Raw genomic sequence first — 72,089 nt, 5'->3', positions numbered from 1 at the left:
CCCTTGTCTCTCTGCTCTCTTCTTTCTTTTATATCTCAAAAGACTGCCTCAAGACACAATCCAATCTTGTAGATTGAGTCCTGCTTCACTAACGCAACTGCTGCCCATCCTCCATCATTAACATCATAGGGGCATTATTTACAACATGTAGGGAAATCACACAATACCAGGAATCATGGCCCAGCCAAATTGATACACACATTTTTGGGGGCACATAATTTGATCCATGACATTGACCCTATAGAACAGAGTAGAACTGTCCCACAGCTGTAATCTTTATGGAAGAGGAAAAAAAAAAAAAAAAAACCATTGCCGAAGAGAACTGCCACGTTTTTCCCCCACTGAGCAGCTGGTGGGTCTGAATCACCAATCTTTCGGTTATCAGCTGAGTGGTTAACTCAGTGTGCCACCAGGGCTCCTCTGAGTAGCCCCCAAGGAGGGTATGTTCCCCTACGCCCATTTCCAATGTGGCCAAGGAGCATAAGGGGTGGAAGAGAACCTCTGAGGATGGAACCAGAAACCACAGAGAACAATGCTCAAGAAACTCTCTCTCAAAAACAGAATCAGAGCTTGTCAATGAATTTCCTCACCTCTCCACAGAGGGCCTTCACAATGTCTTCCCAATGGGATTTCAAAGTTGCTACAGTCTAATAACCACTGTGTTTCTCCTATTCTCATTCTTTCTGAATAGGTTCGCTGAACCTAAAAACCTACAGGAGCACCTGATAGATAAGACTGTGTATGAACCAAATAACCTGTATTTTGAGCTGGATGAAATGGCTGGTGGGATTATGGTTTATTTCCCTTGAAAAGAGGCTGAGTGTATTCTATGTTTGGGAAGAACAGTAAAATGTATATTCACTAACCAGAGGTGAAGGTTGCAGTTGAAACAATGTGGTGTGTTGTCCAAAACATGCTTCTTTTTCCTTCTGGGGATACAAATAGGCTATATTTCTCAACCCTCACTGTAGTTAATCGGACCAAATGAATATTAGTGGAAGTTATGTATGCCACTTCCAAGCCTGGCCCTCTACACAGTCTCTCTTCCATTCTCTGCAGCTGGATATAAAGTATACTGAGGAAGATTCAAAGGTCTAGAGGATGTTGGCGCCATTAGATGGAAGGAGCAAGGGTCCTTGAATGACAGCTTGAAGCAGAGCCCCTGCTGCCCCCCTGCATGAAATGTGACATGAATGACAATAAACATGAATTGAGTCAAGGCAATGAGATCCGAGGCCTGTTTGTTATAGCAGCTGGCCTTTTCTTTTATCAAATACAGTGATCCTAAGCTAGTAAGTGGGGATATAGGGAGATCACTCAAGGAGTTCTGCAATGTATTCCTTGCTGGTCAGAGACATTAGAAGATCACATCTGAGTCATGTCTGAGAAATCCAAAGATGTCTGTGGACTAAGGCCTGGCTTCAACATAGTAATATAGATGGATAAAGTAGATTGAGTTGCAGTTACAGAGTTCATTAGGGCAACAAACCTTTGATTATATTCCATGGGACATATGTGGGCCACATGAGAAATAGTGTTAAGTGAGGTCTTGGTGGTTCCTGTCCAATAGATCTGTCTGGAGGAACAAAGAGAATTCAGACAAAAAGAGTCTGGACGTGTACCCATGGAGGCCCAAGAATGAGGTCAGAGCCTCAGAGACCTCCCAGATTAGAGTTTTACAAGCCTAGGGTCAAAGAAACTGCAGAGTAGGAGGTATCCAACATGTAACCTCTGAGGACTGCAGGTATGTAGCCCCAAAAGGGAAAAAAAAAAAATATATATATATATATATATATATATATATATATATATATAAGCTTTAATCTTCTGCTAAGCCTGGAGAGTAAGAAGTCAACTAGGAATGAGAAATGGCCCATCCTCATGTTCCCCACAGACCCTAATCTACAAGCGAGGAAACAGAAGCTAGATGTGGCATATTATTCAGATAGATGAGATTATACTGCAGTAACAAATAACTGAAAGATCTCAATGACAGCGTAACGAGTTTATTTCTTGCTCACACTATAGTCCATCATGGGTTGGTATGGGTACCCTGCACATCATAGTTCACGCAGGCACACAGGCTGATGGAGGCTCTATCTTGATATGTTCTTCCAAGGAGCCATTGTCATCAGCAATACACTGAACCACTGCATGATGACAGTTCTCTGTGCACCTCAATTGTACCATTTTTTTAGATGGTAATTAATGTTATGTGGCAGGAAGAACACTAAATTAGTATTTCTCAAGTTGTTTTTAAAGCAGTGTGTGGTGTGTGTGTGTGTTTCAGACTAGAATCTTTTGATTTTCAGAATTGTTTTCCCCCAAGATTTATTTCACTCAGCACACTTTGATAAAGACCAGATTAGAAGTAACTCCCAGTATTTTGTTTTGTTGTTGTCGTCATTGTACTCATATGAGAGTCGTCTGAAAGACCACACCAGACTTGCATTGGTCAAACTTATCCTATTTTTTATGTTTCGATTTTTCAATTCTGAAATATGACTACAAGCAACTTCTGTTTTGAAGGTAAAACAACCACTAGAGGGAAGCAACCACCAGATAGAGTAGTTTCTTTAGCATACAGACAATTAAATTTCTCTTAGCATGTTTCTAAAGGTTTGCACAAAATATCTATTTCTATCAGGGATTTGGGAGTCAAGGAAGCTGGTTACAGTCAAATTGTTTCACTGACTTTAAGCAAACCACTTTCAGGCTCTCTGTGTCTGAGTCCCTTTAGGCACAAAATACAGCCTCCGGAAACATGAATGACCTTGGTGTTTCTTTTCCTTACCTTTCCCAGTAGCTGCCTTTGTAAAGCCCTAAGGCTTCATTTTTTTTTTAAACCTAACTGTGCAACATCAGCCTCTCACTGAGTGGAAAGCTGCCCTTCTTTCCATCCAGCCAGCTTGTCTCCAATCTTCTTGAGAAACATCGCTCCTCTCTGAGCTGGAGGGGACCTAGAGACAATTTGGTACACCAAAGTTAACCCCAATCCCCCTGGAGGCAGGGAAACATCACAACCAGAGGTACCAGGGGCCTTCACGAATGCAGATGACTTCATTTAAATCAACAAGAAACTCTTGGAATGTCAAAAGGAACTCTTCAGATTAGAGAAGAATCAATGAACAAGCCAGTAGAGGGTGGATAAAGAAAAAAAAGGAAAGTAAAACCCAAAACCAATTGCTGTCAAGTTCATGGTGACCCTTGGTGACACCATGTGTCAGAGAAGAACTGTGCTCCTTGGGATTCTCAACAGCTGACTTTTCAGATTGGCTTGTCTTTCAAGGAGTCTCTGGGTGCATTCAAACCTCCAACCTTTAAGACAGTAGCCAAACTGGTTAGCTGTTTGCACCACCCAGGGCCTCCCAAGAAAAAGAAGGAGAAACAAAGAGCAAATTTTGTGTGCCTGCTATCTGGTACAGTAGAATAAATGAGAGCTTTGAAGTACATCAAACTGGGGTTCAAATTTCAGCTCTGCCAACTATGTGCCTCTACGACCTCGGACTTGTCACTAACCTCTATTGAGCCTCAGTTTCTTATCTGGAAACCTCAGGTACTAATGGTACTTGTATGAGATCTAAGTGAGATGATAGGGGATATGAAGCAGCAGGCAGCAAGTTGGAAGCTAACAGTGATTATTGTTTATCCATAACAGATACTTTTCTAAATGCTTACAGATTAATGCCCTCGTACAATTTCATCACCAGCTCCACAAAGTAAGCATATTATCCTCATTTTTACAGGCCAAGAAATTGAGTTTAAGTGACTTGCTCAAGAGCACATCAATTTTAAAACTAGAGAGTATCTGGTCTGGTTTCAGACAGGATTATTTCCTTGAGCTAATGTCTTGTCAAGTCTTTAGCTATGGTATAGACATGGTGACCCACGCTGAATTCCAAAGCAACCGGCTAAGGTTTCCTTTACTAGATGCTGTTGCCTCTGCAAAAAACCAACCAACCACACCATTGCCATCGAATTCATTCTGACTCATGGCAACCTCATGTGTTTCAGAGTAGGACTGCATCATAGGGTTTTCAATGGCTGTAATCTTCCAGAAGTCGATCACCAAGCCTTTCTTCTGCAGCACCACTGGGTGAACCTGAACAGCCAATTTTTCGGACAGCCAAGACACACCTTTCCCTTACCCACCCTTTTCTAGTGTGTGCACTGACTGCAAATACCCACTAGATGGTGACACCATCCTAACTTTGGTTTGCTTTTGTTTCCATCTCCTGTGTGAATTAATAATTTACCTTCTACATCAAAAGACCAAAATCTCAACATAAGTCTCTGCTTGTGAGAATCATATGCTTGCAAAGATATTAAAAAAAAAAAAAATTCAAGGTGAACTCTGGAGGCTTAGTTAATTTGCTTTAAAATGCAGACCAGCCCTCTACAAATTCACCATCTGAGCCCCTTCCATGGCCATGAGCAATCGCAGTGCTAGGAGTGTCTCTGCTCCCAGGTGAGCTGAGAATTATTAGCAACTTTTTCTCTGAGTGCATAGATCAATGGGCTTGCAAAAGCCCACCAGCAATCCGTGGCTTCTGCTTACTGCTTTGTGAACGCAGACACATACCATAGGCTCGGCCCACAGCTGATGTGAAGACAGAACAGGGCATTCCAGAAGATTTGATGACTCCCTGGCCTTACATTCCTCCCCCTGATGCCTGTCACAAATGTGATACCACTGCTTGGTTACAGCATAGCACCCCTTTGTAATAATAATAACAACAATAACTAATCTTTATACAGTCTTATGGGGACAGCGATGGTTCAATGGTAGAATTCTCACCATTTGATTCCCAGCCAATGCAACTCATGTGCAGTTATCACCTGTCTGTCAGTGGGTGCTGCATGTTTCTATGATGCTAAACAGGTTTTAGCAGGGCTTTCAGACTATGACAGACTAGAAAGAAAAGCCTGGCAATCTACTTCCTAAAATCAGCCAATAAAAAGCCTATGGATCACAACAGTTTTATCCACAACCGATCATGGGGTTGGTGCAGTACCGACTGGGCAGTGTTTCATTCCATTGTGCATGGAGTCACAGTGAGTTGGGGGCCAAAACTGGATGGCAGCAAATATTATAGTCTTTTATAGCTTACAAAGAATCTCTCTCTCGATATATTTGGCACACCTGAATTGACTCGTTAGGATTATTCACTCCATTTTACAGAGGTAAAATTGAGTCTCAAAAAGAATAAGTGAATTCTAAGAGTCTACAAGCTATGCAATTAAAATGAAAGAACTTGAACCCTAGCCTTCAACATGATGCATTATATCATGTTCATATCACTACATGATATAAAAATCTGTATTAAATCCTAAACAATAAATTTATAATGACAATTCCTCTCCAGTGTCTTCTTTTCTTTTCTGATTGCCTCTGAGTTTCACCTCTCCCCAAAATGCAGAGTCCCTGGGGGGAGAAAATAGCTCTCCCTTCCCCTCTTTTTCTACTGCCTAGCCCAGCAGTAAATGTGGGAGGTACCTGAGAAGACACTATCTGTATCCCATGGAGCTACAGAACATCCGAGCTGGAAGAGACCATTGGGATTATCTCATCTAACCACCCCTTTTACATATGAGGGAACCAAGCCCAGGGAGGAGAAGAAATGTTTCTATATGTCATGCCATTATCACAAATGACCTACTTTTCACTAAAGCCGGGCTATACCTTCGTATCCATTAGTTTGGAAACTGTGTTCATTTCAACTGCTTTTCCTTTTAAATAGTATCTAATTTTAGTTTTTCACTAATGCACCCTCCTGCACACACACACAGACACACACACATGCACGTGCACAATTTAACACTGGGACCTTAAAAGTTTGTGTTATGAAATCTTATCAGAGATGAAATCTCAATATCATAACTTTCTTACATTATGACATAGAGATTTCACTAGAAGTCTGAGCTACAATTGGCCTTTTTATTTTTACTTGTCCCATATTCCCTATTTGTCTTGTAACATGCATTTGTTATTGCATTGATCTCAATGTATTCCAGGTGCCTTTCTCCTTGTCTGATTCCCCGATGGAACATAATATCCTTGAGAACAAGGACTAAATCTTAGAAATCTTTGTAACTGCAGAGCCTCTAATAGTTTTTGGCAAAGAGTAGATGATCAATAATTAATTGTTGAATTGAATCACATTGCCTTGGATTGGACCTACACATTAAGAACCACCTCCCTGGAAAGGTATCATCGGGATTTTAAAATCCAGATGGATATAGATAAAAAAAAAAAATTTTTTTTTTTTTATTAATAGATATTTAAGGTCTACAGTAGAGCAAGCCCTTTTGTCATGTGTCCCTCAGGGTCCTTACAGTCTCACTGCTCAGATTAGGGCATATATACATCCAGGATTACTCTACACAGAACCTAGTAGATTCGTAAGTATTTACCGAGCTGCTTCCATGTGGAAAAGTAAGTATAGACTTCCAAAATGTGCAAAATTCCTATGGGCGGCAACAATCACGGAACACCACCTGGAGGAGGATGAGTGGAGCCAGGCCTTGAATGGAGAACTGTATTTAAAGAGGTAAAGCAAGGATAAGTGGAGCATGGTTTAGGCGTAGCAGTGATATGAAAGCCTGCCTGTGCTTGAGCTCAGAGGATGGAGTCCCATCATCTTCAGATGTAGACGAGGCTTTAAGGTCTTCTGGTTTAACTTCTGGTGCAGTAGTTTTCGCTCAACTATTAACCGAAATGCTGATGGTTTGAACCCTCCCCACAGGGATGAAGACAAAAGGTCTGGCAATCTGCTCCCATAAAGATTATGGAAAATCCTATGGAGCCAAGAAACTCCTATGGAGCTGTTTTACTCTGTAACACATGGGGTCACCATGAGGCAGAATTAAGTTGACAGCAATGGGTTTGGTTTGATCTTTGGTTTAGTTCAACCTTCTATTTTACAGTTGGGGAGACTGAAGCCCAGAGAGGAGAGGTGACTTGGCCACAGTCCCCAGCAAGTGAGTGACAGAGCCGGGATGAGAGCCCAGGTCTCCTGACTTCCAGCCCAGTGCTCTTTTCACCACATTCCTTGAATAATCCACTGTGCACCTGGCGATGCTTTTCTTTCGGAATCCAGCCACTACTTCGTTTCCTCTGCATGGCAGGCAGCCAAGAGCCTTGAACTTCTCCATGTTACCATTTTGCCCTCTGCAGAATGGGATATTAAAGTACTCACTTGAGGGATGGGTCACAGGGTTCCGTCAATAAATGTTTGTGAATTGCTCTGAGCTATTTGGGCCAGAGGGACTCCAGAAATGGGAGACCCCAGTGGCGGTGGTGGTGGTATCTGAGCCTTTTTTGAGGTCTTGCCTTTACTCTGCAGAATTAAAGAGATGGTTTAAGTGATAAACTATTCCTTATGAGCTGTATTTGTGTTGAAAGCACAGCATGAGTTCCCTGCACGCTTCCTCTCGCACAACCACAGCTATGCGCCAATCCTCCTGGGTTCAGAGATGGAACTTTGGTTAAACGCGTGGAATTCATTCTTAGTCCTTTTCTTAATTACGACTTTATTTTTATTTCTCTGGTGTTCTCTAGGGGAGGGGTTAGAGAGGAGAGGAAAAGGAAGGAAGGAGGCAGGGAAATATGTTATAGATTCAAGGCTGTTTTTGATTCTGAGCTGCTTGCTGTCAGCAAAGTAAAGGGATTTAATGGATCTTGCAAGCCTCATTCCAACAGAGCCGGAGCTCAGCCGACACGTAACAAATACAATGAAAACATAACTTGAGGTGAGGGCCATCACTATCTGACTAATAAATCCCCTGGGCTGATAGAAAAAGACTGAGCCTCTTATTCATCATTTAATTTAATAAACAAAGGGGGTGCACTTCAGGGTAAGAGGACTATGCAGTCATGCCAAGGATGTTCTAGCAAATTGCTCTGTAATAACCAGCCCCACAGCTACTCCAGGCTAGTCATGCAGCCTTCTCTCCTGTGTCCAATCTGGCATCTCAAAACACTGAAAACCCTACTCGCCCTCATGCTATGACCCTTTTCTTGCTCAAAACATAGGTCTGAGCATGTCCCCTGCATGCTTATAACTAGTCCTACGTCCTCAATCTGTATCTTTTCCACTGACGCCCAGAGTCCCTTTGAATTATTGATGTTACTTGCATGTGGACACATTGTGAAGACCTTTCTCTTTCCTCTCTGCCTCCTCTTCATCCTCCTCCTCCTTGTGTGTCTTCTTTTCCTTCTTCTTCCCCCACGCCTCTCTATGTTGTTTTCTCTTTTTCAATTATGATCATTTTGCCCCATGCCATAGAACACTTTCTATACTCTACAGAGGGAAGAAGTAAAAAGAAGATGGACTTTGGAGGCGAATATCTTCCTTTTGAATCCTGACCTTGGTAGGGGCTTGTCATAGGGAATTGAGCAAATCCTAGGAACTGCACAAGACAAATGGGAGGGAATGATTTTTCTTCCAAAGCTTCTTGTGAGGATAATCTGAGAGAGTGCATGAAAACACTACAGTGTAGTGCCTAGGATAGAGTGAGCACTTGACAAGTACAACTTTCCATGATCTCCTTTGACCATGGGCTCAGATGGTAGAGACTGGGAGCTCTGCCTCATATAGCATCTTTATGTGGGCTTATTCTTGCCCTGGAGGTGTTTCCAGGGTATATCTCCCTAGCTGCTTCCATTGACCGACTCTCCTTCTACCTCTTTACCCTATGAAACAAACCACCTGATCAAGGAGGTGGGTAGCATGGTGTTTAAGTTAATGAGTAGGAGATAAATGGGTTTGAACTCAGCTCAGCTGCTCCACCGGTTAGCTCTGAGACTTTGCACAAGTGACTGAAACTTCTTTCTAAGCTCTAGTTTCTTCACTCATGAAATGGGGATGGACTTGTAGACTTGAGGTGAGGACCTAGCAAGTGTGAAACAGTTCAAATGACATCTGGCACTCAGTAAATATCATTACTACTATTTTTCCAACAGAGGCCTCAAGTAGGGTAGATTCTTAGTGCCATGGAACTGCAAAGGAGCAAGAGGACACAGGGAGATGGTGGAGACTATGCTTTTCTCCTAGCTGGGTTGCATTTCCATTTCTCTCGCTCATTTATTACTGACTAATATTGCATGCACAGTTAATGTGTTATCTGCTCCATGGAACCTTCTCAATGCCACCCCCTTCTTCCTGTTCACATCTAGAAATAACCGCCCTTTTCACTGAGATGCTGGAGCACTGTCTATCTGCTGCTATGGCAATGCATCCTTATGGTTCAATTTTCAGGCCAGCACATGAGCTTCTAGAGGACACAGACCATGGTTTTTACCTCTCACTCTATCTCTTGGCACAGGTTGGTTTATTCAATGCTTATAAAACAAACAGATTGGTGAATAAACTGCAATTCAAGTGTCTCAGTATCGTCACTTTCTGGACTGTATGTATTTCTTTGTGTAGGAAGTGTCATAAGCTGTGAGACGTAATGAAACTTGGGAAGTGTTCTGGCCTCTTTGGAACATCCATAATGAATTATGAAGTATGATCATCGGCTTGTATCAGACCATGTTGCATTTTTAAATGGCAAAGAGATAAACAATGAGGAAACAAAAGGGGAGACTTGCTTATACTCTGAATCAGTTATCAAAACTTTCAAAGTTACTCAGTGTTGTTGAAAGCTATTAAAAGACAGACTAAAAGAAAAACAACTACATCTCAAATGCCCAGCCACTGAATGCGCAGACCAGTTTCATTGTGTTGTTCATAAATAGCTTTCACAAAGTTAGAATGCTGCTTACTTGAACCCTGCTTGAACTAGCTGGATGCCAGTGCACTCACTGCTCTGAGAAGAATTTCTTAAAGGCTTTGGGTTGCTCCCACTTCTTGTCATGGAATGAGCCAATTTTTATGTCTGTTTATTACTTCGTATCCCAGCTGGCCCTCAGAAGGATGGGGCTGTTGTGGCCATGGAAAATAACATAAACGCACACAGACAACCAAAATGAAGTCAGAGATTTTCTGGAGGCTTAGATAAACATTTAGTCTCATAAATAAACACATTATCAGACCACACAAAGCACTTCCTACCCTGTCTCCTCCTCAGAAGTCATACACCAAATTACATCTTTATTTCTCCCAGGTTCAAGCAATCAAGATGTATTTATTGATTCCCTACTGAGTGACCAGCCCCAAGCTACAAGTTTCAAGAGACCCAGTGGCAGAAGATGTGGTCCCTTGCTTCTTCTAAAGAGTTGCAATTGTAGATGGAAAGGCAAAATGCACAAACTTAAATCAGTTGGTTATAAACGCAAGCCAGGGTGAATACTAACTTGTAGTATAGTAGGAAATGGATTACAAGGTAAGAGGTTCGAGCCCCAACTCTGCCACCAACTTGCTGGATGGCTTTATACATTCACTCATTTGACAAACACATAAATAACCATTCACACACTTATATAGATTCTGCCCTTTGCTAGGTACTCAGAATATTCTGAACAAGTCATTTGATTTGTTTATTTTGAACAAGTCAACACATAGTTAATGAATATACAATAGTTCAGGCACTGTGCTAGTATGGGGGATACAGGAAGGGATATGAAACTTTCCCTGCTCTCTGAGTTCCAGGCTCCTCATCATTACATTGGTGTGTGTACGTGGTGGGGAAGGGAGTGGCAGGCAGTAGTGGATTCATTGGTCTCTAATGTCCTTTCTGCCAAGAATATGCTAAGTGGGGAATTGGAGGATTTTGTGGGTCATTCGCTGTGTCAGGTCAGGAAGATGAATGGTCATTTGTAAAAATGGAATAAACCACTGGACTTTGGATTGCAGACTTTTGGATGGGAATCCACTAAGAGCCTCAAAGCACAGCACTTACAAAATAATGCCTATATGTTCCTCTAAGAATGCAAGTCGATCCTGTCCATCCCTTACACATATATATCTCTTTACAGTTTACAAGTCACTTCCACCTAGACAGTTTTATTTGCTCCACATAACAATCTTATGAAGTCAGGGGCTTAAAATCCTCTTTTAAAAGATAAGGAAACTGAGGCCCTGATTGGTTGCACGTACTTACCAGTGTCCCTGAGGCAGAGAGCTCAGGTTAGAGTCCAGGTCTCTGGCTTCCCAGTCTGGTGCTTCTGAAAAGACAATGGTATTCATTTGTGCGTGTGTTTCAAAGTCCAGTTCTATCCCTGGCACTCTGTGAGACCTTGGGGAAAGTTGTGAAGAACCAGGCAGCAGTGATTTTACAGTCAGCTGTCCCCTCACTCATGCTCAGAATTAACAAGAATTCACACAGCTTTGCAGTTCATAGGTAGTTTTGCATGCAACTTAAAGTTTAACATGGAATCTTAAACTCTTTGAGGACAAGTGCAGGGTAAGATAAATAACACTTGAGGGAACATTTTATAAAATATTTTCATATCTATCAATTCGGTTTTTTGGTTTTTATCAATTCAATTGACTTTGCCAGTATATAATATTATATACATTATATAAGTATAATGTATATAACATTATTCTAACTTATTGACAATAAGAGTTAAGACAAGAGACCCAAAATTATACAAGGCGTTAGCAGAAGATATACAATTTAATCCCAAGCCATTTGCATTCTCGTTGTCAACAAGTACTTTGTTATTTAAAAAATAAAAAATGCTATTGAATTGGTTCCGACTCATAACGACCCCATGTGTTTCAGAGTAGAACTATGCTCCATAGGGTTTTCAATGGCTGTAATCTTTTGGCAGTATATTGCCAGGCCTTTCTTCAGAGGCACCTCTGGGTGGATTCAAACCGCTAACCTCTCAGTTAGTAGCCATGCCACTCTTTAAACGACACCTCATCCCACCTTGTAGTACATAGGGCCTTGCAGAATGCTTTCCCTAGAGTAGCAACTCAATCGGCCATTGTAGAATGAGTAAATCGGGCTTGGATTAATTTCTGTTTTGAAAGGACTACACATTCAACCCGTAACATCTAACTGTCACTAAGTCTAAGAGATACTAATTTCCTCCTAGACAAAAGCTCATAATGAGAGTTTGAGGTATGGAGAAGGATTAAGAAAAAAGGAAGTAAGGGAAGATTAAGGAATGTTACAGAAAGAAAGAAAGAACAAGGGCTTTGTTGTCACACAGACCTGGATTTGATTTTAGCGTCACCACTTACCTGTGTATACCTTTTGGGTAAGTTCTTTAACTCTCGGGTTAAGAGGATTAAAAGCAATGATACACGGGGATCATTTAGCACAGTCTGGTCTATGTATGGTATCCATTATTTACCTCTTTATATGTATATCAACTAAAAAAAAAACTGGCCTATAATAAATACTCAATAAACACTGTTGTTGTTGTTGTTGGGTGCCATCGCACCAATTCCAACTCAGAGCAACCCCATGTGACAGAGTAGAACTGCCCCACAGAGTTTTCTAAGCTGTAATCTTTATGGGAACAAATTATCCGGTCTTTCTCCCGCAGAGCCACTGGGTTGATTCAAACTGCTGGCCTTTAGGTTAGCAGCTGAGCACTTAACTGTTGTGCCACCAGGGCTCCTTCAAAAAACATCAGTTCCTTTTATTATTCCAAGCTGGGAGAACTGTAGGAGCAAATACAGGGCTGTAAGGAAGTATAGCATATATTATTGGGTAACTCTGAGTAGGACAAAAGGATGATGTATGGAGCATGCACAGGGACACAATACGAGATAAAGTTCAGAGGGTAATCTAGGGCCATATTTTAAAGGACTGCCAATGCCAAACTAAGGGGATTAGGATCTATCCTGATGCCACAAGTGAACCATCATCAGTTACATGTTTTACAAAGATCTCTGTGGAGATGGATTGTAGCCAGAAAGCGCCTGTATACAGAGAAATGTCAAGAAGTTAGAGCAGACTGGAGTAGCATCCACAAAGTTGTTTTCCCTACATTTGCTTCTAGTAATGGTTGGTGGTTTAAAAAAAAAAAAAAAAAGCTGATTGCCCAACTATACAAACCTGAACTACTCTGAGTTTCTCCAAGAAGCAAATTTTTATGCACTGCATGGTCTGAGAAGGATACGTATGTATATTTGATGATGGATTAGCCTTTTTGGACTGTGGCCACACCAAAGAGGATTTTCTAATCTATTTTGAGTTCTAATTGATTACAGCATTTGGAAAAATGTACAGCAAATTGCTCCGTTAATCAAGGTAGATCAAGCTGATGTCATAGATGCTAAATATATGTCTTTGCAGTAATATTATTTGCATGGCTGGAGCTAAGGCTGCTGTCAGTGTTTCCACTTGAAAGCCCCTGCCTTCTCAGAAGGCGCCCGTGACTTATCTCTGAGAGCACTCAGCAGTTCATCTCCAAGGTTGGGTTCCCAGGTCCTTCCTCCCACATCTAAAGAAGGGGCCTGGAGAGAGGTGGCAATTGCCTCCATATGCAGACTCAAAAGGTAGTGGGCATGAGGCCACACCACAAAGGCCAGGAAGACAGGGAAGGCGATCTCATAGGCAAATCATTTTATGAAGCCAGAAGGAGCAAGCAGGTCACATCTCTAGGCTGATGAGGAAATTGAGGGGCAGGAGGAAAACTCTGCTCATATACAGAGATCACAGCATGGAAGAAGACCATCAAGTTCTCCTGATGAGACCACTAAAACATAGCTATGAAAGGAATTTATCAAAGATCACACAGCAAGTTAACTTCAGAGCTAAGATTAAAAATTAGGTGTCCTGACTTCTCATCCAGTACTCTTTTCAAAAGATAGAATGGGTTGTTATGGGTTTTTTTTCTGTTTGTTTGCCTTCTTCTTTCTTACTATCATCCCTAACGTTTACTGAATTTTTGCTATGCATCAGGCTGTGTAATAAGCACTCAATATTATTACAACCATGTGAGGTTAATATTACTTTTTTTCTCGCTTTAAAGATAAGGACACGGAGGTCCAAAAGTGAAGTAACAGGACTAAAGATATTTTACTAATGAGTAGCATAAAAGAAATCCAGACCTGGGGATGTCTAACTCATGTGTGTATGCACTTAATCATCATGATAAGCCTCATCATCAATTGCCCAGCATATCTGCATATCTCTTTTAAGAACATTTTTAACATAGTGCTACATGCTTCCTTCACCACCCATCTACCAGTTTGTTGTACTGTGGTGACTTGCATGTTGCTATGATGTTGGAAGCTATGCCACTGATATTTCAAATACCAGCAGAGTCACCCATGACGGACAGGTTTTAGCAGAGCTGACAGGCTAAGACAGACTAAGAACAAAGGTCTGGCAATCTACTTCCAAAAATTAGCCAATGAAAGCCCTATGGATCATAAAAAGTATTGTCTGATATAGTTTTGGAAGATGAGCCCCCTAGGTTGGAAGATACTATACAATGGCTGCAACAATGGACATGGAATGTTCATGAAATGGTGCAGGACCAGACAACATTTCATTTTGCCATACATAGGGTTGCCATGAGTCAGAGCTAACTCAATAGCAACTAACAACAACATATACTTCAAATACAATATTTTTAAAGCTCACAATGATGCTGAGACATAGGTGATCATTCTCTTGCTAGCTGTGGTGAAGTAACTTGTCAAAGGACACAGAAGAAGCAATACAACCCGTGGATCTTTCTGTGAGTCTGAGCATGGTTGTATATGGTAGTTGAGTGGCTGCAACAATGGGCTCAAGCATAATAATGATATTGAGAATGCCCCAGGGCTGGGCAGTGTTTCATGTGTCATTCTGTTGTACCTACCAACTCAATGGCACCTGATGAAAACATAGTCGTTGACATAAGAGATAGAAGAGCTGAAACTCAGCTGTGTCCTTGAATGGCTGTATCCTGATCCTGACCAAGTACTTTCTCCTCTCTTGGTCTCAGTAACACATTTATACTATGAAAATACTGAGCCTTCTGTCATATAGTGCTATTCTAAGATCAATAGCAATAGCAACGACAATCCAAAAAAATATAGTGCTATTCTAAGATCAATAGCAATAGCAACGACAATCCAAAAAAAAAAAAGCAGAGGAAGAAGGAAATCCAAGAGTGCATGTGCAGAGCTTCTTAAACCACTAAAGATGATTGAAATAAGGGGTTGAAGGTCAAAAGGGGGATCAGGAAGCTCATCTTTGGGCCAGTTTTGGGAGACCATCCGTGGCCTGGGCGGTGCCCCATCAGGCCCACATCAAAAGCAGAACGATGATGCAACCGGCTGTTTGTATACAGATGCTGGCTTTCAAATTCCCACATGGGAACATCTGCTGGGGACAACCACTTGACAAATAAGCAGGCAATTAGGTAGCAGGTCAATCTGCGCCAAGAACATGGACCACCAGCAGTGGGGAGAGAGGCCATGCTCTTATGCTCATGTGAGAGTCAGACTGTTAAAGCAGAAGGGAGAGAAGGCGAGGGAAAGAGTTGAACAGAAGAGATTGTTTGCGCTTGTTTAGGGGCCTGGCTTCATGATTCTCAGTCTCGGCTATATGTTAGAATCACCTGGTGATTTTAAAATATCCTGATACCCAAGCTGCATTCCAAAGCAGTTCACTCAGAGTCTCTGGGGATAAGACAGTGGCATAGGATTTTTTAAGGTTTCCCAGGTAATTCAATGTGTAGCCAAGGCTGAAAACCACTGGTCTGGAAGTCTCTGAACTTAACCACGGAGGTTGGTGATATGAGGGTAGTGGTTTCTATACAAAGCTGTCATCTTTATTCCACTATTTTCCTCTTTGGAATAACTGCAAAAATGCATTTTGAGTTTATATAATTCTCATTTCAATGATGTAGGACTCAGGCAAGCCTACCTGTTAACTGAAACAAATGCTAACTACTACTTCCACTTGTGCTGCTACTAGCTGACCTTAAGCAAATTGATTCTCCAAGAGTCCATTCCATCTGCTGTCTTGCAAGGTTGTTTGTTAGAAAGTAAAATGTGATTATGTACGGTCAAGTGTTTATAACATGCGTAGAACATAATAGATGCTCAGTAAATATTGATTGAACTTCAATCTGAGTCAGGATAAAAGAAAAATTGGAGCAGGTCAGCTTGGGCATTGTTTTTGATGCTACTCTATCCATCAGATGCCACAGCCAATGTACTGCCAATCTTACAGATTTTATGTCCCAAATATTTCTTGAGCCAGCTACTTTCTCTCTAGTCTCATGGTCTCTGCTGGAGTTTAGGCTCTCATCACCTCTCACCTAGGCCATAGCAACTACCTACAGTTGCCTTCTACACTTCCAGCCTTGTGATCTTGGATCCATTCTGTGCATAGCAGCTAGAAGAATTCATAACAAGCAAATCTCACCTATCACTCTTCAGTTTAAAACCCTGCAGGGACTCCCTTTGCTCACAGGACAAAGGCCAATCCTTCAATGCAGCATATAAAACTCTCTATGACCTTGTCCCTGATGGCCTCTCCATACTCACCTGTCTGTATAACACCATCTCTCCATACTTTTCTTGCCATAACCAAGTTCATGTCCAATGTTATCAATGTCCTTGTATTTTCTTCTGCATGCAACAGGCTGCTTCACACATTAGGGCCTTTTCTTATGCTGTTTGCTCATCCCAGAAAAACGTCCTGACCTTCGTCCTTCACCTAGATAACACAAATGCATTCCTTAAAGCTCAACCCAGGCACTACTTCCTTCAGGATGCCTTCCCTGAACCCTTTTGCCTTGGTCTACATTAGATGCTCTACCTCGCATTTCCCTCTATCGTAACATATCGTATTTTGTTAGAATCACCCAAACACATTTCTGGATTTCCACCAATAGTCTGTAAGCTTTTCCAGGGCAGAGACCTTCTCAGATCCATTCCTATATAACACATGTATTCTTTGACTTTAGTAGATGTTCAATCATTTATAAAATTTCAGCTCAGGGAACCTGAGACACCGTCATAAACTCTGTTCTCAAGGCAGAGCCTTCTGGCTGTCTTCTCTTGCACCTACCCACAGGGAAAGGCTAGAGCTAGGAGATCTATATTCAAATTCTGGTACTTATTCTGTTCCTAAGGCCAAAGACCTGAAGGCAATCCTCCGGGAAGCGACTGCAGACAGGAATGGAGCCATGCAGGAATAGATATCAGCCTGACTTCTTTCGTCTGAACCAAACTGACTCTGAGTAATGCCTTTGAGATCCTGACCACATCCTCCTCTTCCATTGCCAAAAATAAGGGGCCAGAGATAAACCATAGCCGAGGCTCCAAGGTTTCGGGGAAGGTGACTCGCTTGCTGGGTCAGGGCCATATTTAAGGAGGGTTCCTTCAACTCCCTTAGGTCCTAGACTAGACTATGTCCTTCCAGTCTTATAAAAAATAGGCTGTCAACAGCAAGTCAGAAAATATTAATGAAGTGGGCAAGAAATGCCCCCCAAAGGGGAAGATTGCAACAAATGCTGAGAAAACACTCAAGAAGTTGATATATCTAAAGATTTGCCCTCTATGTCTGGTGACTTTTACACACAGTTACTGCTGATTTCCCCAACTGCATTGGCCATGTTTAAATTCTATATTCAATTTCATAAAATTCAGAATGATTTGAATTGGAAGGGATGCTAGAGATAATCTGGGCCAATCCCAGTCCTTTAGTTTTTCCAAAGGGAAGCTGTGGATTTTGTTTTTCTGGCTTCCTGGTATTCAATCTCCTCTAGCTAACCAGATCCCTTTGGCGGTCTGTAGTAGAATTAAAAGATTAGCCCCAAGATTACTGCCCCCCATATCCATGACCTGTGTGTTCTATCCAGCTGTCATCAATTGGTTCATAGATGGACAGGTGAGCCATTTTGTGCCAATGAGAGTAGGCCTATGGCTTTTGCTGGATCTTTTTTTTTTTTTTTTTTAGCAAAGAAAAATACTCTCTTTTCACTAAAACTGAAGCTGAGGGCATTTAGCTTTGGGGCTGATGTCAACCATCTTGCTACCATGTGGAACTTGGGAATGAAGCCAACATGGAGGAGAACAGATTTGAACAATTAAAAAAGATCAGATTGTTTTTTGACATATTTAGAAATCTGGATGAAGCTGAGCCTAAAGCCAGTTACAATGGAGTGGAGGTTTCAATGACCTAAATCTGCTATCTGCTACATTTGGTTTAAGAGAGTTTGAGACTAGATATTTGTCCCAAGCAACAGAAGCTGCCATATCTGGTACATGGAACAATTTGGGGTCAGAAAAAGTATATGCTGACCCAATCACGTAAGTAATAAGTTGCAAGCATGGCACAGAAGGAATCCAGGTCTCCTGATGCCCAGTCAAAAGGCCTCTCCATTGCCTTATTGCTATGCTAAGTACCTAGTACCAGAAAATATTGGTTTACCAAGGAGTGAATACAATGATAACAACTATGGTTCAATAAGTGTTTATTACGTGACAAGCTCTTTGTTATAAAGTTTATATTTGGTTTTTAATTTTATAAACCTTATCAATTTGGTATCTTAATTATCTCTATTTTCCATATGACAAAAGTGAAGCTCAGAAATGTTTACCAATGTAAGCAAGATCACGTAGCCAATAAGTGGAGAAGCCAGGATTTAATCCTTATCTGTCTGCCTGCAAAGTCTATTCTTTTAACTATTGTGTTAATTGTTGCTAGGATAAAACAGAAACAAAACAAACCTAGGGGATGTTTCTTTATTACTTCAACTTTATTACAAGAGTATGTCATAAAGGAATCTTTTTTGATTAATACCGATCCACAAAGACTGGTTTATGTTTCTCAGCCAATCAGCACTTCCATGCTTGAAGAAATCTTTAATCCCTAACTCTGGAATATTAAATTGCACATCTCTTATCCCTACTTTATTTTAGAAAGTATACAGGAAATATATTTGGAAGGAAAAATGCAACTTGATACATTTGGAAAAAAAGACAGACTAGCAGTTAAGACATTTGTATTGGAGTCCACATTCTGTTCCCCGAATCACTTCCCTCTCTTGATATCTGTTTTCTGATCTATAAAATGAACATTTTACATTGAAATTAATGAAAAGAGCTTTGGGGTGTAGAAGACTCTGTCATTTATGAGGATATTTTGGTGAGACTCCAAATACTCATGATTTTTTTTTTAAGTTAAATCAACATATACTCCTAATTGGACCTTTGGTGGGGTTCTCATGTGTCAGGCCACTGAAATACCACCATGCCCGATGCATAAAAATAAGGTACATTGGTGAAGTACCTAACCATTACTGCAGATATACCTATGATTATACCTGTGCTATATCACACACACCAGCCGCTCCTTGGGAATACTTTGGGGCAGTTCTATTCTGTCCTATAGGGTTGCTATGAGTTGGAATTGACTCAACAGCAATGGGTATACCTATGCTATACTGCACACAGCATCTTGACTGTTTATTAAACACGTATCACAGATCAGGAAACACAGCAATGGAAAGGTTAAATAACTTCACCAAGGATCAGAGGATTAACACAGGTTCGCCTGACTTCAAAGATTGTCTCTCCACCCTCAGCCAAGCTGCTCCCCATCTGACTCCTGTCCCATAACAGCTACTGGAGTTTTAATTTTCATATATTCTTTTAAGTCCCCTGAAGTGTTTTCTGGATTAAGGATCAAGACAGGGCACAAACCAAAATGGAGTAAATTATATCTCTTTCTAGAGACAACAAGGCACAATAGTGCCTAAAGGGATGATGACAGTTGGTTATCCTTACATCAAATCTTTTTTGGCTTCTACTCTTCCTTCACACGGCAACAATGCTTTTTTTAAAATAAATTTTATTTTTAGAGCAGTTTTAGATTTACAGAAATTTGTGAAAATAGTACCGAGACTTCCCATAGACCCCACACCCAGCTTCCCCTATTATTAACATCTTACATTAGTATGGAGACCTGATGGTGCAGTGGTAAAGAACTTGGGTGCTAATCAAAAGGCCAGCAGTTCCAATCCATCAGCCACTGCTTGGAAACATTATGAGGCAGTTCTACTTTGCTCCGTAGAGTCGCCATGAGTCAGAATTGACTCGATGGCAATGGGTTTGGGTTTTTTTGTACATTAGTATGTTACATTTGCTACAATCAATGAAGCAATATTGATACACATTTGTTAACTAAAGTCTACACTTTATTCAGATTTCCTTCATTTTTACCTAGTGTCCTTTTTCTGTTGCATTTAGTTGTCATGTCTCCTTAGGCTCCTCTTGGATGTGACACTTTCTCAGGCTTTCCTTGTTTGTGATGATCTTGACAATTTTGAGGAGTGCTGGTCTGATATTTTGAGAATAAGCCAACAAAACAAAACAAAACAAAACAAAACCCTAAACCTATTGCTGTCGTGTCGATTCCAAATTACAGTGACCCTATGGGACAGAGAAGAACTGCCCCACGGGGTTTCCAAGGAGTGGCTGGTAGATTCCAACTGCCTACTTTTGGTCAGCAGCCATAACTCTCAACCATTGGGCCACCAGGGCTCCATTTATTTTTCTTATGATGAGACCAGGGTTATGGGTTTTGGAGAGGAAGACCACAGAAGTAAAGTGCCATTCACACTGTATCCTATGAAGGGTACATATTAGCAGCATGACTTGTTACTGCTGCTAGTGATCTTACAGCACCTTTTAAAACCTGTAGTTTTTACCCTCTCCTGTTTCTTCTATTCTCTATCTGGAGGCTCCGCTTCAGAACTGCTTTTCCAGCAACCCATCCTAGATGATGGGGAGATCGCACCTTAGCTAGCAGGGTTCTGTGCCTGTTTGGTGACTGGGGAATTTCTGGAGCATAGGAAGGTGAGGTTTGTCTGGCTTTCTGACAATTGTCTCCATTGCTTCATCTGCTGAGATGCAATTAACCCAAGCAGTTACACTTTTCATCTGTTGAATAGCTGATGGTTTTAAAACGGGTTCTATTAGCAGCACGTTGCAATGCAGGGGTTTTCTGCTATAGGATGAAGTATCATCAGGGGTAATGGATTCTGCTCGTGTTTCTGACTCACACCACCAGGGACAGCAGATAGGCTTTTAGCCCCTCATTATAATAACTTAAATTCACACAGGACTTTTGTTTTACATCCATTTACTTAAAATTACCCCCAAATTTGAACAATAAATATTTTTTGAATAATTTAATCAAAAACTAAATGAATGCATCTGTACATACCCAGTTAAGGGCAGCAATGACGTGGAAAGGGTCAACAGTTGAGATTTAGACATAACTAAGTTTGGTTCCTTTCTCTGCAGCTTACTGGCTCTGGGGCCTTAAGCATGTGAGTTAATTTTCATGGTATCTGTTATTTATCAGGTGATAAAACCCATCTCAGGATGATGAAGAGAGTGTAATACAAGGCCTATAGAACATCTGAGATGAGACACACTGTACTTTTGTTGGCATGTAGAATTGGAGTACTAAAACACGGAATATTATGTACCAACATGGGTCCAGCAAATGAATGATTACAGTCCCTTTAAAATAATATCACACAATCTCTCAAGGAAGTGGCTATTCACTATTATTATTATTATCACCAATTGACAAAGAAGGGAACTGAGGCTCAGAGAAGTCAAATAAGTTGCATGAGGATTTGATCATTTCTCTCTGCCTCTTGAACTGTGTACAAATGCACTCAACTATAACCATGTGTCCTTTCCTCTTCTGGGGAGAATGTCCTTGTCTAATTTAACTGTAGTGCTCTGTTTTGGGATTGCTTTGGGTATGAAATAGAACCATCACTTTTAAGCACTCAGTCTACTCTAGTCTGAAGTATACCAGATCCTTTCTAGAAGAGTAGAGGGGAACGAAAAATTTGCTAGAAATGGAGATGACTCTGTTCCTCTGGGACGGGGTGGCAGGGGGCAGGGACGGAGCTCACTTTATAGCCACACTGTAGGAATCATCCTGAGGTTTGTTTTACTTTACTTCTTTCTTTTAGGAAAAGAGAGTCATAATTGCTGAGATTTATGCAGGAAACTTTTCCCAAGAGGATTCCAAACCATTTTACAGACTTTCTTAACCTCTTCAGCCACCCTCTTGGGGTCCCTCTAAATTGCTGTCTCATGAAAGGAGGGCCCTACCCAGCCTTTTGGGGAGAATGTATTCAGCCATTTCTCAGATGTATCATATACATAAGAGGTGGTGGGAGCAGGGGATCTTCAGGTATTAGATCATCTGGGTTATCCCAACACCAGGAGATTGTTCCCAGTTGGAAATCTCAAGTATTCTGAATGGCTGCTGTGTTGAAGAACTTCACATCTGTTATTTGAGGCCTGTCCTTGGGCAGCAAGAGCCATCGGTGGAACAAGTATTGCTTTTCTTTGTTAAACTACCCATGTACACGGCAAGCTTGCTGGGAAGGGGGGCAGGGGAGTAAGAAAAACAGAAATCAACACTCTGTACACTCTATTAAGCCTGAATTATGTTGATTTCATTATCTGGCCTTAGAGTGGGTGTAGACAACTTGGATCCACTCCCTGTCCCTAGCCCTGTCCCTAGGAAGAAATAGTGGCAGGAGAAATGCATAAAGATGGAAAAGGATCTTGCTCTGTCCTTTCTGCCTTTGTAACCAGCGCCTCCCATCCATCTCCTAACACAGCTCTCATTTCTTCCCCCGCACTTGCAGTGTAACTGAGGTTTAATCTACTCAGACAGTGGTAGAATTGGTTGCATTTTCTCTTTTATTGTGTTTGCAGTGGGTGTACAACATGTCTTCATTAACTCTCCATGACATTCAGAAAAGCTTGGGATAAAAAAGACACTCAATCAAAGAGGAAAAACAGCCCTCTACCCTCCCATCTCCAATCCCAAGCATCCCCTAGGTATGTATTAATTACTGAAGATGAATGCTGGACCTTCATTCACAGCAGGAGCTTTTAAATTGTATTGCTCTGGCAGGTCAGAAGATGGTGCTCCATCTTGCAAAATGGTAAAAGAGTCTTAACTTATTGAGGAAGTAGCAGCTAATAATGACCTTGGTTTACTGAGTGCCTACAATGTGACCAAGGAGGTTGGGTGGTGCAAGTGGTTTGCGACTTGCTACTAACCTAGAGGTTGGCAGTTCGAACCCACACAGCAGCTCTGCTGAAAAGATTTACAGGCAAGAAAATGATACAGAGCAGTTCTAATCTGTAACACGTGGCGTCACCATGAGTTGGGGGCTAACTTGATGGCAGCTAACAACAACAGCAGCGTAATCACCATTATTAGGCTCTTTTCATGAATAGCCCACATAATCCTCACACCTACCCTAAAAACATTATTATTCCCATTTTCCAGTTGGGAAAACTGACTCTAAATTCCATGCTATTTCCAGTACAATAGGTGGCTCCCCTTGGCTCAAAACTTAGGGAGAGCTGTAGTTCCTCAAGGTGACCTTATGTCTAACATGACACTGCCACAGCATCTTCACTATCAAAGCCTGACGGGAATTGAAAACATGGTTCTCAAATTCCAGTTCATAAGCCACCCTTCCCAGGAAGGTTTCTTGGCTGCAAACAAGACAGAATATATTCTTTTTCATGTCATATGGGGGTTATTCCTAACTGTCCAAAGAGGAGGCAGTGCTCAGTTGGAGGTGACCTACTTTTGCTTAACTGCTGGGTTGCCTAAGTACCCTCCAGATAGGTCCCTTCTCTAGTACCCCTGCCCTACCTCCTCCAAGCAATTATCAAATCTCTATAGATGAATAAAAAAAAAAAAAAAATTTTTTTTTTTTTTTTTTTATAGATGAAGCTTGGAAACCCTGGTGGCATAGTGGTTAAGAGATATGGCTGCTAACCAAAAGGCTGGTGGTTCAAATCCACCAGGTGCTCCTTGGAAACTCTATGGGGGCAGTTCTACTCTGCCCTATAGGGTTGCTATGAGTCGGAATCGACTTGATGGCAGTGGGTTTTTTTGGGTTTATAGATGAAGCTAAAGAGATATTTAGAGTTCATAAGAGCAGCATTTATCAATGTTTTCTTGGAAACACTAGTCTCAATGTTCAGTTTCAGAATAATGCATTTGTGAAATTCTGATTATTCTCCTCTTCACCTTCACCCAGTAACTAAAAACAAAACAAAACACTAAGGTGTCCTGCAAGGGGGTGGCGGCGGGGCGGGGGCACAGAAAACATAATACAAACAAAAAACAAGTTTACTTTTGTTTCACCATTCCTCTACTTTTTTTTTTTCCCCTGCCCTGGAAACACCTGTTCACATCCATTAGAACTATGGCTTTCCAGAGAATACCTTGCTAGTTTCTAGGCTAAGGACATCTCAAAGTGATGCCATCACAAACTCCAAATACAATGGGGATTTATTTATTTATTTATTTATTTTATCATGCTTTAGGTGAAAGTTTACAGAGCATATTAGTTTCTCATTAAACAATACACATTTTTTTAATAACTTTTATTAAGCTTCAAGTGAACGTTTACAAATCCAATCAGTCTGTCACATATAAGTTTACATACATCTCACTCCCTATTCCCACTTGCTCTCCCCCTCTTGAGTCAGCCCTTTCAGTCTCTCCTTTCTTGACAATTTTGCCGGCTTCCCTCTCTCTCTATTCTCCCATCCCCCCTCCAGACAAGAGTTGCCAACACAATCTCGAGTGTCCACCTGATATCATTAGCTCACTCTTCATCAGCATCTCTCTCCCACCCGCTAACCAGTCCCTTTCATTTCTGATGAGTTGTCTTCGGGGATGGTTCCTGTCCTGTGTCAACTGAAGGTCTGGGGAGCATGGCCGCCGGGATTCCTCCAGTCTCAGTCAGACCATTAAGTTTGGTCTTTTTATGAGAATTTGGGGTCTGTATCCCACTGATCTCCTGCTCCCACAGGGGTCCTCTGCTGTGCTCCCTGTCAGGGCAGTCATCGATTGTGGCCGGGCACCAACTAGTTCTTCTGGTCTCAGGATGATGTAGGTCTCTGGTTCATGTGGCCCTTTCTGTCTCTTGGGCTCTTAGTTGTCGTGTGGCCTTGGTGTTCTTCGTTTTCCTTTGCTCCAGGTGGGTTGAGACCAATTGCTGCATCTTAGATGGCCGCTTGTTAGCATTTAAGACCCCAGACGCCACATTTCAAAGTGGGATGCAGAATGATTTCATAATAGAATTATTTTGCCAATTGACTTAGAAGTCCCCGCAAACCATGTTCCCCAGACCCCCGCACTTGCTCCGCTGACCTCTGAAGCATTCATTTTATCCCGGAAACTTCTTTGCTTTTGGTCCAGTCCAACTGAGCTGACCTTCCATGTATTGAGTGTTGTCTTTCCCTTCACCTAAAGCAGTTCTTATCTACTGATTAATCAATAAAAAACCCTCTCCCACCCTCCCTCCCTCCCCGCCTCGTAACCACAAAAGTATGTGTTCTTCTCAGGTTTACTATTTCTCAAGATCTTATAATAGTGGTCTTATACAATATTTGTCCTTTTGCCTCTGACTCATTTCGCTCAGCATAATGCCTTCCAGGTTCCTCCATGTTATGAAATGTTTCAGAGATTCGTCACTGTTCTTTATCGATGCGTAGTATTCCATTGTGTGAATGTACCACAATTTATTTACCCATTCATCCGTAGATGGACACTTTGGTTGCTTCCAACTTTTTGCTATTGTAAACAGAGCTGCAATAAACATGGGTGTACATATATCTGTTTGTATGAAGGCTCTTGTATCTCTAGGGTATATTCCTAGGAGTGGGATTTCTGGGTTGTATGGTAGTTCTATTTCTAACTGTTTAAGATAACGCCAGATGGATTTCCAAAGTGGTTGTACCATTTTACATTCCCACCAGCAGTGTATGAGAGTTCCAATCTCTCCGCAGCCTCTCCAACATTTATTATTTTGTGTTTTTTGGATTAATGCCAGTCTTGCTGGTGTGAGATGGAATCTCATCGTAGTTTTAATTTGCATTTCTCTAATGGCTAATGATCGAGAGCATTTTCTCATGTATCTGTTGGCTGCCTGAATATCTTCTTTAGTGAAATGTGTGTTCATATCCTTTGCCCACTTCTTGATTGGGTTGTTTGTCTTTTTGTGGTTGAGTTTTGACAGAATCATGTAGATTTTAGAGATCAGGCGCTGGTCGGAGATGTCATAGCTGAAAATTCTTTCCCAGTCTGTAGGTGGTCTTTTTACTCTTTTGGAGAAGTCTTTAGATGAGCATAGGTGTTTGATTTTTAGGAGCTCCCAGTTATCGGGTTTCTCTTCATCATTTTTGGTAATGTTTTGTATTCTGTTTATACCTTGTATTAGGGCTCCTAGGGTTGTCCCAATTTTTTCTTCCATGATCTTTATCGTTTTAGTCTTTATGTTTAGGTCTTTGATCCACTTGGAGTTAGTTTTTGTGCATGGTGTGAGGTATGGGTCCTGTTTCATTTTTTTGCAAATGGATATCCAGTTATGCCAGCACCATTTGTTAAAAAGGCTATCCTTTCCCCAGTTAATTGACACTGGTCCTTTGTCAAATATCAGCTGCTCATACATGGATGGATCTATGTCTGGGTTCTCAATTCTGTTCCATTGGTCTATGTGTCTGTTGTTGTACCAATACCAGGCTGTTTTGACTACTGTGGCTGTATAGTAGGTTCTGAAGTCAGGTAAGGTGAGGCCTCCCACTTTCTTCTTCTTTTTCAGTAGTGCTTTGCTTATCCGGGGCTTCTTTCCCTTCCATATGAAATTGGTGATTTGTTTCTCTATCCCCTTAAGATATGACATTGGAATTTGGATCGGAAGTGCGTTAAATGTATAGATGTCTTTTGGTAGAATAGACATTTTTACTATGTTAAGTCTTCCTATCCATGAGCAGGGTATGTTTTTCCACTTAAGTATGTCCTTTTGAATTTCTTGTAGTAGAGCTTTGTAGTTTTCTTTGTACAGGTCTTTTACATCCTTGGTAAGATTTATTCCTAAGTATCTTATCTTCTTGGGGGCTACTGTGAATGGTACTGATTTGGTTATTTCCTCTTCGGTGTTCTTTTTGTTGATGTAGAGGAATCCAAGTGATTTTTGTATGTTTATTTTATAACCTGAGACTCTTCCAAACTCTTCTATTAGTTTCAGTAGTTTTCTGGAGGATTCCTTAGGGTTTTCTGTGTATATAATCATGTCATCTGCAAATAGTGATAACTTCACTTCTTCCTTGCCAATCCGGATACCTTTTATTTCTTTGTCTAGCCTAATTGCCCTGGCTAGGACTTCTAGCACAATATTGAATAAGAGCGGTGATAAAGGGCATCCTTGTCTGGTTCCCGTTCTCAAGGGAAATGCTTTCAGGTTCTCTCCATTTAGAGTGATATTGGCTGTTGGCTTTGCATAGATGCCCTTTATTATGTTGAGGAATTTTCCTTCAATTCCTATTTTGGTAAGAGTTTTTATCATGAATGGGTGTTGGACTTTGTCAAATGCCTTTTCTGCATCAATTGATAAGATCATGTGGTTTTTGTCTTTTGTTTTATTTATGTGATGGATTACATTAATGGGTTTTCTGATATTAAACCAGGCTTGCATACCTGGTATAAATTCCACCTGATCAGGGTGAATTATTTTTTTGATGTGTTGTTGGAATCTATTGGCTAGAATTTTGTTGAGGATTTTTGCATCAATGTTCATGAGGGATATAGGTCTATAATTTTCTTTTTTTGTAATGTCTTTACCTGGTTTTGGTATCAGGGAGATGGTGGCTTCATAGAATGAGTTGGGTAGTATTCCGTCATTTTCTATGCTGTGGAATACCTTTAGTAGTAGTGGTGTTAACTCTTCTCTGAAAGTTTGGTAGAACTCTGCAGTGAAGCCGTCCGGGCCAGGGCTTTTTTTTGTTGGGAGTTTTTTGATTACCGTTTCAATCTCTTTTTTTGTTATGGGTCTATTTAGTTGTTCTACTTCTGAATGTGTTAGTTTAGGTAGGTAGTGTTTTTCCAGGAATTCATCCATTTCTTCTAGGTTTGCAAATTTATTAGAGTACAATTTTTCATAATAATCTGAAATGATTCTTTTAATTTCATTTGGTTCTGTTGTGATGTGGTCCTTCTCATTTCTTATTCGGGTTATTTGTTTCCTTTCCTGTATTTCTTTAGTCAGTCTAGCCAATGGTTTATCAATTTTGTTAATTTTTTCAAAGAACCAGCTTTTGGCTTTGTTAATTCTTTCAATTGTTTTTCTGTTCTCTAATTCATTTAGTTCAGCTCTAATTTTTATTATTTGTTTTCTTCTGGTGCCTGATGGATTCTTTTGTTGCTCAGTTTCTATTTGTTCAAGTTGTAGGGACAGTTCTCTGATTTTGGCTCTTTCTTCTTTTTGTATGTGTGCATTTATTGATATAAATTGGCCTCTGAGCACTGCTTTTGCTGTGTCCCAGAGGTTTTGATAGGAAGTATTTTCATTCTCGTTGCTTTCTATGAATTTCCTTATTCCCTCCTTGATGTCTTCTATAACCCAGTCTTTTTTCAGGAGGGTATTGTTCATTTTCCAAGTATTTGATTTCTTTTCCCTAGTTTTTCGGTTATTGATCTCTAGTTTTATTGCCTTGTGGTCTGAGAAGATGCTTTGTAATATTTCGATGTTTTGGACTCTGCAAAGGTTTGTTTTATGACCTAATATGTGGTCTATTCTAGAGAATGTTCCATGTGCGCTAGAAAAAAAAGTATATTTTGCAGCAGTTGGGTGGAGAGTTCTGTATAAGTCAATGAGGTCAAGTTGGTTGATTGTTGTAATTAGATCTTCCGTGTCTCTGTTGAGCTTCTTATTGGATGTCCTGTCCTTCTCCGAAAGTGGTGTGTTGAAGTCTCCTACTATAATTATGGAGGTGTCTATCTCACTTTTCAATTCTGTTAAAATTTGATTTATGTATCTTGCAGCCCTGTCACTGGGTGCATGAATATTTAATATGGTTATGTCTTCCTGATCAATTGTCCCTTTTATCATTATATAGTGTCCTTCTTTATCCTTTGTGGTGGATTTAAGTCTAAAGTCTATTTTGTCAGAAATTAATATTGCTACTCCTCTTCTTTTTTGCTTATTGTTTGCTTGATATACTTTTTTCCATCCTTTGAGTTTTAGTTTGTTTGTGTCTCTAAGTCTAAGGTGTGTCTCTTGTAGGCAGCATGTAGATGGATCGTGTTTCTTTATCCAGTCTGTGACTCTCTGTCTCTTTATTGGTGCATTTAGTCCATTTACATTCAGGGTAATTATAGATAAATAAGTTTTTAGTGCTGTCATTTTGATGCCTTTTTATGTGTGTTGTTGACAATTTCATTTTTCCACATACTTTTTTGTGCTGAGGCGTTTTTCTTAGTAAATTGTGAGATCCTCATTTTCATAGTGCTTGGCTTTATGTTAGTTGAGTCGTTACGTTTTTCTTGGTTTTTATCTTGAGTTATAGAGTTGTTATACCTTTTTGTGGTTACCTTATTATTTACCCCTATTTTTCTAAGTAAAAACCTAACTTGTATTGTTCTATATCGCCTTGTATCACTCTCCATATGGCAGTTCAATGCCTCCTGTATTTAGTCCCTCTTTTTGATTATTGTGATCTTTTACCTATTGACTTCCATGATTCCCTGTTATGTGTATTTATTTATTTTTTTAATTAATCTTAATTTGTTTGTTTTTGTGATTTCCCTATTTGAGTTGATATCAGGACGTTCTGTTTTGTGACCTTGTGTTGTGCTGATATCTGATATTATTGGTTCTCTGACCAAACAATATCCTTCAGTATTTCTTGTAGCTTTGGTTTGGTTTTTGCAAATTCTTTAAACTTGTGTTTGTCTATAAATATCTTAATTTCGCCTTCATATTTCAGAGAGAGTTTTGCTGGATATATGATCCTTGGCTGGCAGTTTTTCTCCTTCAGTGTTCTGTATATGTCGTCCCATTCCCTTCTTGCCTGCATGGTTTCTGCTGAGTAGTCAGAACGTATTCTTATTGATTCTCCCTTGAAGGAAACCTTTCTTTTCTCCCTGGCTGCTTTTAAAATTTTCTGTTTATCTTTGGTTTTGGCGAGTTTGATGATAATATGTCTTGGTGTTTTTCTTTTTGGATCAATCTTAAATGGGGTTCGATGAGCATCTTGGATAGATATCCTTTCGTCTTTCATGATGTCAGGGAAGTTTTGTGTCAGGAGTTCTTCAACTATTTTCTCTGTGTTTTCTGTCCCCCCTCCCTGTTCTGGGACTCCAATCACCCGCAGGTTATCCTTCTTGATAGAGTCCCACATAATTCTTAGGGTTTCTTCATTTTTTTTAATTCTTTTATCTGATTTTTTTTCAGCTATGTTGGTGTTGATTCCCTGGTCCTCCAGATGTCCCAGTCTGCATTCTAATTGCTCGAGTCTGCTCCTCTGACTTCCTAGTGCGTTGTCTAATTCTGTTATTTTATTGTTAATCTTTTGGATTTCTACATGTTGTCTCTCTATGGATTCTTGCAACTTATTAATTTTTCCACTATGTTCTTGAATAATCTTTTTGAGTTCTTCAACAGTTTTATCAGTGAGTTCCTTGGCTTTTTCTGCAGTTATCCTAATTTCATTTGTGATATCATTAAGCATTCCGTAAATTAGTTTTTTATATTCTGTATCTGATAATTCCAGGATTGTATCTTCATTTGGGAAAGATTTTGATTCTTTTGTTTGGGGGGTTGGAGAAGCTGTCATGGTCTGCTTCTTTAAGTGGTTTGATATGGATTGTTGTCTCCGAGCCATCACTGGGAAACTAGTTTTTCCAGAAAATCCGCTGCGTCCAGTCCAAATCCCTGCAGGACGGTTCCCCGGCTCGGACGTTGCTCTTTCTGCTCCAAGACCAGTCACTGCCTCCCGGGGACTTCTCCTATCGGCTGCGTCCCACGCCGCCCGTGGAACCGGCTGGTCTCCCTCCCGGGGTTAGTTCAGGGGGGTGGAGCAGCTCTCTGTGCTTGTGCCGTACCTGACTGGTACGCTGGCTCCAGGGTCTGGAAACAATCGCTGCTTCCCCGTATTAGTTCGTTCTCCGTCTCTAAATCTGTGTTTGTTGTTCAGGGTTCGTAGATTGTTATGTATGTGATCGATTCACTTGTTTTTCCGTGTCTTTGTTGTAAGAGGGATCCGAGGTAGCGTCTGCCTAGTCCGCCATCTTGGCTCCGCCCCCAATACACATTTTTTTTGTGACATTGGTTACCAACCCCACAACATGTCAGTGCTCTCCCCTTCTTGACCATAGGATCCCCATTTCCATTCATTCAACTTTCCTGTACCCTCACGCCTTCTTGTCCTTGTCACTAAACTGGTTTGCCCATTTAGTCTCATATACATCATTCAAGTACGTGTCATTTGTTTTATAGGCCTGTATAATCTTTGGCTGAAGGATGAACTGAGTTAAAAGGGTATCTAGGCCATACTCTGGGGCTTTCTCCAGTCTCTGTCAGACCAGTACGTCTGGTCTTTTTTTGTGAGTTAGAATTTTATTCTACATTTTTCTCCAGCTCTGTCTGGGATCCTCTATTGTGATTCCTGTCAGAGCAGTCAGTGGTGGTAGCAGGGCACCATCTAGTTGTGCTAGACTCAGTCTGGTGGAGGCTGTGGTAGTTGTGGTCCATTAATCCTTTGGACTCATCTTTCCCTTATGTCTTTGGTTTTCTTCATTTTCCCTTGCTCCAGGTGGGGTGGGACCAGTAGATGTATCTAAGATGGTCACTCACAAGCTTTTAAGACCCCAGACGCTACTCACCAAAGCAGGATGTAGAACATTTTCTTTATAAACTACATTATGTCAATTGAGCAAGATGTTCTCTAAGACCATGGTCCTCAGCCCTGAGCCCAATAACTTGGTCCTTCAGGGAATTTGGATGCATCTATGAATCTTCTATGACTTTGTCTTGGTCAAGTTGTGCTGAAACCCCAGTATTGTGTACTGTCTTACCTTTCACTAAACTCACCACTTATCTGTTGTCTAGTTAGTGTTCTTCCCTTTCCTCTCCTCCCCACCTCATAACCATCAAAGATTGTTTCTGTCGGCGTGTAAACCTTTTCATGAGTTTCCATTTTTTTTCTTTTTTTATTGTACTTTAGATGAAGGTTTACAGAAAAAATTGGTTTCTCATAAAAAAAATTAATACATATATTGTTTTGTGACATTGGTTGCCAACCCTGCGATGTGTCAACACTCGCCCCTTCTCCACCTTGGGTTCCCCATTTCCATTCATCCAACTTTCATGTCCCCTCCTGCCTTCTCACCCTTGCCCCTCGGCTGGTGTGCCCATTTAGGCTCGTTTTGTTTTATGGGCCTGTCTAATCTTTGACTGAAGGGTGAACTTCAGGAGTGACTTCGCTACTGAGTTAAAAAGGTGTGCAGGAGGCACAGTCACCGGGTTTCACCAGTCTCTGTCAGACCAGCAAGTCTGGTCTTTTTTTCTGAGTTTGAATTTTGTTCTACATTTTTCTCCAGCTCTGTCCGGGACCCTCTATTGTGATCCCTGTCAGAGTAGCCAGTGGTGGTAGCCAGGTACCATCTAGTTGTGCTGGACCCAGTCTTGAGGAGCCTGTGGTAGTTTTGGTCCATTAGTTCTTTGGACTAGTCTTTCCCTTGTGTTTTTTGTTTTCTTCATTCTCCCTTGCTCCAGATGAGGTGGGACCAGTGGAGTATCTTAGATGGCCACTCACAAGCCTTTAAGATCCCAGACACTACTCATCGAAGTAAGATGTAGAACATTTTCTTTATAAACTGTGTTATGGCAATTGAGCTAGATGTCCCCTGAGACCATGGTCCCCTGTCCTCAGCCAAATAAGCTGGTCCCTGAGGAGTCTGGATGTGTCTATGAAGCTTCCATGACCTTGCTTTGGTTAAGTTGTGCTGACTTCCCCAGTATTATGTACTGTCCTACCCTTCACCAGACTTACGAATTACCTGCTGTCTATTTGATGCTTTTCCCTCCCCACCACTCCCCTCCCTAGTAGCCATCAAAGAGTGTTTTTTTCTATATGTAAATCTTTTCGTGAATTTTTATAATAGTGTTCTCATACAATGTTTGTCCTGAGGTGATTGATTTATTTCACTCAGCATAATGCCGTCCGGATTCATCCATGTTGTGAGATGTTTTGCAGATTCATCATTATTCTTTATCGTTGCATAGTATTCCATTGTGTGTATGTTCCATAGTTTATCCAATCATCTGTTGATGGGCACTTAGGTTGCTTACATCTTTTTTGCTATTGTGAAAAATGCTGCAATGAACAAGGATATGCATATGTCTATTTGTGGGATGGCTCTTATATATCCCTAGGAGTGGGAATGCTGGATGGCGTGGTATTTTTATTTCTAGCTTTTTAGGAAAGTATGCTATTGTTTTCCAAAATGGTTGCACCATTTTGCCTTTCTACCAGCAATGCATAAGTGTTCCAGCCTCCCCACAGCCTCCCCAACATTTGTTATTTTCTGTTTTTTTGATTCGTCCCAGTAATGTTGGGGTGAGATGGTACCTCACTGTAGTTTTGATTTGCATTTCTGTAATGGCTAGTGTCTGTCAGTTTGTTGTACTGTGGGGGCTTGTGTGTTGCTGTGATGCTGGAAGCTATGCCACCGGTATTCAGATACCAGCAGGGTCACCCGTGGAGGACAGGTTTCAGCTGAGCTTCCATACTAAGACAGACTAGGAAGAAGGACCTGGCAGTCTACTTCTGAAAAGCATTAGCCAGTGAAAACCTTATGAATAGCAGCAGAAAATTGTCTGATATAGTGCTGGAAGATGAGCCCTCCAGGTTGGAAGATACTGGGGAAGAGCTGCCTCCTCAAAGTAGAGTCGACCTTAATGATGTGGATAGAGTAAAGCTTCTAGGACCTTCATTTGCTGATGTGGCACGACTCAAAATGAGAAGAAACAGCTGCAAACATCCATTAATAATCAGAACCTGGAATGTACGAAGTATGAATCTAGGAAAATTGGACATCATCAAAAATGAAATGGAATGCATGAACATCGATAGCCTAGGCATTAGTGAGCTGAAATGGACAGGTATTGGCCATTTTGAATCAGACAATCATATAGTCTACTATGCTGGGAATGACAACTTGAAGAGGAATGCTGTTGCATTCTTTGTCAAAAAGAATATTTCAAAATTTATCCTGAAGTACAACGCTATCAGTGATAGGATAAATATTCTTACGCCTAAAAGGAAGACCAGTTAATGCGACTATTATTCAAATTTACACACCAACCACTAGGGCCAAAGATGAAGAAATAGAAGTTTTTATCAGCTGCTACATTCTGAAATTGATAGAACATGGAATCAAGATACATTGGTAATTACTGGCGATTGGAATGCAAAAGTTGGAAACAAAGAAGGATCAGTAGTTGGAAAATACGGCCTTGGTGATAGAAACAATGCCGGAGATTGAATGATAGAATTTTGCAAGACCAACGACTTCTTCATTGCAAATACTTTCTTTCACCAACATAAACGGTGACTATACACATGGACCTCGGCAGATGGAACACACAGAAATCAAATTGACTACATCTGTGGAAAGAGACGATGGAAAAGCTCAATATCATCAGTCAGAACAAGGCCAGGGGCCGACTGTGGAACAGACCATCAACTGCTCATATGCAAGTTCAAGCTGAAACTGAAGAAAATCAGAGCAAGTCCACGACAGCCAAAATACGACCTTGAGTATATCCCACCTGAATTTAGAGACCATCTGAAGAACAGATTTGATGCATTGAACACTAGTGACCGCAGACCAGACGAGTTGTGGAATGACATCAAGGACATCATCCATGAAGAAAGCAAGAGGTCACTGAAAAGACAGGAAAGAAAGAAAAGACCAAGATGGATGTCAGAGGAGACTCTGAAACTTGCTCTCGAGCATCAAGCAGCCAAAGCAAAAGGAAGAATTGACAAAGTAAAAGAACTGAACAGATGATTTCAAAGGGCCTCTCGAGAAGACAAAGTAAAGTATCATAATGACATGTGCAAAGAGCTGTAGGTGGAAAACCAAAAGGGAAGAACACCCTCGGCGTTTCTCAAGCTGAAAAAACTGAAGAAAAAATTCAAGACTTGAGTTGCAATAGTGAAGGATTCCATAGGGAAAATATTAAATGATGCAGGAAGCATCAAAAGAAGATGGAAGGAATACACAGAGTCATTATACCAAAAAGAATTAGTCGATATTCAACCATTTCAAGAGGTGGCATATGATCAGGAACTGATGGTACTGAAGGAAGAAGTCCAAGCTGCTTGAAGGCATTGGTGAAAAACAAGGCTCCAGGAATTGATGGAATATCAATTGAAATGTTTCAAGAAACAGATGGAACGCTGGAGGTACTCGCTCCTCTATGCCAAGAAATATGGAAGACAGCTTCCTGGCCAACGGACTGGAAGAGATCCATCTTTATGCCTATTTCCAAGAAGGGTGATCCAATCGAATGTGGAAATTATAGAACAATATCATTAATATCACACGAAAGCAAAATTTTGCTGAAGATCATTCAAAAATGGCTGCAGCAGTATATCGACAGGGAACTGCCAGAAATTCAGGCTGGTTTCAGAAGAGGACATGGAACCAGGGATATCATTGCTGATGTCAGATGGATCCTGGCTGAAGGCAGAGAATACCAGAAGGATGTTTACCTGTGTTTTATTGACTACGCAAAGGCATTCGACTGTGTGGATCGTAACAAACTATGGATAACACTGTGAAGAATGGGAATTCCAGAACACTTAATTATGCTCATGAGGAACCTTTACATGGATCAAGAGGCAGTTGTTCAGACAGAACAAGGGGATATTGATTGGTTTAAAGTCAGGAAAGTTGTGTGTTGGGGTTGTATTCTTTCACCATACCTATTTAATCGGTATGCTGAACAAATAATCCAAGAAGCTGGACTATATGAAGAAGAACAGGGCATCAGGATTGGAGGAAGACTCATCAACAACCTGCGTTATGTGGATGACACAACCTTGCTTGCTGAAAGTGAAGAGGACTTGAAGCACTTACTAATGAAGATCAAAGACCACAGCCTTCAGCATGGATTACAGCTCAACATAAAGAAAACAAAAATCCTCACAACTGGACCAAGGAGCAACATCATGATAAACAGAGAAAAGACTGAAGTTGTCAAGGATTTCATTTTACTTGGATCCACAATCAACAGCCATGGAAGCAGCAGTCAAGAAATCAAAAGACACATTGCACTGGGCAAATCTGCTGCAAAGGGCGTGTTCAAAGTGTTGAAGAGCAAAGATGTCACCCTGAAGACTAAGGTGCGCCTGACCCAAGCCATGGTATTTTCAATCGCATCATATGCATGTGAAAGCTGGACAATGAATAAGGAAGACTGAAGAAGAGTTGACGCCTTTGAATTGTGGTGCTGGCGAAGAATATTGACTATACCATGGGCTGCCAAAAGAACGAACAAATATGTCTTGGAGGAAGTGCGGCCAGAATGCTCCTTAGAGGCAAGGATGGCGAGACTGCGTCTTACATACTTTGGACATGTTGTCAGGAGGGATGAGTCCCTGGAGAAGGACATCATGCTTGGCAGTGTACAGGGTCAGCAGAAAAGAGGAAGACCCTCAACGAGGTGGATCGACACAGTGGCTGCAACAATGAGCTCAAGCATAACAATGATTGTGAGGATGGCGAAGGACCGGGCAGTGTTTCGTCCTGTTGTGCATAGGGTCGCTATGAGTAGGAACAGACTCGACAGCACCTAACAACAACAACAACAATGGCTAGTGATTGGGAGCATGTCCTTACGTTTTTGTTAGCCTCCTGAATGTCTTCTTTGGTGAAGTGTCTGCTCATATTCTTTGCATATTTTTTAATTGAATTGTCTTTTTTGTTGTAGAGGTGTTGAATTTTTCTATAAATTCAGATACGTCATAGCCAATTTCTTTTTTCTTGGTCTTTAGGATCCCTTTTTATTCTTTTCGTGAAGTGTTTTGATGAGCCTAAGCACTTAATTTTTAAAGAAATCCCAATTATCTAGCTTATCTTTTGGTGTTTGTGTATTTATTAGTTATGGTATGTATCCTATTAAGAAGGAACAGTAGCTAGAATATATGGCCTTGGTGATAGAAATGATGCCAGAGACCACATGATAGAATTTTGCGACACCAATGAATTCTATGGCAAGAAATCTGGAAGACAGCTACCTGGCCAGCTGACTGGAAGAGATCCATATTTATGCCTATTCCCAAGAAAGATGATCCAACTGAATGCAGAAATTATTGAACAATATCATTATTATCACACGCAAGCAAAATTTTGCTGGAGATCATTCAAATCTGGCTGCAGCAGTATATCAACAGGGAACCACCAGATATTCAGGCCAGATTCAGAAGAGGACATGGAACCAGAGATATCACTGCTGATGTCAGATGGATCCTGACTGAAAGCACAGAATACCAGAAGGATGTTTACCTGTGTTTTATTGACTATGCAAAGGCGTTGACTGTGTGGATCATAACAAATAATGGATAACATTGAGAAGAATGGGAATTCCAGAAAATTTCACTGTGCTCATGAGGAATCTGTAAATAGATCAAGAGGCAGTTGTTTGGACAGAACAAGGGGATACTGAGTTGTTTAAAGTCAGGAAAGGTGTGCATCAGGGTTATATCCTTTCACCATACCTATTCAATCTGCGTGCTGAGCAAATAATACGAGAAGCTGGACTCTATGAAGAAGAACAGGCATAAGGGTTGGAGGAAGACTCATTCACAACCTGCATTATGCAAATGACACAACCTTGCCTGCTGAAAGGTAAGAGGTTTTGAAGTCATTACTGATGAAGATCAAAGACCAGAGCCTTCAGTATGGATTACACCTCAACATAAAGAAAATAAAAATCCTCACAACTGGACCAATAAGCAAGATCATGATAAATGGAGAAAAATTGAAGTTGTCAAGGATTTCATTTTACTTGGATCTACAATCAACACTGATGGAAGCAGCAGTCAAGAAATAAAAAGATGCATTGCGTTGGGCAAATGTGCTGCAAAGGACCTTTTAAAGTGTTGAAAAGCAAAGATGTCACCTTGAAGACTAAGGTGCGCCTGACCCAAGCCATGGTGTTTTCAAACGCATCATATGCATGCGAAAGCTGGACAATGAATAAGGAACATCAAAGAAGAATTGACGCCTTTGAATTGTGGTGTTGGTGAAGAATATTGAATATACCGTGGACTGCCAAAAGAACGAACAAATCTGTCTTGGAAGAAGTACAACCAGGATGCTCCTTAGAAGCAAGGATGGCGAGACTGCATCTTACATACTTTGGACATGTTGCCAGGAGGGATCAGTCCCTGGAGAAGAACATCATGCTTGGTAGTATACAGGGTCAGCTGAAAAGAGGAAGACCCTCAACGAGGTGGATTGACACAGTGGCTGCAACAATGATCTCAAGCATAACAACAAATATAAGGATAGTGTAGGGCTGGGCAGTGTTTCATTCTGTGATACAGAGGGTCACTATGAGTTGGAACCAACCCAACAGCACCTAACAACAGCAACAATGACTTCTTCATTGCAAATACCTTTTTCAACGACATAAGCAGCATAACAACATAGACAACATAAATAGCAACCATGGACGTCGCCAGATGGAATATCCGTTAAACCTGTTGCTGTGAGTCGAATCCGACTCATCACGACCCATAAGGACAGAATAGAGCTGCTCCATAGGGATTCCAAGGTGCACCTGGTGGATTCCAACTGCCAACCTTTTGCTTGGCAGCTGATCCCTTAACCACTACACCACCAGGGTTTCCAGATGGAATATGCAGGAATCAAATTGGCTAAACCTGTGGAAAGAAATGATGGAAAAGCTCAATATCATCAGTCAGAATAAGGCCAGAAGCCGACTGCAGAACAGACCAACAATTGCTCATATGCAAGTTCAAGTTGAAGCTGAATTAAATTAGAAGAAGTTCAAGAGTGCCAAAGTATAACCCTGAGTATATTCCACCTGAATTTAGAGGCCATCTCAAGAATAGATTTGACACATTGAACACTAACAGCTGAAGACTAGACAAGTCGTGGAATGACATTAGAGACATCATACATGAAGAAAGCAAAAGGTCATTAAAAGACAGGAAAGAAACAAAAGGCCAAAATGGATGTCAGAAGAGACCCTAAAACTTGCTCTTGAATGTAGAACAGCTAAAGTGAAAGGAAGACATGATAAAGTAAAAGAGCAGAGTAGATGATTTCAAAGGTCATCTCAAAAAAAACAAAGTAAAATATTATGCTGAAATGTGCAAAGACCCGGAGTTAGAAAACCAAAAGAGAACACATTTGGCATTTCTCAAGCTGAGAGAACTGAAGAAAAAAATCAAGTCTCGATTTGCAATACTGAAGAATTCTACAAAGAAAATATTAAACAACCCAGGAAACATCAAAAGAAGATGGAAGGAATACACAGAGTCACTGTACCAAAAAGAATTGGTCAAAGTTCAACCATTTCAGGAGGTACCATATGATTAAGGTCTGATGGTACTGAAGGAACAAGTCCAAGCTGCACTGAAGGTATTGTCGAAAAACAAGGCTCAAGAATTGACAGAATACCAACTGAAATGTTTCAACAAATAGATGCAGCGCCACAAGTGCTCACTTACTTATGCCAAGAAATTTGAAAGACAACTTCCTGGCCAACGGACTGGAAGAGATCCATATTTGTGCCCATTCCAAAGAAAGGGCTACTGCTATTCTGCTGAATCTTTCTATTTCAGTATTTTTCTCCTGAAGTCTTTTGGGTTCTCTATGTATAGTACCATATCATCCGTGAATAGGGATAGTTTTACTTCTTCCTTACCAATTTGGATGCCCTTTATTTCTTTTTCTTGCCTTATTGTTCTAGCTAGGACTTTCGGCAAAATGTTACATAGTGATAAATGGTGATAAAGGGCATCCTTGTCTTGTTCCCATTTTTAGGGGAAATGCTTTCAGCCTCTCTCCATTGAGAATGATGTTGGCTGTTGGTTTCCTATAGATGCCATTTATTATGTTGAGGAGTTTTTCTTCTATTCCTATTTTATTGAGAGTTTTTATCAGGAAAAGGGTGTTGGACTCTACTGAATGCTTTTTCTGTGTAGATTGAGATAATCATGTGATTCTTTTATTTATGTGGTTCATTACTTTGATTTTCTAATGTTGAACCATCCTTGCATACCTGGTATGAATCTCACTTGATCATGGTGTATTATTATTATTTTATATGATGCTGAGTTCTATTGCCTAAAATTTTGTTGAGAAATTTTGTAGCTATATTCATGAGACATACTGGACTCTAATTTTCTTTTTTGTGGTGTCGTTGCCTCTTTTTGGCATCGGGGTTATGTTGGCTTCATAGAAAGAATTTGGGAGTATCCCTTTTTTTTTCTGTTCTGAAATAGTTTGAGCAGTACTGGGGTGAGTTCTTCTCTGAATGTTTCATAGAATTCTCCAGTGAAGCCATCTGGGCCAGGATTTTTTTTTTTTTTTTTTAATTACATTTTCAATCTCTTTTGTTATGGATCTGTTCAGATTTTCTCCCTCAGTTGGTGTTAGTGTCGGTAGGTAGCATGTCTTTAGAAATGCGTACATTTCCTCTAGGTTTTCAAGTTTGTTGGAGTACAATTTTCATAGTACTCTCTTATGATTCTTTTTATTTCAGTTGGATCTGTTGTAATGTAACCCATTTCATTTCTTATTTGCTACCTCTCCTATTTTTCTTTTGTCAATTTGGCCAATGGTTTGTCTATTTTTTTGACCATTTCAAAGAACCAACTTTTGGTGTTGTTGATCCTTTCTATTATTTTTCTATTCTCTGTTTCATTTATTTCTGCTCTGATCTTTATTATTTCCTTTCTTCTGAAGGCTGTGGCTTTTTTTGCTGCTCTCTTCCTGTTTATTTGAGTTGTAAAGCTAATATTTTTATTTTATCCCTTTCTTCTTTTTTGATGTGTGCATCTATTGCTATAACTTGACCTCTGAGCACTGCCTTTGCTGTGCCCCAAGGGTTTTGGTATGATGCGTTTTCATGATTCTTGAAATTTTTTGATTCAATTTTTGATTTCTTCTATTACCCAGTGGTTTTTAAGGAAGGTATTATTCAGTTTCCAAGTTTTTTTTTTTCTTCTTTTTTTTTTGCCCTAGCTCTTCCTGTAATTAATTTTTACTCTTATGGCTTTGTGATCAGAGAAAATGCTTTGTACTATCTCAATGTTTTGGATTTTGTTGAGGGTTGCTTTGTGGCCTACGATGTGGTCTATTCTGGAGAATGTTCCATGTGCATTGGAAAAGAATGTGTACTTTGCTGCTGTTGGGTGGAGTGTTCTATACGTCTATAAGGTCAAGTTGGTTGATTGTGGCCTTTAGATCTTCTGTATCTTTGTTGAGTTCCTTTCTAGATGTTCTGTCATTTACCGAGAGTGGTATGTTGAAGTCTCCTACTATTATTGTGGCACTATCAATTTCTCTTTTCAGTGCTGTTAGAGTTTGTTTTACGTATTTTGGAACCCTGTCATTTGTTGCATAGATATTTATTATGGTAATGTCATCATGGTGGATTGCCCTTTAATCATTATATAACGTCCTTCTTTGTCTTTTATTGTGGATTTTGTTTTAAAGTCTATTTTATCTGAGATTAGTTTTTTTTTTTTTAGTATAGCTACTTCTGCTCTTTTTCTGGTTGCTGTTTGCTTGATACTTTTTTTCCATCCTTTGATTTTCAATGTATTTATGTCTTTGTTTCTAAGGCGCATCTCTGTAGACAGCATATTGATGCATCATATTTTTTAATACATTCTGTCACTCTGTCTCTTTATGGATGCATTTATGCCATTTACATTCAATGTAATTATTATTAGATGTAAGCTTATTGCTGTCATTTTGTAGTGCTTTTTTGTGGGGTGCTGACTTTTTTTCCCCCTTACTCTTCTATGTTGAGCTCCTTTTGTTTGTGGATTTTCTTTTCATTACTTTCACTTTTATGGATTTTATGTTTACTGACACATTATGTTTTTCTTCTTTTCATGAGTAGGTTTGTTAACTTTCTTTGTGGTAACCTTAAAATTTACCCCTATCTTCCTAAGTTTGAACTAGTCTTATATTACTTGATATTGCCTTTACTTCCTCTCCATTAGAAAGTTCTATACCTACACATTTATTTCCCCTTTAATTGTTCTGACTTTGTTGTCATTTACAGGATAACGTCTCTGGTTCCCTGTTGCAAGTCTTTTAGTTTTGTTTTATCCTCGAAAGTTCATTAACTTGGTTGGTATCTGGCCAATACTGTCTCGTGTCCTAGACTCAGGTTGTTGTCTGATGTTGTTGGTTATCTAACCAATGGACTCCCTTTAATAATTCTTGTAAGTTTGGTTTGGTTTTACATCTTTATTTAATTTGTGTTTATCTGGAAATGTCCTAATTTGACCATCATATTTGAGCAAGAGTTTTGCAGAATATATTATTCTTAGTTGACAATTTTTTTCTCTCAAGGTTTTAATATGTCATCCCACTGCCTTCTTGCCTGCATAGTTTCTGCTGAATGATCAGAATATAGTCTTACTGTTTCACCTTTGTATGTGACTTTTCATTTTTCTTGAGCTGCTCTCAAGATTATTTCTTTGTCTTTGGTTTTGATGAGTGTGATTATGATATGCCTTGGGGTCTATTCTATATGGGGTTTGTTGAGCTTCTTGGATGGTCAGCTTTTCATTTTCCATGTTATTAGGGAAGCTTTCTGTCAGCAAATCTTCAATTTTCCTCTCTGTTTCCCATTTTCTCCCCTTGTTCTGTAGCTCTGATCACAGGCAAATTTTTGCTATCAGGTTTTCTTCATTTTTTCTCTGATTTTTCCTCAAACAAGGTGATATCCAAGGACTTTTATTTCACTGATCCTGTCTCCTATTGTTTCATCAGATTTGCTCCTAAAACCTTCCATTGCACTTTCTGTTTCTGAAATCTTGTTTGTCTTTTGGATTTCTAATTACTGTTTTTATATGATTTCTAATTGTTTAACACTTTGTTCTCATATTGTTTTCCTGAATTTTGCCATTGCTTTTGTCTGTGTTTTCTCTGATTTTGTCTGTATTTCTCATGATTTTGACTATTTTTTCCTTAGTTTTGTCGGTTTTCCTTCATCTCTTTCCTAATCTCTTGGACAGCTCTGAATATTAGACTTTTGAATTCACTATAAGATAGTTCCAGTATCTTTTCTTCTACCAGAAGGTCATCTGGTGTTTTATTTTGATTGCTTACTTGTGCCATCCTGTCTGTTTTTTTTATACGTTTTTATATTGTCTGCTGTCTCTGAGACATTCAGGAATTATTTTCTTCATTTATTAATTTTAGGTTTGTTTCATCCTGTTTTTTTGTTTTATTTAGTTATGTCTGGGTGAGTGGGTTGAGTATGTTTTGTTGCTTGCTTGTTTGTGGACACGATACTTCTCACCTCCTTGTCCAGGAGACCAGAGCCAATCACTCAGCTATGGTGCAGCAGGGCAGGTCCAGTGGGAAGGAGTGGGGATGGGTCACTTGTGGCATGAACTGGGGTCTGTGGGGAGGGTCTGAGTGTGGCACTGTTGGGCAGGGTCTGGGGCTCCAGAGGTCCATACTTGTTCCACTCAGGGCACAGTGCTCAGTGTGGCATGGCCGGGGGTGGCATGGGTTGGGCCCAAGTGTCCACGCCAGTGCCGCTCAGGGACACAGCACTCAGTGCGCAGTGCAGAGAGGTTTGAGGGAAGAGAGAAGGTGTGATGTGTGGAGTGAGTGCTCTATCTCCTGTTGGAAGCTCCACGAAGTTGCCTTTCCATACTTCCTGCCCAGGGTCATTGGTAGCTGTGCTTCAAGATGGCAAATTCGTGCCACATTAGCTAGCAGGGGACCGCTACTCCTTAGCTCTCTTTGTTCTCTGTTCTCGGTCAGTTTCCTCTTCCATTCAGTGCTTGATCTAATTGTTTATCCCTTCACTCGATGCTTAGGGTTCCAGGACTGACATCTGTATGTTTTACAGGTCTTTGGTGCACAGGGATGGCATGATGTTTCTGTCTATAGCACCATGTTGGCTCTTCCTCCTAAAATGAGGATTACCTTGATTCTCTAAATAGATGTGCATTCTCCCTTTTCTGAAATCCTGTATCACTTTATCTTTATTGTTCTTTTGGCTAATAGACTAGAGATGGTAAACTAATGGAGAGAGACAGATGTATAAGCAGATACAGGTATGTAATGCTTCCTATGTTGTCCTTTTTTCCCTCTTCACTGGTTTTCTCTGATTATTGATGAATATATGTTCATTATGTAACATGTAAATATTATACAAATGCAGGGCACATATGTTTTACCTGGGACTGTAATTAATTATATCCAGGACTTAATGCCCCCGTAACAGTGTAAACTGTCTTATCATGGATATGTATCCTGATTCCTGGAACGCTGTACGTTCTTAGAAAAGATGCATTGGATGTTAATGAATTTCTGTTTTATTACGTTAATGAACTCAGTTAAATGGATTCTGTTTTATTATGTTTGTTCACTGAATTGTGAGTTTCATGGGGACAGAGGCCCAGTTTCGCTCCTCGTTGTTTCCACGATGCCTAGCACACAGTATCTACTATGTAAACCTTTGCTTGCATGAGCATGTGCCCTTTAGGTGTGCTTCTGAGCAGCCCTTGGGGGTAGGAGTTTGTACTTAGTGTCAGGCACATTTGGCTTTGTTTTCATCCCACATGTACTGGCTGTATTATAAGAGGCTCAGTATCTGTTGTTGTTAGTTGATGTCGAGTTGATTGTTGACTCATGGTGACTCCATGTGTGCACAGTAGAACTGCTCCACAGGGTTTTTAACACTGTGACATTTTGGAAACATCGCCAGGCCTGTCTTCCAAGGTGCCTCTGGGTGGGTTCAAACCTGTGCCACCCAGGAACTCTATCTATGTCTATTAAAAAAAAAAAAAATTAGTTGGGGGTAATACTAACTACTTAGAGAGGTTCTGTTAGGCTCACATGAGGAAATATATATATAAGTGTTTTTCAAATGCTGAAGTGTTACTCAAGTTAGTAATTTTATATTTACATAGGTAATGGTCTATTCTTGAGATAAGCCAAGATTATTCAAATAAACAAGCAATAATTGATCATTTCTTCTATGTCAAGGAGAGAAACAGATAAGGAGATAATGGTGCAATGATATGGTCAGTGGTGAGGGACATGATTATGGTGAGTACAGGATGCTATTGGGGAACTTCCCAATGGTTATGATGCCTCAGGTGAAAGAGGTGAATGTGTATGTTTTGCAAAGAGTAACATTCCAGGCAGAAGAAAAAGTTTGAGGAAAAGCATAGAGATGCATAATACATATGCATGTAGGGAATTATCACAATTCCAATAGGGATTCCAGACACACATTTTTGTGATAAGATAGCTGTTGCTTACATTATGTAATTCAGTGCATAGCTTTGAAGGAGGGGAGGCCAAGGATGCTTTGCTAAGAATGTTGCCTTGGGTCTGTCATGTTGTCTTGTGCTCAGCCATGGAATCCTCCCAATAACCCCTTGAGAATTGCTAGAGCTCAGAAAGGTGAAGTCATCTGACCAAGATCACACACAGGTAGTTAAGAGTCAGAGCCAGGATTACAATCATGGTTGAGGCCAAATCTCCCTGTCCATCACACTTTTGTCTTAATGTATCTGTCCTCATTTATCCTAAATTGAAGAGGGAAGGGATGGGAATGCTTTTCTAGTCATAAATCCTCCTTTTATGGTGGGCTAGTGAAGGGGGTTAAGGGCTTGATCTGGGTCTTTTGCTCTAAAATGGGCAAGTTAATTTCCACTGTAGCTGCTCTGGAAGTGGGGTTCCATGGAGCCCTGCCGGCTGAGTTGTAGTTAACCACTACGAAGCAGCAAAGAAGAAGCCCAAGATGTTAGGACATCCAAGCAGCCGTGGTTTAGGAGCTCTAACAATTCACATTTGCAACTCAGTGTCTCCAAAGGAGGATGGAGCTTTGGAAACTCCGGAGCTCAGCAAAGATTCTGAGGCTTGGGAGCCTTGTCCTTTTGGATATCTTACCCCAAGGAGCTCTCCAAGCCCCTGACATTTGGGAGACTGTCAGAGCTTTAAGAAGCCAGAGAAAAGCCCTGTCTCAGAAGCCAAAGTCATCAACAGAAAGCGAATTGAATGAGCAGGTTTTTTAGAGGCTGGAAAAGAAACTGTTTCGAAAATCTATTTTGACTTTTGCAGACACTGCCTTTCCCTCTGGCCCCATAATTGAGTGGGACTGGCAATGTTTATTCACCTCTTAGTCTATGGATGAGTCACCCTCTCCTTCTCATCAGAATGTTACGAGTATGTAGAGGAAAGGTGTTTATTGACCAGTCTCACTCCTTCTTAGGGTGGTAGTGGTGCTGAGGGTTGGTTTTATTCTCCCCAAGTAAATCCCAGAGGGTCCTGCACATAGCAGCTTAGCAAGAAAACTACAGTCTATATCTAACTGACCTAAATGACTTTAGTGTTTCTTTTATTTGGAGAAGAAAAGAGGAATCTATTTGGGCAGCAATATGACAGCAGCAGTGTTCCTTCAATTTATCAGTGTTCCTTTGACAATTATACAAAGTACCTACGAAGAGAGCTAGAAAATCATATATATATATACATGCATATAAACATATGCATGCTTATCCTTTTTATTCTCCCTTGCTTCCTATCTAGTTCCTTTCCTTTGCCTCTATCTGCAAACCTAGACTAAGTTTTAAAGACCGTCGTTCAGCCAGAGGTCTATGGAAATGGTGCTGTTAGTATCGATGATACAATAGATGTAAACAAATCGTTAAGCCCCTCTAGGCTCTACACTTAGTAAGAAACACACCTTTTGGTTGTAGAGCATCATACACTTACCAAGTGTCTTTAGGTTCACTACCTCATTCAGTTCAATTGTTTTAAATATATGAGTAAATATTATCATTCCCATTTTACTGAAGCCGAGGTCCAAGAACATCTATGAACTTACGATTCCACAAATATTTTCTTCTGGGTGTTTTATTTTGTATTGTTTTAAATTTTAGTTTGAGACATATCCACCAAACTACTTGACATCAGTACCTAGATATCACTCCAAAAACCAAACCAGTTGCTACTGAGTTGACTCTGACTTGTGACGACCCCGTGTGTGTGTTGGTAGTACTGTACTCCATAGGGTTTTCAATCGCTGATTTTTCGGAAGTAGATCCCCAGGTCCTCTTCCCGAGGTGCCTCTAAGTAGACTCAACCTCCAACCCTTCTTTTAAGTGCTGAGTGAGTTAATTATTTGTACCAAACAGTGACTCCTGGATGTTGCACCACTATTTCAAATTCAGCAAGTCCAAAACTGGCCTTGTCACCTCCCTTCCCTAGACCCCAAACCAGCTTGCTTGGGTAATCTGGCTCAGTGGTGAGACCCTGCTATTCATCTAATGATCCAAGGCAGAGGCCCTTCCACCCCTTACGAGTCCCAAATTCAATCAGTTATCAGCTTTTGTAGATTCTCCTTTCTTAATACTTTTGCAAATCTACCTCCACGTCTACCATCCCAATCCAAGCTGCAATCAGCTCTCACAAGTACTATTGCCAGCCTTCTCAATAACCTCTCTAAATCCAGTTTGGCCCCACCTAGTCCATTCTTCACACAATCAACAGAATGTTCTTTGTAATATGAAAATTTGGTCATGGTACTTTCCTCCCCATGCATATTATTCTAGTCTTGTCTTTCACTAAAGTCCCGTATTAGCCCACTTTGCACCCCATCCAAGCCATGAAATTTGGTTTTGGCCGGAACGAACCATCTCACTTCTACTCACGCCTGAGTCATCTGTTTTCTTCACTTCTTCCCTGGCTAACTTCTATGCATTTCCAGATTGTCTCCTCTGGGTTCCCAAACTATTTTGTGCTTCCATGTAATATAGTACTTACTTTAATATAGTTTTTGCTTTTTTACCTTTTATTTTTCTCTTGAGAGCAGAGTCTGTGTCTTAGTCACACTTAGCTCCGCAGGATCCAGCAGCAGTCTTGCACTTTGTATATTCTTAATGAATACTTGAGAGGTACAAAAACCTGTCCGAGGTCCCACATTTAGGGTGAAGGAGCAGCTACTCAAATCCAAATGTCTTTTCTTTAAGTCAAGTGCATGAAGGAGGACAACATCCAAAAGGCCACATTGTAAGAATGATTGAGTTTCTTTTCAGCTATCAGTCGATGAATGTGATATAGCACTTAATTTAGACTATCATGAAATCAGGTTGGACTGCTTAAATGGATTCTGTGCAGAAAGCTTTTCTAGCTCTCACCTTTTCTCCATTATCTCTTTACTATCTTCTCTAGTTGTTTCCCTAAGGAATCACACTAGCTGCACCCCACATTCTTCTTGACTCTTGGAAGCAAAAAATGAAGTTCTCAGGAAATTTTGTAGCTCTTGCTTTTTCTGGTTTGCCTAGAAAAGTGAAAAAAATATGGGTCTGACTAACTGGGATCACTCTCACCTGCCCTTCATGAAGCCCCTCACCCCAACAAGGGAAAAGTGAATAAATTAGGAGTAACATTGTCTGTAAAGCCAAGACTTAGAGCAGCAGTCTTCTTTTCTCCCTCATCATATACTACTTCCATCTGAGTTGATTTGCTAGGTACATAACTCAAATAACTTTTATCATCTCATAAAGGACTGAAGAGTACTACAAGGAAGTCACTGTCAAGTTACCTGGTACTAAATTCAAAGGTTATTGTGAAGATGCTTCCCATTTCCTCAAGAGGCAAAGTGAGGTCAAGAGTGAGAGAGTGCACCCAAGGCCACTCAGTATAATAAAGTGGCAGAACTGGAATCCATGTCTGTGGATTCCCCATTCTTTGCTCTTTCAGCTATACTAACATCTTTGTAGATACTCAAGGCTGAAGAGCCAGAAAACTGAATTCTGTTTACTCTGGATCCAGAGGTGGTTACCATCTCAATAGGCTTTTGAGGGGCCTGGAAAATTGACTGCATTTTCAGGGATGGGATATTCCATTAATCATGGAAACCAATCATATACTTTCATTTGACCAAGTTTTGCAGAGCCAATACTAACTGCCCACTCTTTTCCATTACATTCATAATATCCCCCCTCTCAGAGAAGGAAAAAGAAAAAAAGGCATCAGGATGACTCTATGCGTGTGTTTGGCTGATGCAGTGGATATGATGGTTTAAATTTGTCAGTTGCTGGCTCCGTTCCCAGTGCCCTGCCTCTGAAGCATGTTCCTGTTGAATTTTAAAAGAGAGTAAAATTAGGTCTCCACATAGGACCTTTCATACTTTTATTTCCTTGGGTGTTCCTGAATGGCACACAAGGACGGAAAGCAGTGCTGTGCATTTGACCCTACTGAAAGGCCATTATGCTATGAAAAAGAAATTACTCACTGGCGTCTGTGTTATTAGCTGAAATACATCTAGAGCTTGGCCATGCAGATATAAACCTTGGGCATTTGGACGCTATAAAACAATTTAGAAAAGAACAACTAAGCTATAAGGAATCTTAATGCTGGTTTAGTCCAATCTCTTCATTTAAAGAAGAGAAAATGAAAGGCCAGGAGAGGGAAGTAACATGTCTCAAGGTCATACTGTGAGTTATCAACAAAACAAGGATGATTATAACTCTCTCTTAGTGAAGTTTTGCTGATGAGAGCCTCTGTGGGCACTGAGTGCCATTGTGGTTGATCGGAGAGGACATGTGAACAGGACAGGACTTGGTTTTTCTCTTCCACTATTTACCATGCCAAATCTATATGGTCTTTTGTGGACAGTAATCCTTCTCAAGAGCCCTGGTGGTATAGTGGTTAAGAGCTACATCTGCTAACCAAAAGATCTGCAGTTCAAATCCACCAGCTGCTCCTTGGAAACCCTATGGGGCAGCTCTACTCTGTCCTGTGGGGTCACTGCGAGTCAGAATTGACTCCATGGCAATGGGTTTGGTTTAACCCTCCTCGGGGCTCACTCCGCCTCTCTTCTAGGGTCTGTCTCTTTTCTCTGCCCTTTCTTAAAAATGACTGCAACTTCCTCCTTTTTCCTGGGGACTTTCTTCGCACAGCTACACTAGCTGAGTCACTGCATAGCCTCATTCCTTCAAAAACAAGAGTTTGAGGCAATGCTTGCATACTTAAGCTTTCTGGGCACTTCAATCCCAAAGGAGAGAAGGGGGAGGGGAGGAAAGGGAAGTGAGGCTGGAAAGAAAGGAAAGCACATACAAGGTGGTGAATTACTGAGCTGTCTACAGCTTCACAAGAACATTCAGCTGATGGCTAAATCACAGAGAATGTCTCTGGAGAGGCTGTATAGAACCACTATAAATTGGAAGTTATTTAGGGCTTGGAGAAGAGGAAGGGCAGACAATTTACCTGTTGAGTCTTGTCATTCTGCTGTATTTCATTGAGGAGAACTTTCTCCAAAGTAAATTCTCCACCATTTCCATCTAGCATCATCCAACCTCTCCAGAGATCACTGTGGCAGTCAGATCCTCTATGGATTTGTTGTGTCTGAGCTGGGTGCTGGTGCTTCTGGGGCCCATGTCACAGACAACACACAGCATTCTAGCACTTGCCTCCCGAGCAGGTTTCAGGGTATAAGGTGACAGAAGGAGCCAGGACTGGAAGCCCATTGGATAGCACAAACCATCACTGGGAAAAGCCAATTCGGGCAAGTACCTAAAACTAGGTCAGATGGGCTCTGCCATATAAAGTAGTAGAGAGGCCATTTTCACAACCCAAAAGCTTTAGTTGGTCTTGTTAGCTCTAAAAAAAGTCTTTAGAAAAATGGCCCTTAAAAACAGAGAACCTCTTTAAAGGAGCTATACAATGTCATGTATGCTGGGAGCTCAAAAAATGTTAAATATCTGGGATTACACACTATGAGGCAATCTGTTTTTGAAATCTAATGATTCTTCTAGCTCCTCCTATGATAAAAATCTTTCAACTCTCAAGGCTTTTTCTCATGAGTTACTTCTTACTTGAAATGCTCTTCAAATCTTAGTTTAAATGTTTGAAGTAACTCCACCCTGCTTCAATATTCTCCATTTCAACATAATTTTTTTAGACATTGTTCATGATATAAATTATAGGGATTATTTGCTTGCCAGCTTATTCTGTTAGCTCCACTGAATTATAAACTCCCTGGAGCTATGAAATATGACTAATATTTCCCATTATGTTGTATGTTTAAGTCCACTTAAATTCCCAGGACTTAGCAGGCAAAGCTGAATTAACGCTTGATAATGAACGAGTGTGTTCCTCCTGTTTTTCTATGAATTAATCGTTATCATTACGACATTCATAATCTTCTAAACTGCTTTTCCTTTGCCTTGCATATTTCTGACTATTTGTATTCCTTAAATACCGGTCTCCTTCAAAAGAACTGGATGATGCCAGGCTACAACTACTGAACATTCTGATCAAAGATTCTATAGCAGAATCTTGATCAAAAGGGGGAAAATGCAGAACAGAATTTCAAATTTTCACAGACTCCAGACTTCCTGGAGCCATGAAGGTTAGATGAACCCCTAAAACTATTGCTTTGAGATAATCTTTAAACTTTAAACCAAAAATATTCCCTGAACTCTACTTAAAACCAAACAGTAGTTTAGCTTAGCTAGCGAAGAATGTCTGCCTTGAGCGTGTACCCCTTTAAGATCTATCTATATAGGATCAAATTGACAACAATAACTTGAAAGATTAGACAGAAAACTTAGGGGGCAAAAAGTTTATGTTAATGGGGTAGGAACAACTCAGAAAAGGAGGGTGAGAATTGTATAACTCGAAGAATGTAATCAATGTCACTGAATTGTACATGTAGAAATTGTTGAATTGGTGTATGTTCTGCTGTGAATATTCTCAGCAAGAACAAAAATAAAACAAATTACATACATAAAAGAATACTGGCTTCCATGAGTAATCCTCAGGCAGTTCTTTAAAAAGATTCTATGATTAAGCAAGTTTGGGGAAGGTTGCTTGTTCTACCTCTTGGGAATTCACAACTCACATTTGAGTTTTAGGGCCAGCATAGTGTTTTACAGTAAAGTAGTATGCTTACTCTTATTTTTCCAAACATACTTGATAAGGAGTTCCCCATCTTTTGTTGTTTGTTTTTCCCTCATGAAACACCTGTTAAGAAACATGGGTTCCATGAAATATATTTGGGGAAATGCTATCCTAAAATATTGCTTTTCACCATTTTGGGGGCCCTGTTTACAAACCTCATGCCCTGTCCCTTTTCATGGTGGCTGTTGAATTGCTGATGAACTGGCAAATTCAGGAGGCATGACTTTCATCCTCTTGTTCAATTCAAGTGGTACAGGCTACCACGTAAATGGAATTCAGAAAGTTGCTCCCTTTCATGAAGCACCCAAAAGCCTGGACAAAGGTAAAGAATTTCTCAAGGGACAGATTTGGAATATCTACCCTTATGGTGAAATGATAAAATTTTGGTGTCCTTGGGTGATCTGGGAGCCCTGCTGTCTCCCTGGTTGAGAGTTTTGGTGAGCTACAGCTAATAACAAAAGGGTCGGCTATTCGAAACCACCAGCCACTCCTTGGAAATACTATGGGGGCAGTTCTACTCTGTCCTATAGGGTTGCTATGAGTCAGAATCGACTTAACAGTAACAGGGTTTTGGGTGATCTGAACACAAGCGATGGCATAAAAGAAGTCAGAATATTAAGCGACATCACGCCATCTCAAATCATCATCTCAAGCAGATATGAGATGTGCCAACTACAGTCAGAAGCTGCTGCATATTCCAGATGGAGAACATTTGTGCCCTTAAGTTAAAGGGGAGGCCTGAGAAATCACTTTTCTATTTGAATTCTATGTTTTGCCAAAATATAACAACTGTGTGCCAACCCTTCTGCCCCTCTGTTCATCTATTCATCTTTCCCTCTCTCATTCTCTACCTTGCCAATCTCCTCAGATAAAACCTCTGAACCTTAGTAATGGGAGATTGAGTGATACATTGCCCAAACTTAAAAAAAAAAATGATAAGCACAATTGGAGGTATCTTGAAAATTGTAGGAGCTTGGATACTATCAATGTCCAGAGAAGATGAATACTGTACTTTTGTTCAAAGCAATCCCCATTCCTTCACACTACAGATCCTTCTCTTTCTTCCCCCCTCCCAATCCAAATCCTACCCACTTTTCAAGGTGAATTAAATTTTTACCATCTCCATTCTCCACTCAAGCTTCCACTTAATCAAGAGTTACTGAGCATCTACTAAATTATAAGCACAGGGAAAGTTTCTGAGAATACAATAGTATCCTAGTGGTATACTGTCAGGAAGAACTGACCAAACCAGAAAATTACAACCAACTGTGAAAAGGGCTGGGATGGGGGAGATAAGGAGTGTCCAAAGGAGGAGGGCCCCTGAACTGCTTGGGGAGGGGTTCAGGAATAAATTCTCAGGAAAAATGGCATCTAACGTATGGAATGAAGTTGAGAAGGGGTTAACCTAGAAAAGCTAGGTAAGATGACCCCTACTGAGGAATTGTGTGTACAATGGCTGGGAGGCTAGAGAAAGCATGGTGCTTCAGAGAGCTCAATATATGTCCATCAATTGAATGCTTAGTACATAGAGAACAGAATGGTCCCCAGTGATTCTAGTCTCCTGGTGTTTATTTACATCCTTGTGTAGTCTCCTCCTTCATTAAATACAGCAAAACTGTGCAATCAATAAGATATTGTGAAAATGACAGGGTGAGACTTCTAAGGCTAAGTCCAAAAAGACATTAGAGCTTGTGCTATGTCTTTTCTTGGATCATTCACTCTGGAGGATGCCAGTTGCCATATCACGTGGACACTCAAGAAACCCTGTGGACAGAGCTACAGAGAGGAACTGAAGCCTCCTGCCAACAATGAGCATTTGCTTGCCAGGTATGTGAGTTACCTAAATTGAAAGCAGATCTTCCAGTCCCAGACAAACCTTTAGATAACTGCAGCACCGGACAACATCTTGACTGTAGCCTCACGAGAGACCCTGAGCCACAACTACCCAAATAAAGCCACTCCTGGATGCCTGACCCACAGACATGATGTGAGATAAATATTTATTGCTTTACGCCATTAACCGTTGGGTAATTTGTTACTCGGCAATAGATAGCTGATACGAGAGGAAAAGGGGTATGCAGTTAGGTTGGAAAAGGAGGCATGAGAGAAATCATGAAGGGACTCGTAGGTTCCATTAAGCTGTTGGAATTTTAACCTAAGAGCAATGGCAAATCATTAACGAATATCATCAGCCTTATGCTCCTCTGTGCTTCTTCACAACAACCCTGTGTTCTTAAATTTCTCACATTATGCAGAACACAATGATTTGCATTAGACATGACAAATGTAAACCACCTGGAGAATGGTAGATGGTAGAGAGTGTAGGATCTCTCAGTAGCAGCAAGAGAGGAGGATCACTGATTCCCAGACTAAGTAAAATTGACGGAATGCAGCTCCGACATGCTCCCACTCCCCATCAAACCCGTATTTATGGATGAGTGAAGTGAAATGCTTTCTGTCAGGGTATGTTCAAAACAGCCGCTTTACAATGTGGGTGTGGGGAGACAGGAAGAACATCTGCCTAAACAGACCCTAATAATATAACATGATTTTTCCAAATGTATTTATATCCTTGGTGTGGGAGTTGGAGAAATGATATGACCCCAAAATGTCAAAATATGTGAAACAGAACTATAGACTTGTATAGTCTTAGCGTAATAAAAAAAGCTGTAGAAGTAGTTTAGTCCAACCTTCAACTCATGCTGGATTAATCTCTTGGGCGAAAAAAAAAATCCGTTGCTATAGAGTTTATTTCAACTTGTAGTGACCATATAGGACAGAGTAGGACTGTCCCATAGGGTTTCCAAGGCTATAAATCTTTACAGAAGTAGACTACTACACTCAAATACCCAGAGCCGCTGGTGGGTTTGAACTGCTGACCTTTTAGTTAGCAGCCAAGTGGTTAACATTGTGCCACTAGGACTCCTTCAGATTCAGCTATAGAGAACCTAATAATAACCCCCAAAAAACCAACCCATTGCCATCAAGTTGATTCCGACCTAGACCAACCCTATAGGACAGAGTTCAACTGCCCCGCAGGGCTTCCAAGGAACAGCTGGTGGATTCGAACGGCCAGCCTTTTTGGCTCTTAACCATGGTATCATTTAGTATTGGGGAGGGCAGAATAGCATACAGGTCTTTCCCAATTTATGACATATTCAAGCTATGACAAACCACACTTACGACCGTCTGGTTATTATTATTATTTGTACATCTTATCTAAGTAATATGTGTTACAATGTTGTAGCACATAATCTGCTGATGTTAACATTTTCAGATGTTCACTCCCAGTTGTTTATAAGTAATGTCTCCAACCCCCAAAGACAAATAGAGATCAGATTTATAAAGATACTGATAATAAAAGGCAATAATAATGAAAACTAAAAAAAAAAAAAAAAAAGGTATTCAACTTACATCAGAACCGACATAGGAAGGAGTCGATGGAAAGGAATTCTGTCCTAAGTCAAGGACTACCTCTATAGAAAAGCATCAGTCTGGGGGCCTAAAACTTGTGTTCTAATACTGCCTCTGTCCCTAAACCCTTTGTTTCCTCATCTAACCATCGGAATAAAAAAGGGACGTGGGGAGTGGTGGTCAGACCAAATAGTCTCCTATTTCTCTTGCAACTCTAAAATTCAGGGCTTCAACTTCACAGGGGCAAGCAAAGCTACAGGTTCTAAAGGGGACAGGCACTGTGGATCCTCCAATCTTGAACCACACTGACAATTACTTGCTTTCACTTTCTAACAGCAAGACCACAAAAAAAAATCAAGAGTGTTAGAAAAAGAAACAGCGATGTTGACAGAGGATTCTAAACTGTTACTCACTTTTCCAGGGCAGGATGTATTGCTCTCAAAAGCCAGCCGAGATAAAAGATTCACAGTCGGATGGTGGCAATTCATGCTGTCTTGCCACTCAGTTCAGAATGTACTGAATTAATAGACACTTGGAAACCTCTCTTGGTTCCATATTCCCAACTCACAAATGGGAATTATGAGGTCTTTGACGTCCTGCTGATATTATATGGTTTCTCGATGTTCTTTGGGTAAATTTCTTTAAGTGTCTCTATCCACCACTGAAATGGTATCTTATAATTTTTTCCATCAATAACCCTTAGTGATTGGTAGAAAATGGGCTCTAAAATGCTGCCATCTACTATAGGGAAACCAAGTTTCCACTCAGATGATAAACCACAAGAATTTTAGAAGCTATGGGCCAACTTTTATGGAGGTTTCTTGTTAATATTACTCATGATATATTTTCCCCCTATTACTCCAAAGCCATATCCCTTTCAATGACTGGAAAGAGTGTGTATTGTCTGAGCTCAGTGTCTGCAGAGAGACAGAGGTCTAGGGGAAATGAGCTTCTAGGGTGTGGATTCAGCACCAGGAAAGTGCTCTGATTACAGAAGTACAAGATCTAAAATGTAATGGAGCCAATCATTTTAATATTAGACGTTAGGGAGCGAAGGGCAAAGAGAAAGGTGGAGTTCATGCTTATGGAACACCCGCTATGTGCCAGCCACATGCTGGTTCCTCTATCCATATCACCCCAGTCAGTTCTCAGAAGGAACTATTATTCACTCTGCTTTCCAAATGAGGACGTTGAGTGCTACTGGAAGCTGGAAGAGCTTGAACAACTTACCCAAATTCCTGCAGATAGCAAGTAGCAGAGAAACAGCAGTTCAAACATATCTTTTGAGATCTAGAGTCTAAACTCTTCTCAACATTTTTGGCTCTGCCACTTATTTGTCAAGCCATGTCAAGTTACTTAACCTGGAGGAGCCTCCACTTTTTCATCTATTAAAAAAGGGGGTGTTGTGTGCTTTTGATGTTTTTACTCTGTGTGAATAGAGTCCTTGGCAGGAAATAAGCACATAAAAAACTAACTATTACACCTATCGTGGACATCGTCATTGTTGTGGCACACAACATCCTTTAGCTAAGTAAAGAAGTAAACAAACAAGTAAACAAACAAACAAAATCCTAGTGCAGAAGAGAAAGGAAGAAGCAGATGATGGGGGGATGGGGAGTAGGGTAGAAATATACGACCATCTGCTCCCGGAACTGTATGCTGGCATGCTGACATGTGTCTTGGTTCTGTGGTCATCAAGGTGACACTTCAGGTCTCCACCATGGCTTTTCTGACCACAGTCAGAGTGAATGTGGGCAACATTCAGAAATAAAATCCCTCCCTTTCTCCTTTATTCTGCCCTCCAGTTTCAGTCTCTTCTCATGTCTTACTATGCCTTTTGTCTATTTGTATAAAGCTGCCTTGGCCTCTCTTATCTCTATCTAACTGCATATTTATTTTGACAGAGGTGGGCTATCAAGGCAGGAAAGGGGTGCTCAGGAGTTTGCACATAACTGGCCAGATTTGTGTGGATGAGGAGAGCCCCTGTTCAGAACGAAGGTGGTGGAGTGTGTTGGTTACTCCAATTTAGCTTCCTGAACTGCCACTGTTGAGTAGAACTGTCAATTACCGAAAGTTAAACACAGAGAGCAGGAGGATCCTTAGAGATCATTTTACAAATGGGGAAACTGAGGCATAAAGAAAGGCAATTAATCCACCTGGACAGTGGAGGCAAAGGCTAGTCTCCTTGTTGTCTGTCTCTTTCTGATACACTCCGATGCCTCAGTCTATTTCATTTACTGCTCGGAGATACACCCTGATGACCTTAGGAATTCTGAATTGTCACTTTCGTCTCTGGTCTCTTTACCCCCAGGTTCCTGACTTGGTAGATCCAAAGGATTTTCATCAGTCTAACTTTCTTTATTCACTTCAAAGCCTTCTAACTTTTCCCCCAAAACAGCTTACTCTCTTTTTTCCAATCCTGAATTTCAGCCCTGGAACATTCTCTAGTAAGTACTCAAATGAGGGAAATCAAATGAAAACAAGTATCTTCCAGACTTATAAAACTATTATCTGTGTGCATGCTTGTATGGGTGTGTGTGTATGGGGAGGTGCATATCCCACAATGACACGCTTCCTATCAGCAACTGACTTGCTTTTGTAACATTGGATAAGTGAGTCATTTCATGTCTTGAACTTTAAGCTCTTGGGTTAGGTTATTTCTAAATTATTGTATTGTGATTGCTCTCTATCCTAACATACCATCCTGTGTTGCCAGATGTACAAACTCTGGTGGCCTCCAAAAGGAGACAACAGAGGGCCTTTTAGGGAGCCCCAACGGTTGCAGAATTGTGATAATTATTATTTTTTTCTTTTAAACTCTGAAGTCTAAGGATCAAATGTTTTCAAGAAATAAAGCAATAAAGCTAATGAATTCATGCTGTAGTCCATTTGGAAATCTTTGTCTTTTCGTTAGTGGTGTTCCTAACCCCACCCCCTTCTGGAGATCAAAAGCTCCTTTTTTGGACCAAGGGAAAATCAGGTTTTAGAAATCGCCACACTTTCCCCACCCTCCCCTAGAATAGGTGGTAGCTTCAGCTTCTTGGATCTTAAGCAATTGCATTCCCCCTTTGTCCCTGAGGTGGTCCACGGGAAGACCCAGGTCATTGTACGAGGTGCCAACCTTTGTTGGATTCTTGAGAAAGGGCTGCTAAGGCAGACGCGAGGCCGGCTTTTAAGTTTTCCCGCCTCAAAAACTCTATTGAAGCATTTTGTGTGGTTACTTGTGGGGTCAGGCTTCTGATCTGACCCCTTGCATCCCTGGGTAATTAGAGCATGCAGAACAGCACCTCCTTCCTAGCTAATTGGCTCTCTCAATGAACTTTTCAGAGAGGAAGTTTGTCTATGACTCACTTGCCCTTCATAGCAAGCTTCAGGCCCTCAAACACTCATCTCTGTCTGTGTGATGGGATGGAGACTTAGGAAGTGATTAGAACAGGGATCAAACAAGCCCCTGATTGCCCCATTAGGAATGGGGCCCCTTAACTCTTTGAGAGCTGTCTACCACCATGGTGGGAAATTGATTGCAACTGAAGATCCTTTCTCAGGCTTGGTGATGCTAACATATTTATCTAATTTCTGGAAAGTATGGTAGTTTCTTGGCTTTACCTGAAAATTAGTTAGCATGATATAAAAGAGCAATGTCTAGCTTGATGTTAATAAACAGCTTAAGACAAGAAGATGCCAGTGAAGGGGGGTTGCACTAGAAAATAATTATTTTAAGAAACCACGCTACCACGGTGGCAGGAATTGGGGTATGAGGTTGCAATAAGGATTCTGTTCTAAGGTCTACCATTACAGTCACCAGCTCTGCTGAGCTTTGTGGTTTAATTCAAGAAAGAAATGTGAATGATCCTGAACAGTCTCAGACATGAGACCTTCCTGGACACAATCATTGTAGACTGCCTCCAAGCCAGGCCACTCCATCTGGAAATGGCCACATTCTGTTTCCTGCTGGAAAGGGTCAGAAGGATTCTTAGCAGGCTCCAGTGCAGGCAGGTTAGGTTCTGGTTTTGTAGGTCATCTCTTGTTTTTCATGAATGATTTACCTCCTACTTTCCTGGCTGATGCCCAGGTCATTTACAGAGTATAACCTGAATCTTCTGTGACAGGTTGTGACTTTTAGGACTTCTAGTGGTGACTTGTGTTAGCAAAGGATGCTAAATGTTAAAGACAAACACCAGGCTGTTAACGCAGATTACATAAGGGGTGGTGGGGAGGAAAGAGGAGTGAGGGGGTAGGAGAAAGCATTATTTTTTTCTTTATTCAGCTTTGAGTATTGACCTCTTATGATAATGCAATGTCTTTAATTTTGAAAATGTGAAAAAAAAGCTAAAAGAAGGTATGCATTTAAAATATTTTTCATAAAAAGAACATTTAAGTTGGCTTTTATTTATCTTGACATTTTACTCAATGTATTTTGTGTCAAATGAATTAATAAGCCTGAGATTTTGCTAATGATAAAACTCATATTTTTATAGGCCAGTTTTTGCTTTACTTAGGCAATATAGGAGCCTTGGTGGTGCAGTGATTAAGAGCTATGGCTACTAACCAAAAGGTCAGCAGTTGTAATCCACCAACCACTCCTTGGAAACTCTATGGGGCTATTCTAGTCTGTCCTGTAGGGTAGCTATGAGTGGGAATTGACTCAGTGGCAATGGGTTTGGTTTTTGGTTTTTTGGGTAGGCAACATAAGAGTTCATATAAGTTAGCTAATATATTTGCATGTTGAATCTCCGCTCTAATACTGTAATGGATTGAATTGTATCACCCCAAAAATGTGTATGAACTTGGCTGGTCTGTGACTCCCAGTATTGTGTGACTGTCCACCATTTTGTGATCTGATGTGCTTTTCCCGTGTGTTATAAATCCTACCTCTATGATGTTAATGAGGCAGGACTTAATCTATAAGATTAGTTTGTGTCTTATGTTAATCTCTTTTGAGATATAAAAGAGAGAAGCAAACAGAGAGATAGTGGGACCTCACCACCAAGAAAGCAGCACTGGGAGCAGAGCACATCCTTTGGACCCAAGCGTCCTGTGCTGAGAAGCTCCTAGACAAGAGGAAGATTGACGACAAAGACCTTCCCCTAGAACCCACAGAGAGAGAAAGCCTTCCCCTAGAGCCGGCACCCTGAATTTGGATTTCAAGCCTCCTAAACTGTGACAGAATAAATTTCTCTTTGTTAAAGCCATCCTCTTGTGGTATTTCTGTCATAGCAGCACTAAATAACTAAGACAATCACTTATGACTGGATTGTTTGGGGCAAGTTATCCAGTCAATTTCAGCAAAGATCCAAGTTCTTTGGCAGCTAAATGGAGATAGTATTAGTTGCTACCTCAGGGATTTGCCATGTGAATTAAAAACCAAACCAAACCAACAACAGCAACAACAAAAAATGCCTGTACAGTATCTAGTACAATACTGAACCCCAGGTGATGGCTTTGTAAATGTTCCTAATGTTGGTGTGGGTCCAGGGGAGTTAAATAAAGATCACCCAAGGGGAGAGAAAGTTTACAATTCAGGCCCCTGATCTCAAGCTTGCCGCCTTCACCGGACTTCAGCTGGGACCCTTCTGCATGGTCCTTCTGTTGATTCTCACAGCCATTTCAGGAGTTAAACAGCATGTTTCTTTCATTGTCTCCATTTTATACCAGAAGAAATAAAAGAAAAATTGATGGCTGGAATAGTTCAGAACTCTCTCCACAGCCTAATCAGTGTTGTTTTCTCAAGAATCCTATTGACTTTGCAATTAAAAAAAACGACATTTTTAGGGTGCCACAGATGATTTACCCATGGAGGTGGTGGTTATTCTTATGATATTCCACTGTGAGACTTTAACAAACTGAACTTTGCTGCTGGGAATGGTTTGATCTTTTCCTCCTATAATTTGCCCTAGCCCTTGAATGGGACATTACTAATGATTTAAAAGGTGAAAAAGAAAAAAAAAAAAAATTAATAAAGCCACCAATACAGTGTAGATGATTTTTCCAACTAGATTTTAAATGTCAATGGTGAGACAGAGTCTTAGTCACTTCTACATCCCTAGCAACATGTGCTGTGCCTGGGGCATAGTCCATAAAAAACAACCGTTGTCCTCAAGTCGGTTCTGACTCATAGCAACCCTATAGAACAAAGCAGAACTGCCCCATAGGATTTCCAAGGAGTGGCTGGTGGATTTGAACAGGCGAGCTCTTAACCACTGTGCCACCGGGGCTCCACCAGGGCATAACGGAGAGTGAAAAAATGCTTGCTGAAAAAATTCTAGATACTACTTGAAAATTTTAAAATAAATGAAGGCATCAAGGAACTACAACTTCATTTGTTGATTGCAAGGTATGTTGTTGGGTAATGGCCCAAAGAGAAAGATAGGACTGGAGTTCAATCCTTTAGACTAAAGGAAAACAAAAGGAGGGAGGGGACAGTCACAAGAGGACTAGAAGAGGAACAGGAGAGGGCTATGGGGAGGAGAGGCAAAAAGAAAGAAGGAAGAGAAGAAGCAGAAGAAAGAAAGATCTGTGCCCCTAAATCCTGTCTTAAGGATATGAGAAGTGCTGTAATGCAAATGAGCTTAGCCTTGGCATGTGAAAGGAACAAGACAAAGGGTCAGAACTTTCTGAATTAACAATAGAGGTGTTTGTAACAAGTTCAGCGGAGTGTGTGACAAAGACTTCTATTTCCAGGCCTTACTCTGAATTCACGCAGATTTTATGCAGATGCACATCAGCCTCCTGTTGTTTTCCTTCCCTTTAGGAGCATGTGTGTGCACACAAACACATACAATTTTTTCCCCACAGGTATATACTTTAGAGAAGGCTGTGTCTGCTGGAAATTCTTTTTTTCCCATTCAGGTTCACAGTTCAATGAAAAGATCAAAACTAGTCCTGTCATTTTTCTCCCTGGCTACTTAAGGAGAACCATGAAATCTGCGTCCACAGAAGCAGAGTGCTGTACTTTGAGTTCTGGCACCAGTTGCTTGTGGTCCTGAACCTATTTTTTCCTTACAGCCTCAGTTTTGTTCATGTGAAAGAAAAATTTTGGAATAGAAAATCTTAAAGGAATTTTTGGTCTTGAAATCTATGTTCTCCTTTCCATGACTACTTAGGACCCCTGAAAGAAAGGGGACCCATGGGCCAGTAGCTCCTGTTTATTGAATGTGCATTGCCAGGGTCTATGCTAAAGGTTTTGCATGCAATATCTCATTTAATCCTTAGAGCAACCCTGCAAGAGGGCACTGCTCTCCCATTTTATGCGTGAGGATCAGGAGCTTAGGGAAATGAGTTTCGATCACTCCCCTCTATTGTATCTCTTGGGATGAACTTTCTTAAGGGAATGCCTTTATAGGCTCCTCAAAACCAAAAAAACCCATTGCCATCGAGCTGATTCCAACTCATAGCGACCTTATAGGACAGAGTAGAACTGCCCCACTGGGTTTCCAAGGAGCGCCTGGTGGATTTGAACTGCAGACCTTTTGGTTAGGAGTCAAACTCAACCATTGTGCCACCAGGGTTTCAATAAGCCCCTCAGAGGCATGAATTCTACACAGAAACAAGTTGACTCCTTTTTTTTTCCTTTCAAGTTCTCTACTTTATGGAACACCTAGCTATATAAATAATAGTAATATAAAGGCAACATCCAATGAACAATTTGTTGGTTTTCTTTCCTTCCAGAAACTGTCAAGTGGAAAGTCCATACAATAGGAAGTAGGAGACAGCAATTTTACTTTCTTTCCATAAATTCACGGAGGGTCCTTGGAAAAGACATTGCCCTTCTCTTGAATTCATTTACCTAAATGTAAATGGGGGGAAAATATGACACATTACAATGTGTTGAACAGGAGTATACAAAGGGACTGATGCTCAGTTAGAGCCTTAGCCTGCCCCTTTCTAGATGTGCACCATTTTGCAACTTACTTAGCTTTACTAGTGCCTGGGTGGCTCAAACAGTTTGTGCTCAACTACTACCCTAAAGGCTGGAGGTTTGAATCTACCCAGTGGCTCCATGAATCTGCTTCCCTGAAGATTACAGTCAAGAAAATCCTATGTAGCAGTTCGACTCTGAAACACACAGGGTCGCTCTGAGTCAAAATAGACTTGATGGCAAAGGATTTGGTTTGGTTTAACCTCACTAAACCTCAGTTACTCTAGCCATAAAATGGGAGTGATAATATTTTCTTTCTTGCAGAGGTTTTTGTGAGTATCAAGTGAGCTAATGCATGTCAAATAGAATGGTGCCTAGCATCAGGTGAAGTGCTAAGTAACCACAATTAGTATCCTCTTGACAAAGGTATTTGTGAATAAAAGGTTTCGACCAGATGCTTTCTAAGAACTTCCCCAGATATCATCTAAGAATGGATTCTGTGGGCAGATTTTAGACTCTGAGCCATGAATCTAGTCATAAATAGGGGAAGGGCATTCCAGGAGGAGGACACAACATGTACAAGGGACGGAAGCAAGAGAGCAAGTTATGTTTAAGAAGTAAAAGAGATCATATGGTTGGAGCACTGGGTATGTCTGCGGCGTAGGGCTGGGCTTAATGAGAAAAGAGACTGGAAAAACAGGCACGGGCATAGACGACAAGTTACAGAGGAACGATTGTGTCCTGAGGGTAGTGGGGACCAGTGTCATGAGAATGTTTGTGTTTACAGTGAAGCACGATGGTGATGTGTGTATTTATACAGAGGAGGAGCTCAGCTAATGTGTTCTTTGGAGAAGTGGTGCCCTAAGGACTTGTCTGAGGTTGGTTTTATTCAGATAGTGTGTTGATTTGGGGATGATTTGGGAGGTTGAACCTAAATGAGGTTATGAAGCATATTGGGGGCTCTCCCAAAACCACTTCTTGGCACTGCTACTGGTAGGATTCAGAGAGAAGAAAGAGAAACTGCACCCTGGGAGACCTGTGAAAAGGCTGCTGTGGTCATCTGTGAGAGATGCTGTGACCTGTACCAGGGCAGTGGCCAGGGACATGTGTGCAGGGGGGACCCCCAACTACTTGAATGTAGCCACACCCCCAGGTTGGAAGGACAGCCTCTCTCTAGCCTGGCTACCAGTCTGGTTTTCATCCTTTCGTTCAAAAATCTGACCATCAAGACATTTGCCAACCCTGGGTCTACTCTGTGGACCCTAGGCCCAACACAACTTGAAGGACAGTGAGCTCAGCTCCCCGGCCCCTGGGGACCGCTGCTTGCAGAAGGAGAACAGGCATGCCAGGTAGGAGTTTCTCAAATGCTCTCCCTTCTCCACCCCTGGATTTTGGGAATGCATAGAGAACCACTGTGGTTTGGATGTGAGACTTGGAGCTCAGCGGCCAAATGAAGTCAGGCTGTCCGTCTGTTCTAAATTTAACTCCGTAACCACGTTTGGGCACAGTACCTTGTCTGAGGTTGTTTTCTACCCAAAATGTATAATGTCAGGGCGTGCCAGGGAGGGATGCGGGTGATGACGGCAAAGGGCCTAGGAGAAGAAAATATGGCAGCCCCTGCAGCCAATCTGATTAGCACATAAACTCCTAACTTTTCCCTCCACCCGAAAACTTCACATGGTCAACTGACTGACTACAGACCAGCTGCTTTCTTTAACCAGAATTTAACAAAATTACCATTTCAGAGTCTCTCTGCATAAGCATGATTCAATACTCCTTTCCTTAACTTCCTTTAAGGGCATAAAACTTGGAAAATATTAATAATTGCTATTTTGAGCATTCGCAATGTACAAGGCACTGGACTAAACGTTCTCTATTTGTTATCTCATTTAATCCTCACAACACTATGAACTAAGTACTGTTATGAGCTTCCTTCTACAGATGAAGAAAAATAAATCTTAGAGAGACTTGGGGTGCCCAAGGCTTCACAGCTAGTATAGACTTGAATCCAATATTATCTCAAACTGAGAAGTACTGCCTAGATTCCTAAGTGCAGGAAATTTCCTTCGTGGACTGCCTGAGCCAGACTGCCAACCTTGCAGAGGTAAAATATGGTCCCATTATAGATATGAGAAGGAAGTTCAGAGAAGATATGTTATGTGCCCCAATTCGCACAAGGAGTAAGCAGAAGAACAGCAGGTACTGGAGCCAGGATGCCTGCCTCCAAAACAGGATTCAAAATAAACAGCTGCTTTGTTGTCTGATATATATATATGTATATATATATATGTATATATATATATATACATATATATATGTGTGTATATATATATATATATATATATATATGCCGTTGAGTCAGTTCCGACTCATAGCGACCCTATGCACAACAGAACGAAACTCTGCCCGGTCCTGCGCCATCCTTATAATCGTAGTTATGCTTGAGGTCACTGTTGCAGCCACTGTGTCAGTTCACCTCATTGGGGGTCTTCCTCTTTTCTGCTGACCCTGTACTTTGCCAAGCATGATGTCCTTCTCCAGGGACTCATCCCTCCTGACAACATGTCCAAAGTATGTAAGACAGTCTTGCCATCCTTGCTTCTAAGGAGCATCCTGGTTGCACTTCTTCCAAGACAGATTTGTTTGTTCTTTTGGCAGTCCATGGTAGAGTCAATATTCTTCGCCAACACCACAATTCAAAGGCATCAACTCTTCTTCAGTCTTCCTTATTCATTGTCCAGCTTTCACGTGCATTATGATGTGATTGAAAATACCATGGCTTGGGTCAGGCTCACCTTTGTCTTCAAGGTGACATCTTTACTTTTCAACATTTTAAAGGGGTCCTTTGCAGCAGATTTGCCCAATGCAATGCGTCTTTTGATTTCTTGACTGCTGTTTCCACGGGTGTTGATTGTGGATCCAAGTAAAATGAAATCCTTGACAACTTCAATCTTTTCTCCATTTATCATGATATTGCTCACTGGTCCAGTCGTGAGGATTTTTGTTTTCTTTATGTTGAGGTGCAATCCATACTGAAAGCTGTGGTCTTTAATCTTCATTAGTAAGTGCTTCAAGTCCTTTTCGCTTTCAACAACCAAGGTTGTGTCATCTGCATAATGCAGGTTGTTAATAAGTCTTCCCCCAATCCTGATGCCCCGTTCTTCTTCGTATAGTCCAGCTTCTCAGATTATTTGCTCAGCATACAGATTGAATAGGTATGGTGAAAGGATACAACCCTGATGCACACCTTTATTGACTTTAAGCCACTTAGTATCCCCTTCTTCTCTCTAAACAACTGCCTCTTGATCTATGTAAAGGTCCCTCATAAGCACAATTAAGTGTTAAGTATACACACACACACACACACATGCATTTTGTTCTGAACTACTTTTACCAAAACCAGTTGCCATTGAGTTAATTTCAATTCATGGCAACCCCATGTATGTCAGAGTAGAACTGGGCTATATAGCCTTTTCAGTGGCTGATTTTTGGCAAGTAGATCACCAGACCTCTCTTTCAAGGCAATTCTGGGTGGACTTGAAGTGCCAACTTTTCAGTTAGCAGCCGAGAGAGTTAACTGCACCACGCGAGGACTCCAAAATGATACCATTGCTATTCTCATTATCGTATCTTCATTGCCACCATTTCATCACCACCACTACCAATATCAGAAATTGAGTAATACCACTATCACCATCAGCATCGCCAGTACAACGTGGAATATTATTTTGACTGCGACCACCGTCACTATCAAAGCCAACACTAAAACTAAACCATCATCGCCTCACCACCATAATCATCATTAGCACCAGTACCCATCACACCACTAAACCACCCAAGCTAGCCTTCGTGACTGCTTACTATGTGCCAACACAAATGCTAAGCACCTGGTATATATTAACTCATTTATTCCTCATTCTTAATACACCTATTTTATACACAAAGAGACCGAGACACAGAGAATTTAAGCAATTTGCCCAAGATCACTCAACTGGTAGTCCCAGGAAAAATATAAACATTGAATGTAAGTACTAAATAAATTTAGATGTCTGCCAATCCAACTTTCTTACTGTACAAGTGGAAAGAAAACTGAAGACAGAGATGCAGGGAAAAGCTAAATTCTTGTTCTGACTCCTGACCTAGGCCTATGTCACTGTACTATACAGACCCATTTCTCCTCTGTGCTTTTGTATTATTATTAAATTTTTCCCACTGTATAATGTATTTTAGAATCTCATACACGCATATATTAGAGCAAGTAAGAAAATGGATACAGAACCCCAGGGGGAAAAAAAAAAACTTAAAATGTAATCTTCCTTCCTCCCCAAACCCCTCAAAATAGGCTTGACAAGAAATGAATTTATCTTTATTCACTTGAATTTGCCCCATTAATACCACATGTGAATTTAATGTGCTATCTCAGAATGAACATGGAGGTAACACATAGTCTTTCAGACCACAACTCTGCAGCCAAATGAGAATTCTGAGTCTGTAACTAGGGAGAAAAAGTAAAGTCTTACAATGTGATTTACATAAATGTAGAGGCAATGAAGCAGAGAAATGAGAGACAACAGCACCGGGGGCAGGGACAGATTTGGAAAGGCCTCTTTAATATTAAAGGTGGGAAAAAGTTTGGGCTTGAGTGACACGGATCAGTTGCATAGTTGAGGGATGAAATGGTTCATAGCTTCTGAATGGTTTTCTTCCTCAGGTGAGTCACAGCCAGGTCTATGGGAGGTGGCAGCAAAGCTGCCACAAATTGAAGCAAGTCAGAATCGGGGATTCCGAGAATTGGATGGGGAGTGTGGAACGGCCACAGAAACTCTGCTTGGGTCTCAGAAAAATTCTGTTGAGCAGGTTATGAAATTCTGACTTCTTATCCCTGCTCCTGTGGGGAATTTTGGACAGTGCATAGCCCCTCTGTACCCAGCCTTTGGAATATGCCCATTCCTCTGGACAGTGGAGTCTCCATTGAGGCTAAGGTGCAGACTTATTTTTCTACTTTAGATTCACCGTTTATGCGAGTCTGTCTTGTAGCCACTACCCCATTTCCAGATTCCTGTTAGAATATTAATGGACATAGGAGGGAGTAGAAAAAGCATCAAACTTAGAGCCAGAAAGCTAGGTCTTGGTTGCAGAACCTGCAAAGAATGAAGGAAAAGAGAATCTACGTGCAAGCTTCATACTGATTTTGAGTTTTATCAATAGTTACAATTGCAATTATTAGTAACTTGATCAGTTATGCTTGCGACTCTCCAACCTGTGTTTCTTTGTCCAAATTCTTCTCCAAGCTGTGTTACTTATCTCTCATCTTGCCATATTGCCCACAAAACACTACCTCAATCTTTTGGCCTTGGTCAAATTTTGTACTGCACATTGAGTCTATCATTCAGATAGTCAACATGTACTTTTTAGATGCTACCTTGTCAGCAACACAGGAAGAGGAAAGAAAGAGGGAGAAATAAAGAGGAAAGCAGGGAGAGAAGGAGAGAGAGAGAGGAGGAAGGAAGGAGGAAAGAAGGGAATTGGGGAAAAAAAGGAAGGAGGGAAGTAAGTAAGTCATAGCTTGCTGCCCTCAATGTGATTATAGCCAAGAGAAATCAGATACCAATGAACAATTATAAATAACTCAGCATGTCCCAAACGCTGTGAAAGAGAAGCACTAAGAGGTTTTTATCTGGGGACCTAATCTGCTTTTTCCATGAAGTAACATTTAGGCTGAGAGATGAAGGATGAGTAGATTTCAGCCAGATGGAAAGAGTAAAAATTGTTTTATGTAGAGCAAAAAAGCACTGAGAAAAATCTAACAAATAGAACATTGGAGAAACTTCAACTGTCGACTATGGTTGTAGCAGGGGCAGGTGGGGGGAGTTGAGGCAGCACAGGCAGATAAGGACTAGATCTTGCAAGGCCATATAGGCCAGGTAAAAGATGCCAGACTCAAATCTAGTGCTGTAGTTGTGTTTAGAGCCTTGCACATTGTTGCTTCTTAACAAATACAAAGCTAAATGTTCCCTGTGAGGCAGTGGTTGACACACAAGGACCCACTGAAGTGTTGTACTTTGTTTTTTCCATGCACAGCTTGTTTATACATATTACAGGGAACAAGAACTTCATTCACACACCTGATTCTCAATTTTCTTATCCGTTAAATGGAATGTTATGATAATCACATGAGGAGTACCTGAACCACACACAGTCCCTAGTAGAATTTCAGTAAAAATGCTTAATCTTTGTTTCTCTTTCATGTTTTTCAATTTAGATTATCATTGATCCTGTCATGTACAAAATAAGAAAAAAAAAAATCCTAAATTGTTAGGTAAGGTATACACAGGTATACTGTCAAAATTAAATAACATTACTAATAATTATATGTGTTCTGTAGGCTCTTGTTTACCAAGTGCATTGATGTTAGGAAGCTGAGGCTCAAAGAGTTGAAATAATTCATATAGTTACCCACCTATTTCGTGGTAAGACTGGGACAAGAAGCCAGTTCTCCTCTCTGGGTCTAGATCTCTTCCCCTCTAGTCCCTCTCTATTTTCAACCCTACCTACTCCATCCTCATTGCCAATCAGTGCTTAATTGCCATTCTGCCTGAAACTCTGTATGTAAGCCAAGGATAAACACTTGGGTTTTCTGTCTTTTTTTTTGGTGCACATCTGTTTTGCCCTCTGTAACATAAGAACAGAAAAATGTCCTCCATGTACTCTCTTCTCAGATTTGCTAAGGTAGTCCTGGAAAAAAAGCAAGTGAGAGAATAAACCAGGCTATCGGTCTATTGTGAACTCCTAGGTAGCTATGGGCCCTGGTGGTGCAGTGGTTAAGAGGTTGGCTGCTAACCAAAAGGTCAGCAGTTCATATCTAACAGATGCTTCTCGGAAACCCTATGGAGCAGTTCTACTCTATCCTATAGGGTCACTATGAATCAGAATTGACTCTATAGCAACAGGTTTGTTGTTTTTGGTTTTATGCAGCTATGGTCATGGTAAGCTGGGCCATACTGACCTGGAGGAAATGTGATGGAGAATGGAAGGAAGAGAAAGTAGGGTCACAGAAATCTTAGGGGAAAATAAGTCCTATAACTTGCATGTAGAATCTTGGAATCTCAATAGTATTTTGGACTGAAATTAAACATTATCTAAAGATTCCAATCCTAAACACCTCTTTTGTAATCAAAAACTTTTTTTCTCTATTTGGTCCACAAGATCTCTTTTCCCATATGCAATTCTTCGAGTACCTCAAATACCTCACTCTTCAAATACCTCTCACATGAATTTTTTTTCCTCTTCATCCATTTGCTACAGTCATTAAGCAATGTTTCATTACCTTTCCCTTGGTCTCTCCACTTCCCTCCTTTCCCTTCTCAATCGGTTGCCATACTTTGCCTGGTGAGTTTTTTAAGTCTCAGTTCTGGTCATCAAGCAATAGTCTATGCTTCCCAATCAACTAGAGAAGAGGTTAGGAACCCTTGAGCCTGAAATTCCAGATCCTCCACAATTGTTCATGATTTCTCCTGCCAACCTTATTACCCACTGGTCTCCTTTACCTTCCCTAAACTTGAGCCAAACCATTGCCTTTGTTTCCCGGCACTGCTATTTTGACGGAATAGTCCCCTTTCCCTCAATCATCCCTATGCCTACTCCTAATCTTTGCTTGTTTATATCCTCACCTTATATGCCTTTTCTTCCATGAAGATTCCCCTAATTATCTCCAGTATCATCTGCAAACACAACCCTTCAACTTTTCAGCTGGAAATGGCCTCCAAAGTCTTTGAACCTCATCCGCTTTCTTTTCCTTGTACACAATATTGGTGTATTCCTTTATTAAAATAATAATAATAATTTGTGGCAATTTCTTGTCTTAGTTTTTATATTATGATCCCGTTAAGATATGGGATATATCTGATTCTTTATATTAATCTCAATGCCTAGCATAGTGTTTGACACACAAAAGCCCAATAAACCTTGGTGGAATTAGTTGGCTATTCTGAATCCTTTCTGTAAATTACAGTGAAGACAAAGTTTGTCAAGGGAGTCAAACATAGCTCTGATAGAAACAAGAATAATTGTCGAATAACAATAATTCATAACATAATTTAGACCCAGAAATGACAAATCCAGAGAGTGTTTTATCCCTTAATGTTTATCTTTGGAGGCCTTATATGCATTATGGTTATGAGAGTCTTGGTCTTGCTCAAAGTTGTTTTGGTTTTCTTTTTTTTTTTTCCTGGCCCTCCCCCATTCCACTCTCTTTTTACAATGTTCTTAAAAAGTTGAGAATGGTTTATCTTAGCATTTGTAAGTTTATTTGTGGATGCAATTACGAAGCTCATCATGTCAGTTTTATGAGAAGTCTGAGCCCATTGTCCTTAAAAAACGAAAATCATTAACATTGATTTGTTTTGTTACCCAATTGTTTAAATTATAATAACTCCCCATTGGGGTTTTTTAAGTACAGCTGTGTTTATGGATTAAGATCTACTGACTCAAATATTTACAATGTTCCAAAAATTACGAGAACATACAGTGTCAGGAATTTTCCATAGGCTGCTCCTTTGGGCTGGAGTGGGTTTCTGCTCAACTTGAAGAGAAAGCTTTAGGAAAATTTCGAATGGCGTCAATAGGTCTATGTGACTGGACCCCAAGACATGCACCAAATAAAATAACTCCGAAGAAGGAAAAACATTGGGTAAAATGTCCATATTAACATAAAATCCATGGCTCATTTAAAGAAGCAGACGTGAAGGGTGTGAGGCCCTAAAATGATGAAGGACGGACTCTCTTAGTTCCTAAGATTTAGCTTTTTATTGTAACTTTCCTTTCTCGATATTCCTTGAAGAGGTCTCTGCCTTGAAATAGTTGAAGTCCAACCTGCCTAGGGTGG

Source organism: Loxodonta africana, chromosome 9 (genome assembly GCF_030014295.1).
Source record: "Loxodonta africana isolate mLoxAfr1 chromosome 9, mLoxAfr1.hap2, whole genome shotgun sequence".
Taxonomy (NCBI): Eukaryota; Metazoa; Chordata; class Mammalia; order Proboscidea; family Elephantidae; genus Loxodonta; species Loxodonta africana.
The sequence above is the reverse complement of the archived record's forward strand: the minus strand, read 5'-3'. Positions refer to the sequence as shown.